We start from the raw sequence: 71,083 nt of genomic DNA, 5'->3' as shown, positions 1-71,083 counted from the left end.
TGATTTCTCATGTGCTCTTGGCCCTATTTTCCATCAGTATGGCTGTTGATTCTGACCATTCCTCACTCTCCTCCATCTTTGACTCTTTTACCCCTCTCTGCCATCACAAGGTCTCCAACTCAGCCCTCCACCAGGCCCCAACAATCCTGTCCAGTGCTGAGTCTCCCCAAACCGGTCTCTCTGAATTCTTAACTAGGAATAACTTGGACTTTTCCTCTCTAGCTTGTCCTCCCCAGGGACATGAAATCTGCCCTCAATTATCAGTTCATTTTGGGGCACACATTGCACACAGACTGGGGTCAAAATAAACAAATGTCTATTTAATTGAAAAATCACAGATGCAAAGATGAAGGATGGAAGGATTCCATGCACTGCTACAGACTGGGATGGAATGGCTAGACAGCAGAAAAGGACATGAGGGTTGCAATGGACAAGAAGCTGGATATGAGTCAGCAGTGTGCTCCATTGCCAGGAAGGCTAATAGCATATTGGGCTGCATTAGTAGGAGTATTGTCAGCACATCGACGGAAGTGATTATTCCCCTCTATTTGGCACTGGTGAGACCACTTTGGAGTATTGTGTCCTGGTTTGGGGTCCCATTACAGGAAGAATTTGGACAAATTGGAGAGAGTCCAGCAGAGGGGAACAAAAATGATTAGGGGCCTGGAGCACATGAATGATGAGCAGAGGCTGAGGGAACTGGGCTTGTGTACTCTGCTGAAGAGAAGAATGAGAAGAGATTTGATAGTAGCTTAGCATTACCTGAAGGGGGTTCCAGGGAGGATGGAGCTAGGCTGTTCTCAGTGGTGGCAAATGAGAGAATTAGGAGCAACAGTCTCAAGTTGCAGTGCGGGAGGTCTAGGTTGGTTATTGGAAAAGAGTTTTTTACTAAGAGGCTGGTGAAGCAGTGGAATGAGTTACTGAGGGAGGCGGTGGAATCTCCATCCTTAGAGGTTTTTAAGGCCCAGCTTCACAAAGCCCTGGCTGGGATGATTTAATTGGGATTGGTCCTGCTTTGAGCAGAGGGTTGGACTAAATGACCTCCTGAAGTCCCTTAAAACCCTAATCTTCTAGGATTCTATGAATCTATGAAATAATGAGGAAAGCAAACATAGACGAGTTATACAGAAAAGAAACAATGACGCAACCTCAGGCTTCCACATCTCTACTAGTCAGTTTCCCTTATCTAGTACAAGTTACTTGTATTCGCTGAAGAGTTTTGGCAAATGCTCCTGGGGGTTTTCCACCTTCCTCTGTAGCATGGGGCACGTCTCACTTGCTGGTGGATTCTCTGTACCTGAAAGTAATTAAACCATGATTTTAGGGAACTTTAATAACTCGGTAATAGCTCAGGGTCTATTACAGGAGTGGATGGGGGAGGTTCTGTGACCTGGATTGTTCATAATGTCAGATTAAATTATCATATTGGTCCCTTCTGACCTTAGAGTCTCTGAACCCATGTGTTTTCCTCATGCCCTCTGTCATCAAGGGGATTCAGTGTTTCCCAGACAGGACCCTGCTTAGCTGCTGCAGAGTGGAATAATCTGTGACATTTTGGGTATTATCTAGACCAATAAAGGGGTCTGTCCTCTTCTGCCTTGTAACATTGGGGCCTTAATGCTTTGCTGTTTTAGCTCATGGTCCTGCACCAGTAACCAGCCTACAAGTATCTTAGTCTCACACTGGCTTCCAGCAGCCGACTTCTCCTTGCAGGGTGATGCCAACAGCCTCTGCAAATCCGTCTTCCCAGAGGGGCCAGAGAAGCAGCAGAGAAGGCAGAGCGGTGCAGGAGGCAGAGCAGCAGCGCTGAGCCAGAGCCGGGCAGCTGGAGCAATCCAGATCAGCTGTGCCAATGGGGAGCAGGGGCTGATCTTCAGTGGGGAGCTGCGGGGCCAGAGCTTGGGTAGTGGGTGCCGGCCATGCCACAAGTGACATGGCAGCCGAGCGTGGTGAGTGGCTGAGCAGAGCAAGGCGTGGGCCTGGGCAGAGGGCCCAGTGCAGGGAGACGTCACCAGACAAGAAGGCCTTGTAGGCTGCTGTGACACACTCTACCCCTTGTGCTGTGGTTTGTCTATCATTCATGTTCATGTAAGGTGTTTTTGGAATGCTCATGACATTCTGAACATTATTGTTATGTAGTTTGTTTCCTGCAATGTCGTATGTATAGACATGAAACTCTGGTAGGCAATATTCCCAAATGTGTGTCTCACATGGGTTGCATAGATCCAGACAAACACAAAGCGGAGGGTTCGCATCTCACAGAGACATACAAACAGGAACAATGGATTGACTTGAGCACTTGATAAGGTGACGGTCATTTTACTCAAGTGGAAGAAACCAGGCCCATTGCTGGACGTGGTGAACACCTGACCCCAGGGGTGACGAGGAAATACATTAAAGGCAGAGGAGTTTTTTGTTGCTGGAGCTCTCCCTTGTAATCCATCTATGAAACTACATCAAGTAACTGGCAGACTGCCCACGGGTGTGGTGAGGCCTGGCTGAAGGACTCAGCTCAGCAGCCTGTGTGGTAAGATTAAGGACCAAAGACTGCAAGGCTGCTGAAGTGTTCAGTTCAGTTTAGAATGCAATTTACTTCCTTTATTTCTGCTTGATCAATCTGACTCACGTTATTCTGGTTTATAATCACTTAAAAACTGTCTGCACTTAATAAACTTATTTGTTTGTTTTCTCTAAAGCAGTGCATGGGGTTTGGGTGTGTGTAGAGACTTCACTTAGAGTGACAGAGCTGATGCCTATCAATGTCTTTGTTAAATACACTGTAGGAAGGTGCAGTGGCTTTCCTCAGAGCCTGGGCCCAAGAAAGGGCTGCTGCGACCTGAGCGGACAGTGAAAGGGCCGGCAGCCCAGTCTGCCCAGCAACCAGGGTGCCGGACAGGGATAGGTCCAACCGACCAGCCAATCCGGCAACAGAGAGGTGGAGCTTCCGCCGGGGCAGGAGGTATAAAAGGCAGGCCCTGTATCTCAGACAGAACAGACTGCTGCTGGAGGCAGACGTGCCGTCCTGCCGGGCCGCTACCCCAAGTGAGCGCCTCCCAGAGCAAAGGCTCCGGGAACTGCCCAAGCGACCAGCCCCTACAGATTAGATAGGGCCTCCAGGCCTCAGGGACTGGACAGAGGACCCTCGGCCTGAGGGCTGGGAGATATCCCCTGAGGCTGGTCCTGACCTGGAGGAGCTGCCTGATACCGAACCCCAATAGCCCTGTGACCTGGAGGAGTTGCCTTCTGCCGAAGAACCCCAGGAACCCTGTGACCTAGAGGAGATGCTCTCCGCAGAGAAGCTCCCTGCCTTGCTGCCGGTTGAGAAGGAGGGACTGGTGAGCGTGCCGTGGGCCGTGTACCCCAGCACCCCGAGTACCCGGAGGATACAGGTACCTGGGGATACGGGGAGGAAGTGGCCCAGGAGCAGCCATAGCCCGTGGCTGAGACAGGGGCGAAACCCCACTGTCGGTGTGTTGTGGTGGGAGCCCCATTGACGCAGTGGCAAACACCTTTGCCACTGATAGGTCCCTAGCCACCCTGGGAAAATGTGCTCTCCCCTGCTGCTTCCGAAAGCAGCCCCACTGCCCGTCTCGCCCTGCCAAGGGCTGGGGCAATTGACTGCCTGCTTGCCCGCCCTGTCAAGGGCTGGGGCAATTGACTGCCTGCTTGCCCACCCCAAGGTCAGGGCAAGAGACTACTTGGCTGTCTGCCTGGCCTGGGGGCCGGAACTAAACCACATATGGAGAGGCTAATATTCCCCTTTTCGAAGGTGCAGTGGCCTTCCTCAGAGCCTGGGCCAGAGGAAGGGCCACTGCGACCAGGCCGGATAGGAACCCGTCCTACATACACTTACCAATGAGCTTGCAAATTCCAGTGGGCAGCACTGAACTCTGTAAACAGCAGTTCCTAGGGCTGCATCTGGGACTGGGGATGTTCATTCGGGGTCACACATTGCATAACCCCAGGAGTGACTGGCAAGAAGCTCTCATTGACTAGGTCAGGGACCGCTGGCTTGCAGATGACTGGGCATCAGCTGACCCAAGAGTGGGGGTTCACACAGCGAGGCAAGTGCAAGACGGTCCCAGGAGTGGGGGAATTGGGGTGACACAGCAATACACCACTCCAGACTGCAGACAGGAATGTCACAACTGGCCTCAGGAGGGGCTGGGTGGGGTGGAAGCCCTGAATCCAATGGGGGCCGACGCTGGGGAGAAGAAGCCACTGACAATACTGCAGGTTTCTGACTCTGGGTGGCTTTCCATTGATCCCTGTGAGAGCAGGGTTCTTGCTCAGTTTGAAGAACTGATGCTGCACTTTCAGACAGCCAAAGACAAAGAAGGAAACTACAAGGCTGAACTTCTTTATCACACGTACAGTGACCCGGCTGGAGCCTGAGGGCATATGGCCACTGCCAGAGTGGCATCAGCGCAGCACAGTCAGGGCCCAGGATTGAAGCCTGGCACATGGAAGGAACAGACTGTGAATTTTCCTTATATCCCAAAGACGGCTGGTTAGGGGGTCCTGGTACCCACAGGGCAGGGCTCCTTCTTTCCTTTCGCCTTCCCCTTTTTTCCTTATTTTTCTTACAGCTGCTGTTTAACAAGTTGTATCAGGTTTGAACTTAATGTAGTGATCAGTGGATCAGGGACCTGGCCGATGAGGACAGAGCCACCCTAGCCCCTGTCCTGAGTGAGCACGACGACAGTGGATGTCAAGCATCCCAAGAATCCTGGGGTACCCTTGTCGGGGTTATGAGGACTCTGCCACAGGTGAGAGAAGAAGGGGAGCCCTCAAGGCCATGCTGGCCTCTGGGTAAAGGGAGCCGGAGCGAGGACTCAGATCCTTTCACTGTCAGATTCCACTGGGACAATGCAGAAGCTCACAACAGCGGGATCATGCCCCTGCTTCCATTAGGGAACCGCGGCAGACTGATGGGTTGGGTTTTAGTGACATGTAACTTGTGAAACCATCACATCAATGATAAAAGGAGAAATGTGTCACTTTGGGGAGCACATTTTATTTTTTATTTTATTTTATTTTTGGTCAGCGCAGTAAACCTGACTGAACCCTTGAAGATATTTCACAACAAACAAAAGCATGGTCAAGCAACTGACTATACAATTTATCAACCATCAGCATGAATTGCTCCTGCCTCTCAGATTTCGGTGCTTAGACATAATGAGGCACTCACAGAAATAATTCCTCTGAGCAAAAATGCTGTTGAAGGCCACGAGCCTTAGGCATTAAAGAAATGGATGGAAAATATTCCTGCTCTTTTTCTCATTGTGCACCTAAGAAAGATTCTGGAAAGAGTAAATTGTGTTTCAAAACTGCTACATCCAAAGACAAACCTTGGGAAAGCAGCAATATTGCTTCCCAGTTCTACTAACTTGTAGCTAGTTTCAACATGAGTTCAAAGAAGCCAAAGTTTCAGCAAGTAAGTTATCAGGACAATGGGGCAGGCAAATCAAGGTTGAAGAAAAGAGCTTGAGGAAGGCAAAGTGCCATTTTGAGGAGCTACGTGAAGGTGTGCGATGGGGTGTATGAACCCCACACTGGGCAGCCAGGGGGAAGGAATTACGCTGGGCCCAGCCAGCCCCAGCTTATTTCAAGCTGGGCTTTACATGGAGTTTTTATTGAGAGGAAACTCAGTGAGTTAACAGGACAAAAACATGTTGTTGACTTGTACAGCACTGCTAACGTGAAGGCTACTGAGGCTTCTTACCGTGTGGCTTTGCACACTGCAGCTGGGAATAGCAGTTTCTCACCTATGTTGTGTGGTTTAGCAGCTTTGGCAAAGGATATGTGTGTGGTGACAATAGGACAGAAAGCAGCATTACAGCTAGACAGCTAGCTGTGTCTGACCACACAGTGTCATGCCGCACTGCGGAGAGGCCCACTGATGTAAAAGAGCAGCTCCTAGAAAGTGTTCGTCAGAGCCCATCTTATTTCATTCAGATGGATGAGTTCACAGATACACCAAATGCTGCACAGCTACTGGTGTGTATTCGCTTTGCTACAGCCATAGATTTAAAAGAGAAACACAGCAAATGTTTTCAAGGGGAACCTCTTTTCTCAGACGTCCCTGATGTTACTTCTAACCACCAACACATTCCTCCTAGGCTGGGTGCACACCTACACGACCTTACAACACAGGCCAAATGGTCATCCACGGAGGTGTCTCTCCACATCAACCTCCTCAAACTCAGGGTGGTCAGGAACGCCTGCCCCCATTTCCTCCCACTGATCAAGGGAACTAACCCAAGAGTCTAGATAGACAACACAGCACGTCTGTATTACATACATCGGCGAGAAGCAGCCAGGTCACCCTGCCTCTGCGTGGAAGCAGTACAGTTATAGAACTGGAGCATTTCTCACAACATCACATTCTCAGGGGCATAACGTCCAGAGTACAAAATTTGACAGCGGACAGTCTCATTCACAAGATCCCCACCCCAGAACTCGCTGCTTTTATTAGTGACCAGGTCCTGTTTCTCTGGACTGGGCCTCATGCCAGACAATGGACTAGACAGCCCAGGGCTCTGGTGACACGCGCGTCCCAGAGCTACAGTAGTTCACAGAGCCCGTGTCTCAGCAGCTCAGAAGAGACACTCCAGGGCTGGGCAGGATGTGGGGTGAGCTGCCCTGGGGAGCCCTGCGGGGAGAGGAGGCCAAGCTCTCTGCTAAGAGAGGGGGCAGCAGCTGGGCAGGGACCCAGTCTGTGCAACCAGAGCAGACCTTGGGGAGGGGTTGATCGACGGAGGGAGGCCAGAGGAAGGTGGCACAGGAAGAGTGCCAGGGAAAGAGAGACGGCCAGAGCTGGGGGACTAGGGGCAAACAGCCCATCTGTGACTGGTCCCAGCCTGGGAGACCAGGGATGAGTCCTGGACATGCTGCCAGCTTGGGAGGTGGGGAAGGACTCTCTGGAGCCCACGAGGCTGGGAGAAGTACGGCAAGTGGCAGCCATGACAGCGACTATCCAGAGAAGGGAGCAGCACCCCAGCCAGGGGGAGGCGGAGAGCCCCAGGAGCGGCGATGGGTGATGGCCAATGGCATCCCAGCCCCTCTACATCCAACACCTGCAGCCACATGGCCAGGGCCAGGCCCCAGGCATCCTCTGGGACTCAAATCAGTGGCTAGGTCATAACCAGGCCTGGGCAGCAGCCTCTGCACAATGGCCACAGGCACCCGCTACCCAGGGTACTGAGGGAGAACCTGACCCCACAGAGGAGAGACCAGAAATCCTATTGGATCAACAAAGGCCCACCGCACCCCCACGTTGGGCAACGACCTGGGGCAGGTCATCTCCTGAGGGGACTCCTTCCTACCTCAGTGACGTCCCCATGCACAGAGCCGCTTCGCATCACCATCTGGGACCTCGTGGAACTGGGGGAACCCGTTGGCGGTGAGCTTCAACCCAGCCCCAGCGTCGAGCCTTGGAGGCTGGCCAGGAAAACATGGAGAACGCTGTGTGACAGCGCAGTGATCTGTCAGTTGATACATGGCTGCCCGGCTGCCCTGACTGAGGCAGACACGGGCAGTCTGAGGTGTGGTTCACCGTGACTGAAGAGTAGCTGGGGTGAACTGTTGCCACAGGCAGCCACCCCTGCCATGCATCCCCCCACCACAGCAGCCCCCTCAGCCCAATGGGCCGCCTGGCCGGAGTGGGAAAGCAGCTCCACAATAGCGGGGACCAATTTGGTGGGATGTCACCCCCTGAGGCTACACATGATAGACTGGGGACTGATGGGTTAGACAGCAGTTCTGCAGAAAAGGACCTGGGGGTAACAGCGGTTAAGAAGCTGGATATGAGTCAGCAGTGTGCCCTGGTTGCCAAGAAGGCTAATAGCATATTGGGCTGCATTAGTAGGAGCATTGCCAGCAGATCGCGGGAAGTGATTATTCCCCTCTATTCGGCATTGGTGAGGCCGCATTTAGAATATTGTGTCCAGTTTTGGGCTCCCCACTATAAAAAGGATGTGGACAAATTGGAGAGAGTCCAGCGGAGGGCAACAAAAATAATTAGGGGGCTAGAGCACAGGACTTATGAGGAGAGGCTGAGGGAACTAGTCTTGTTTAATCTGCAGAAGAGAAGAATGAGGGGGGATTTGATAGCAGCCTTTAACTACCTGAAAGGGGGTTCCAGGGAGGATGGAGCTAGGCTGTTCTCGGTGGTGGCAGATGACAGAACAAGGAGCAATGGTCTCAAGTTGCAGTGGGGGAGGTCTAGGTTGGACATTAAGAAAAGAGTTTTTCACTAGGAGGGTGGTGAAGCACTGGAATGGGTTACCTAGGGAGGTGGTGGAATCTCCATCTTTAGAGGTTTTTAAGCTGAGGCTTGACAAAGCCCTGGCTGGGATGATATAGCTGAGGTTAGTCCTGCTTTGAGCAGTGGGTTGGACTAGATACCTCCTGAGGTCCCTTCCAACTCTATGATTCTATGGTGCCGGCCTTTACACTGCCAACCCCTCAGTGGCAGACACCACCCCCCTGCCCCAGAGCCGGGCCCATAGTGCCTGGAGAGTGCTGGTCTCACGCCGGGGCTGCACAGTCACCGGGGGGATCAGGAGAAGCTCCTTTGGTAGCTGCATGTGGGGTTCAGTCTCCACTCTCAGCTCACCAGCGAGCACCTGTTATCCCAGGGGTGAGTCCATGAGGAGGTGGTCAGTGTGGCCAGGGTGGGGGCTAGCGCTGGGTGGTTCATGTCAACACCACACATCTGTGGCACTGTGGTACATCAGCCATGGCCCAGCCTGTGTGCCGGCCTCACTCCACGCCCATGTCCCCAGACACTGCCAGACTGGGAGGCACCTGCCTGCTTACCCCACCTAAAACTAGCTATCCTCACAGACACCAAAGGAGAGCACAAGGGCCAGTGAGCGCAGCAGCCCCCTAAAGGGACAGGATGAGAGGAGAGGGATTAGTGGGATCCTGCTGACTGCCCTGGGAAAGCAATGACTGTGGTAGGTGACCCCAGCCATCAAAGCAGTCAGGAGTTTGTATCTGAGGTGGTTGCTGGGCTGGGGTCACTGTGCACGGAGGGTCTGGCTGGGTCTTGGCTTCTCCATGTTCTCCACCTGGGAGGGGCTGCAGTAGAGATTTGATTTTTTTTTCACTCAGACTTTGATCACCTGGGGCAGAATGAAAAAAACCCTGCAATGCTGGGCCCTCCCTAGGCTTAGTCACAGGTAAACAGTTGTAGTACAAGGAAAAGCCAACCTACAATTCCAGCATTGACCAGTTATCAACAGCAGCTCAGCTCAGGGTTCCTAGCACCCATTTCTGTCCGCCAGAAGTCTCTTGATTAACATGTTCATCCGGCAAGGTCAAAATCCCACATGCCCAAAAAGGACAGACAGACAGACATTGCTGGTCTCTCCCCCACACTCTGTCTGATGATGGATAAGGAGTGAGCCCTGACTGAACCATTTCCCACATTCAGTCAGTGCCTACCGGGGTTAGATTCTCCTGGTCTAGACATGAGAGAATCCACATGGGAGAGTCCCAGGCAGCGTGAGAAGTAACTGTGGGTCCTGCACTTGGAGGTAAAGGGGCCTGGGTGAGCTGTGTTTGCTCTGGTTGTGTCACTGAGGACCGTGTGGCTGGGATTCCTGGCTCTCTCAATCCAGGTGTGGGAAGTGAATGGGGTTAATCCCTCCTTGCTAGAACAGACCTCGCAGCTGCTGATCTTTTACCTGGATCTGGAAGCTGGTCTCTGGAACCAGGTCCATGTGGCTTCCTAAAGCACAAACCTCCTCCTGGCCTTTCTGCCGAATCCCCCTCTACCTGCCCTGGCAGTAGAGGGCCCCTCACCAGAGGTCGGTCCTAGGTGATGTCAGCCTGCGACATTTTGGACTCTGGATACCAGGACAGGGTAGCCCAACAGAGCTTACATTTCTCCCACATCTGTGGCCCCACTGCAGAGTAAGTTAACTGTGTCCTGGGACCATGGGCCCAGTATGGGGAGATGCCCTCAGCCCAAAGACTGCGTAGGCCGGACTGGGCGGGGGTCATGACCCAGATGTGGGTGACGCTGGGAGAAGGGCCCTGCCCCATAGAGCCTGGGAGCATTTGGCCACCGCCAGAGAACGTGTCCAACCTGTGGTGTCCCTGCCACGCAGCCAGGCCTGGACAGGGGTCTGGGACATGTGCGAGACAGACTGTCAGCATCCCTCACACCCCACAGATGCTGTATGGGGGCCGGGCCAGAGTTGCGTTGAGTGTTTTCCTTTTACCTTTCTCAAATTTATTTTTTTTAATTGGTGGCTACTTAATAAATTGTGTTTGCTTTGCACTGTGTGCAATGATCAGTGGGTCAGGGAAATGCTCGGTGTGTAGAGTCCTCCAGAGTGGGGACACCCCAGACCCTGTCCTGAGTGACCACGATGAGGTTGGGGGTCGAGCCCCCAGGGATCCTGCACCCAGTCTTGGAGGCTTACAGGGACCTTGGCACACAGGACAGTGGGAGGGGAGCCCTCGGGGTCAGGCCGGCCTGTGGGTAAATGGCGTTGGGGCAAGGACTCAGTTCCTTTCACTAGTCAACTCCCCCGGGGTAGTGTGTGAGCCAGGAAAGTTCCCCACAGTAGCAGGACCATCCTCCACTTACATCAGCTTCTTACTCAGGTAAGAGTGATTTATTATTAGTTTCATTACATTTAATGCTATGATGTTTATGTGTTTATGGCCGGTGAGGGGCTGGGAGAGCAGGGGGGTACGCATCTTTTACCTAGCATTAACTACTGGGGCTTTCACTCAGAAAGGTTGGACAGGGACTTCTGGATGTCAGAGCAGGTGTGGGAAAGGAATGGGGTTAATTGCTCCTTGCTAGAACAGCCCTCGCAGCTGTTGATTTTCTACCTGACCCAGAAGCTTGTCTCTGGAACCAGGTCCATGGTGGCTGCCAATAGTGCAAACCTCCTCCTGGCCCTTCTGCCAAACCCCCGCCTCCCTGCCCTGGTGGCAGAATCCCCCTGGCCTCACCTTCAGGGCTGTGGGTACCAGGACTGGGGAGCCCAACAAGGTTTGTATGTCTCCCACATCCGTGGTCCCACTGCAGAGTAAGTTAACTGTGTCCTGGGACCATGCGCCGAGACCAAGGCTAGGCAGACAGCACGGCTCTGCCACATCCAGAGTTCATAGACAATAGTTTGATAGTAGGCAGTTACCATTGTTTATTGGTGGGACAATGACAAACGTTTGCCCCCAGACAGATTGATTTGTAAGTTTGTACGTGTGCAGGGCATTCGTTTGCCTGGGTGTGTAGCGGGCAGGGCACAGAGGGGAGTTGTTTTGTTGCACAGACACTGAATGACAAGCAGGGAACACCAGGCCTTGTGATCCGGAGGGCCTCTGGCAGCAAGAACAGAGCTAGGTAAGGTAAACCACACACAGGGCATTTTTACTATTGTGTATGTGTGTTGTGTATTACTCCATAAACGCTGTGTGTTTTATGTAACAGGACGGCTCTTTGCTGAAGCCCCTCGCTGCAGAACCAGACCCTTAGCAGCAGGATCACACCGTCAAGTCATCAAACTCCTCGTGGCACTGGCCGTAATGGCCATCGGTCGATCCAGGACGACAGTCCACGAGGAGGTTCCCTGGGACTAAGAGGCTCTGCTCCTGCGCCTTAGCTGTCTTACACACCTGGGCAGCATTCACGGGCTGCTTGGATTCCTTTGTATATGCAGCGGGCAGGACCAGGAGCATTCCCATCCTGTTCGCAATATTGGATTCCCAGTTCTGGGCCGCTAGCCCCTGGCGGACTCTGCCCACCGTTCTGGGGTGTCTGATGGGCCCGAGGATTCCCTCAACAGCAGTTTCTGGCTGCAGAGATTCCCGTATGTGACGCTGCCTCACTTGACACAAAGAGCATCCAAAGATCTGAAGCCACGGAGCAGACTGACCTGTAACAAGGCCTGGACATGACACTAACAGTGTTTACAACAGGTACATTTTACAGACTTGGAGAATGTGTGTTTGAGAGAGCCACCCACTCACAGCACTGCTCAATCAGACAAGACAGGCACAAACCGCGCCCCCAAAGGTTACTAAACGGGTTCAAGGCTGCCAGGATGGGGTAGCCCTGCAGAATTTGCCTAGTACACGGGGCACCCAATTGTCATGACACCCACTGCGTACCCAGGGAGCGAAGGCCGCCTTGCCTCTGACTGCCTCACATATCTCAAGCAGGATCTGCAATAGTGTGGTGCTGCAACAGACTGCCTGACCCACTAGGCCGCGTGCCCCATGAGTTTCCCTGGTAGTTACCAGTGCGCATCCCCCCACCTCCCCAAGTCAAATGCTGGCCTATGACCCATGCCCAGAGAACACCTCCATGCTTGTACCACAGACAGTGCACTTCCTCGCCTGTGGGCCAGCCCAACACCAAGCAGGGGGTCACATTGGCACCATGGGAGAGCAGACCTCAATGGGCCAGTCTCTACTCTCCCCTGCTCCCACGGGGACATCAGTTTCTGGGTCATGAATAGAACCGTGAGCAGGGGCAGGTGGCTGGAGTGGTTCACGGACACCCGACACCTGCCCATTCTGTGGGAGAAGCAGAGCTCAGCCCAAACGGAGCTGCAGTGCGCCAGGTCACAGATCTTCTCTTGCTGCCCCAAAGCCTCCTGGTGACGTTCTGAAGGTCTTCGCCCTCCCCTCCACTTCTCTTCCTATACACGTGCCCATGGCCACACAAAATCTCAACCCCCTGCCTGCCTTGTCAGCCTCCTGCTGGTCCTTGGACAGTGGAATCCAGGACGAGGAAGCTCCTGGCCGGGGAGATGGAGGATTCAGCGGTTGTGATGTCTTTATCCCATCCCCGTGCCATTTCATGTGTCCTAGCAATGTTCCCTGGGCCATGCCCACTGACCCCTCTTCCAGATGGGTTGCTCGTGTCCATTCCAAGAACCCCCCCCAACCTGCCCCTCGGTTGGAATGACCTGGCAAGAAGGAACTGAGCAGGCGGAGGGTCGTCAGGGTCCCATGTACCAGCACCAAGAGTCCACGACTCCAGGGAGCAGGAGAACTGAGCTGAAGGATACCACTAGGTACTACTAGGCCTCCGCAGGCAGTACACATAACTCACACACCTACAATGCAATGGACATGAGCCACACAACTTGAAAAACAACAGTTACAAAAGGTTAGGAACCGTTTTTTCACTAGTCTGGATGATACGTGATTCCCCACAGCCGTATTTTATGGACAGTTGAAAATGGGACACGAATGCTCAGAGGCCAATGAAAACAGTACAAGGAGATGCTCAAAGCTGTGGATTAAATAAAGTTTCCAAAAGCTTGGATTGGGGATATTAGCAGGAGTTGTGGAGACCCTGGAGGGGGAGAATAGGGGCACAGGACTGTTCCTGCACTGACTGGGGAGGAACGCACAGTGTACGGGGCAGAGTTTGCAGTATCCACATCACAGTGGAGCGGAGTCCTGAAAGAGAAAGTAATGCTGCTTGAGATAAACAAGCACGGCTGTATCTCAGGGGCCTCATATGGTCCTCCACAATTCTGGTCCCCATATGGGTGCCCCTGAGATTTTTATCTTTACAATCCCCTGAGTCAGGGAAGTGCTCTCCCTATTTTACAGAGGGGAAACTGAGGCCCAGAGTAGATTACAAGATGACACGTCCAAGGTCACACAGGACCTCTGTGGCCGAGCTAGGAATTGACCAGGTTTCCTGAGTTCCAGACCAGCTCATGATGCACTAAACCCCAGGGGGAGCTTGTCAAAGGCACAAGGGCAGTGGGCAGCAGAGTCCAATTGAATGTGGATGGACAATGGGCAGCTCACTAACCTCTGAACATCTCCCTGCACCATCCGTACCCCAATGACAGCCTGTGCAGTTACTGTAGCTGGGGTAAAGAGACAAAGGCCGTCAGTCCACAGGCTGCAGGGCACGTGCTGATCACTGAAGGGGGCTCAGGAAGCTGCACTTCCCCATGGCAGGATATTGCACTGTGAGGGGTTTATGACTAATGTGGGGCAATCTGTGCTGCCCTCTGTCAGAGAGGCTAGCAGATGGGAGGGACAGTTACTGTGTGTGGAAATTCTGTGTTTGAAACAAGGATGCACGAGAGCCTGTCCATGTGGTCTAAGGGATTCAGCACAAGGCTCATCAGACGGGAGTAGCAGCAGATGCTCGGATTCTATGACACAGAAATGCTGAGAGATAAATGAGCACGTCTAACCCTTGACTCTTCTTTTCTTCCTGGTTTTAGGCAATGAAGGACCACTCTAGCAAGCCATGACAATCTGAGCCTTTGTTATCAGTGAATTGTTTCTTCACTCTCGGGGGAGGCTCTTTGGCTGAAATTCTCCAGGGTCTATTTTCTGCTGCTCCCACTGGTCACGGAGCGCAGGGAATTGTCCCGGAGTCCTGGCCAATCTGAGAGTCCACAGGGACCGTACAGAGGAATCATAAAGCTCCTTGTCCAGCACTGCGAGTGTCAGACGTGAGATTTGTACACTCATTCCCAGGTCACAGTAAGGAGATTTCTTCTCTCTGCTGTGTGCGATTCCGGTGAGTTGCCTGTTTCTGCAAAAATGTTAGTGCTAAGGGCTCGGGAAGGATCCAGAGAAAAATAATTTGGGCAGGAATTCTCCAGCATGGAGACTTGAACTGTTTAGTGTTGTCAGAAACATGAAGGGACTTAAAACTGGAACTAAAGATTTATTGTAAATAGTTTAGAATTTTTTTTTAAGATAATTTCCTTGTCTTTTACAGTAACCTTCTATCTTTCTCAGTATCTTCCTGTTTTTGGTCTGTGTTTTTTTCCTCTGGTATGCTCAAATTCTACAATTCAGCAACTTTACTGCCAGGATAAGATGTGTAGCCAGTACCTGTGCAGGGGATATTTCTCATACCCAAGATTTCAGACCAAGAATGGGTCATGAAGGCGTTTACAAACTAGCCAGATTCTACTCTCAGCTTCTGCCTTCAGTGGCTCACTCCAGATTGACACTGGCATCACCGAGAGGAAAATCCAGGCCCCTGTGTTTTGAATTCCCCATCTTTCATGACTGGTCTCAAGAACCCACATAAACTGGGGATCTTCCTTCAGACTCTTTCAGCACCTTAACAGAATAGCTCTCGCTGCTGCAGGACCTGAAACCAGGATTTTCACAGCAGGGGGAATACTAAAGCTCAACACTAAAGGTGACATCTTGGTCCCAATGAGATCAATGGCAAAATTCCCATCAGGGACAGGTTGTCACCCGAAATCCACATTTAGGGACTTAAATAAAAGGTCTGATTGTCACCAGCCATGAGCCTCCAGTGACTCCAACTGGAGTCGTCATATGGCCTCTAAGGATGGGTGAGCTCATTTCGGCTAGAGAAGAGCTGAGCGGAGAGTAGCTGAAATCTAAAACCTACAGCTGAGAGGTTCAAATGAATTAGGGTGACAATTTTTGGGGAGTGGTCTGCTCTTTCCCTTCCCCTGCCTCTCTGGTTCTGTAGAAGATGAGATGCACAAAAATGAAGTAAAAATAAAAGCATGTCTTTGACTTAGAGGAAAGCAGGCAGTGTTGGAAATCTCACTGGGGGAGATCCAGGCACACACAGTGTGTGTGAGAGGCGGGACGTGCAGTATGCAGATCGCTGAGGCGAAGACTCCTGAAACGGGGTGAAATAGGGAATGGACATCCTGCCTAATTCACACACCAAAGAGCTGTAACTAGGCCTCCTGCAATCTCCCAGTGGCAGGGGGGTGTCTCAGGCTGTCATGTAATATGGACACACTGTAGTAGATTGTCTCTGACACTTTCCTCCATCCAGCCCATCCCTGCTCCTGTGACCAATCCCACAACAGCCTCCTGGCAACTTCAGCTATTGCCTACATGCAAAAGCAACATCAGGAAGTTGTGTCTGGGTTTATAACTGGCAGGAATATGCTAAAGCAGTGTTTCTCAACCTGGGGGTTTAGAGGGGTCGCAAGTGCAGAGCTGGTATTGGGGGTGGCAAGAAAGGCAATTGCCTGGATCCACAGGGGCGCCATGAAACTAAGTTTTAGTCTCCACGTCCTCTCTCCCCTCCCCTCGGGTCTGTCTCTCTCCTCTTCCCTGCACACGCTGAGCTGCTGCTGGGGTTCCCTTCACCCCCGGACAGGCTGTGCAGGCTCCTCCTCCATCCCCCTTTAACGGGTGCAGGCAGACCCAGAGTTTAACTCAGACTGTGTAGATATTTGTATGAGCTGTCACTGTGTGGTGTGTCCGGCATCTGGTGTTGGTCCTGGGTCAGTGGGGTCACTGTGGGGCAGCGCTGGAGGTTGTGGGGGTGCGGAGGGTGATGCACGCGGATAAGCAGGCAGCGCTGGGATTTGTGGAGGCAGGGAGTGGGGGGCACAGATAGATGTGCAGTGGTGGGGTTGTGGCAGGGGCTGTACATGGACATGCGGGTGGCGGGGGAAGAGGTGGGGGCAGAGAGTGAGGGGTACATGGACAGGCAGGCAGCACTGCTGAAATTCAATTTTTCTTTCTGATTATTGGTCCCAGGCCAGTGCTGGGAGCTTTCCAGCTCTGTCTGGGCAGGTCTCAGGGCCTCTTTCCTTTGGCAAACCAGAGAATTGCAGACTGGGTATCACAACCTTTACTCATTTTTTTTCCAATTTTTTTAATGCTTGTTAAATGTTATTTCCCAGTGGAAAGAACCATCGATCTCTGATCCTCAACTGGTTCCGACTCCCATCGGATGTGACCCCATCTATAATCTCGTTTCACCTTCTAGGATGCCCTGATTCTAACACAAGATTGGGTACCAGCATCTTCTCCAGGCTTCCCAGTCACCCATGGCCCCCACAGCTTCCGAGCCCCCTAAGCTCCCCACAACTCTTCCTCTGCAGGGGTGAGGTGCCCCCGTCCCACCTGTCCTTTGGATAGGGGAGATAAGTGACAGTTTCTCTCTGGTGAGGAAAGTCACAACACAATTAGCAGATGCCAAGGCACCTGTGCTGTACTGCTGCTGTTATTGCTCCTATACACCGTGTGGGGCTTTGGGAACTGCTGCACAACAACAACGAGCAAGCTGAGAAGTGTGCACAGTGTATAACGAGAGCTGGGAATGCTGGGTCATGTCAATGCCTAGGTAAATACAGCTGCCATGTGCAGAAGCCCCTGGCCGCTGGCTGACACAGTGAGCCACTGGGAGACAGACACTAAGCCCGAGACTCTCTGGGATCATTTGTTAGCCAGCTCAGCAGGCCATTTATAGGGACAGTTGTACATACATTTCTCAGGGCGGAGATTTCATGGAGTCACTTTCATCCATGCAATGTCACACGGGATACCTCCGTTGTGTGGAAATACGCGTAGAGTATCCTTTTCAAAGTTCCAAAATTTACATGAGATGTTTCCCCTTGGGGCTAAATTCAGCAATGTCAGGAGTAAAAAAAAAAATGCTCAGGCACCAGCTTTCAGACAAAATTCCTCCAGCTGACTCCTGTATGTGCTGCAGGGATGTATTCACAGAGCCCCAGGCCAGAAGGCACCACTGTGATCATCCAGTCTGACCTCCGGTATAGCACAGGCCAGAAACCTGCCCCACAGGAATTCCTAGAGCAGAGCTTATAGAGAAACATCCAACCTGAGTCTAGACATTCTCAGTGATGGAGAAAAGGCCATGACTCTAGGTGAATTGCTCCAATGGTTAATTACTCTCTATATTTAAATAGTGCACACCTTATTTATAGTCAGCATTTCTCTATCTTCAGCTTCCAGACATTGGATGGAGTTACACATTTCTATGCAAACTGAAAAGCCCATTTCTATCTGTAAGCAGGGGAATGGTCCCGCTATTGTGGAGAACTTTCCTGGCTCACACACTATACGGGTGGTGTTGACTAGCAGAAGTGTCTGAGTCTTTGCCCCCACTCCCTTTACCCCGAGACCTGCCTGCCTTGAGAGCTCCCCTCCCTCTCTCCTGTGTGGCAGAGTCCCCATAAACCTGACCCCGAAGTGACCTTCAGGTTTCTTGGTGTAGAACGAACGGAGCCGGGCACGCGCTGGGTGTCTGCAGACAGCAGCCAGTCACCTGGTGTCAGCTCCATCTCCATGTTTCCAGTGGCTGAATTGCACTGGCAGGCCACTAAAAATAGTCCATAAAGTCCTGATATTCCCTTTCCAGATCAGCAATTGCTGGTGTCACCAAGGGCATGCAGTGTGATTGTGACCAGGGTGGGGGTCTCCTGGGGATGCGGAGTGTACAAGGACGTCTCCCGGTGGTGGTGAATGCGAGGGGAGGGGCCCTGAGTCAGGCTCTCCATGACGATGTGCTTCCCCCTACGAGAGAGCTGGAAGGCCCCTGATGGAGAATAGCCTGAGGACGCTCTCCCGGATCTTTTTGGTTCTGACCCCATAGATGATGGGATTCGTCATGGGTGGAACCAGCAGATAGATGTTGGCAACAATAATGTGAACATGGGGAACCACACTGGATCCAAACCGATGGGTGAGAAAGGAGAAAAACGCTGGTGTGATGAGGTGACACAGAGGTGGGAGCCACAGGTGCTGAGGGCCGGGAAATGCGCTTCTTTAGAGGGGAGCATGCAGACATTCCGGAGGATCAGGATGTAGGACAGGACAATGAGGATAAAATCTACGACCCCCCTTAAGAAATGCTACAACCAGACCATAGGCTCTCGTGACCGTTGTGTCTGCACAGGCCAGTTTCACCAGGGCCATGAACTCACAATAGGTGTGAGAAATGACAGTACGGCAGCCGTTTCAGCAGGAACGGGTGTGGAGCCAGTAACACGGCCCCCCTCAAAACCACCCCCGGCCCTGTGGGTCAGGATGGCCGAGTGTCTCAGGGGGTTACAGATCGCGATGTAGCGATCGAAGGCCATGGCCAATATGAACCCAGACTCCATGCACGTCAGGGAGTGGAAGGAGATACATCTGGGCCAGGCAAGCGTCCATACGAATTGCCCTGTCCTTGAACCAGAATATGGAGAGGATTTTGGGCAGGGCGGTGCTGGTAACGAGCAGGTGGGTGAGCGCCAGCATGGAAAGGAAAAGGTACATGGGCTCGTGGAGGCTCGGCTCGGTCTTGATAACAGCCAGGAGGAGGCAGTTCCCGAGAAGGGACAGAATATAGGCGGAGCAGAAGGGGATGGAGATCCAGCCGTGCGCCGCCTCCAGCCCCGGGACGCCCAGGAGGATGAAGGTGGAGGGTTGGGGCGTGGTCCTGTTGGAAGCTGCCATGGTGGGTCCGGCTGGGTCTGGTCTGGTCCACGGCACGCCTGCTTCCCAGGCCCTGTCCGGAGCTGGAAGTGACAGAGAGCCATTAGCGTTTTACCCGTGTAAACCAGCTGGAGACCAGGCCCCCTGCTCCCAGCTGAGCGAGAGACCTGAGCCCAGCCAATATTACTGATTGTACCTTCCCTTCCGCCGGGAGGAGTGAATAGTGCAGCAGAGGAGGGAAGGGAACATGATGTGAGGGTTATCAGGCAGGTGCGTAATGGGTTTGCATGGCTCAGCCTGGACTCTTGTGGGAGCTGGCGGCTAAATATCCCCTTGGTGGCCATCCCAGCCGAGAGGAGGGGGGTGGAGTGGTCCTGGGCAGCTCAGATGCCCTCCCCATCCTTAGAGGCAGCCTCTTTTGGTCAGAGCTGTGGGCTCTTGGCAGGGCGTGGGGGAATCTCACCTGCTGTAGATTGACTCCCCTGAGCTTTCCCCAGGGCTGTCAAGCCGGCATCTCTGCCAGCAATAAATGCCCTGCAGAACAGCAAACCCTAAAGCAACTTGCTGACACTGCTGGTCGAACGTCTCCGTTCACAGAGCAGCAGAGCAGGATTCGCAGCCAGAGGGAAGCTGCCGTGCCGCACTGCCAGCCAAGGAGGGCTGAGCCCCGCACCTTCCTCGGGAAGAGCCGCACTTCTCACTGCCCTGCCTTTGGGAGGGGGTGGCAGGTGGTTCACACGGGGTCTGGCTGGGGTCACTCTGGGTCCCATGGACACTGGGGGGGGGGGGAAGGAAATTCACACTGAATCCCTGTTTCCAGAGAAGCCCCACGAATACCTCTGCCCCTTTTGTGCAGTTAACCATGAGTGAAACCTTGTGGGTGCCTTTCCTTCAGCCCAGCCTTCCAGACACACCTGTGTCAGCACGGGATGGTCCCACTACTGGGGGGAGCTTTCCTGGCTCACACATGGCGACAGGATCTGAGTCCTCGCCCCCATACCCTTTACCCACAGGCCAGTCTGACCTCGAGGGCTTCCCACCCACACTTCTGTGTGGTGGGGTCCCTGTAACCCCGACAAGGCTGGGCCCAGGATCTCTGTGGGCTCGACCCCAAACCTTGTCATGGTCACTTAGGACAGGGGCTAGGGTGTCCCCACCCCGGGGGCTCTGCACTAGGAACTTCCCTGACCCACTGATCGTTGTGTGTGGCTCAAAGCAAATATAATTTATTATACAGCCACCAATAAACACACAGAAAAGAGGAGAAGGTGGAAGGCAAACACCCAGCGCTGCCCCTGCCCCTGCCCCGGCCCCACACACGGCGTCTGTGGGGTGTGAGGGACGCTCACAGTCTGGGTCACACGTCGCAGGCCCTGCCCAGGCCTGGCTGTGGGGCAGGGATGCCATGGGTCGCACACGGGCTCTGGGGCAGCCACACGCCCCAGGCGCTAGGGGGCAGGGCCCTTCTCCCAGCGTCAGCCCTCCCGTCGGGGTCACGACCCCTGAGTCCGGCCTGCGCGGCCTCTGGGTTGGGGGCGTCTCCCTGCGCCGGGCCCTGCCCAGGGTCAGCCCCACGTCGCTGCCCAGCCGCTCACTGACGCACCCGGCCCAGACGGCCCCAGCCCATCCCCAGCCCGGCCCGGCCCGGCCTGGCCCCGCTCTCTGCCCAGCTCCTGGGCCTCTCCTCTGCCCAGCCCGGCCCGGCCCGGCCCCGCTCTCTGCCCAGCTCCTGGGCCTCTCCTCTGCCCCCAGCCCGGCTGCTCTGCCTCAGCTCGGTCCGGCTCGGCCCAGGCCAGGCAGCTGCAGCTCACACGGAGGACGGGACCCCTGCCCTCCTGGCTCCTCATTGGCCAATCGCCCTGTCAGTCAGCCTGGTCTGAGCTGGCCTCTGCACTGGCCTGGGGCTGTGTCTGTCCCGGGCCTGCTCCCGCCGGAGATGGCGCCAGACAGAGCGGCTCCATCTGAGGGGGTGACAGCCCCTGACACACAGAGCGGCTCCGTCGGAGGGGGGTGACAGCCCCTGACACACAGAGCGTCTCCGTCTGAGGGGGTGTACAGCCCCTGACACACAGAGCGGCTCCGTCTGAGGGGGTGTACAGCCCCTGACACACAGAGCGGCTCCATATGAGGGGGTGACAGCCCCTGACACACAGAGCGGCTCCATCTGAGGGGGGGTGACAGCCCCCGACACACAGAGCGGCTCCGTCTGAGGGGGTGACAGCCCCCGTCACACAGAGCGGCTCCGTCTGAGGGTGGGTGACAGCCCCTGACACACAGAGCGGCTCCGTCTGAGGGGGGGTGACAGCCCCTGACACACAGAGCAGCTCCGTCTGAGGGGGTGACAGCCCGACACACAGAGCGGCTCCGTCTGAGGGGGGGTGACAGCCCCTGACACACAGAGCGGCTCCGTCTGAGGGGGTGACAGCCCCTGACACACAGAGCGGCTCCATCTGAGGGGGTGACAGCCCCTGACACACAGAGCGGCTCCGTCGGAGGGGGGTGACAGCCCCTGACACACAGAGCGGCTCCGTCTGAGGGGGGGTGACAGCTCCTGACACACAGAGCGGCTCCGTCTGAGGGGGTGACAGCCCCTGACACACAGAGCGGCTCCGTCTGAGGGGTGTACAGCCCCTGACACACAGAGCGGCTCTGTCTGAGGGGGTGTACAGCCCCTGACACACAGAGCGGCTCCATCTGAGGGGGGTGACAGCCCCCGACACACAGAGCGGCTCCGTCTGAGGGGGTGACAGCCCCCGTCACACAGAGCGGCTCCGTCTGAGGGGGGGTGACAGCCCCTGACACACAGAGCGGCTCCGTCTGAGGGGGGAGACAGCCCCCGACACACAGAGCGGCTCCGTCTGAGGGGCCCCCGACACAGAGCGGCTCCGTCTGAGGGGGGTGACAGCCCCTGACACACAGAGCGTCTCCGTCTGTGGGGGTGTGACAGCCCCTGACACACAGAGCGGCTCCGTCTGAGGGGGTGACAGCCCGACACACAGAGCGGCTCCGTCTGAGGGGGGGTGACAGCCCCTGACACACAGAGCGGCTCCGTCTGAGGGGGTGACAGCCCCTGACACACAGAGCGGCTCCGTCTGAGGGGGTGACAGCCCCTGACACACAGAGCGGCTCCGTCTGAGGGGGTGACAGCCCCTGACACACAGAGCGGCTCCATCTGAGGGGGGGTGACAGCCCCCGACACACAGAGCGGCTCCGTCTGAGGGGGGGTGACAGCCCCTGACACACAGAGCGGCTCCGTCTGAGGGAGGGACTGAGAGACCCTTACATATGCTAGCTTGAAAAGCTCATTATACGGGTACTTGTAGAATGTCATGAAGTCACCCCTTAACTATCTCTGTGTCTCAACATGAATCTTTAACTGTGGACACCAGAGCTGGACACATTTTCCAGCAGAAGTTCCACCAGTGCCACAGAAAGAGGTAAAATAACTTCTCATCCTCTACTTGAGATTCCCCTGTTTATCATCCCAGGATCACATGAGCTCTTTTGGCCTCAGAGTAAAACAGGGAGCTCCTGTTTAGCTAATTACCCCTTCATGCCCTCCAAATCTTGTTCAGAGTCACTGCTTCCCGGGATAGAGTCCCCCACCTACCTTCTTTGTTATTAGAATAGATAGTTTGCCTTGACCCAGTTTACCAACCAATCCAGATCGCTCTGAATCAGTGACCTGTCCTCTTCATTATTTACGATCTCCTAATTTTTGTGGCATCTGCAAAATTTATCAATATTCAAGCATGAGATGGGTAAGAAGCTGGGTTGCTGATGGGTGTCTCTGCTTACCGTTGTCAATTAACAAGGCAGGATAACAAAACCACTGTACTTGTTATTTCTCAGAGAAAGCTGGGCACCTTCAAGAAAGTGTCTCACCAAAAGAAACAAGGGAAGTAACAGAGCACAAAGTCCCAGCCTGCCACGATAATGTCTGTTTCCATGGGGAAAACTTGGCTCATTTCCAAGAGAGGAATTGCATCGTAGATCATATCTTTGGTTCATCTAATCCAATGTCATCCTTCTGACAGCAACAACCACAGGGGATGCCGTAAAAAGTATTGGGGGAATAACCTGACCGTCATAAAGGTGTCACCTTAATGCCTAACAGCAACACATTCTTCATATACTCTCTGCCAGTCAGTGTTTCTAGGCTCTTCTAAAATCCCCTCTTATTTTTCTCCATTCTAAGGTTACAATCCCAGTCTTTTCAACCTCTTTCCTTGTGAGAGCTTCCCCAGGCCCTTAATACTTCTCTTTGCCCATCCCTGAACCCCTCTAGCTCTGCATAGTCTGTTTGAGAAGGATGCTCACTACTGCACAGAGAAGTCCAGAGGAGGGTGAAGCATTCTTTTTTTATTCAGATTTGAATTAGGCTTGTTTCAGTTTAATTGAATGTCCTCTTGATCTTGAGTTTTGAGACAGGGAGAACAGATTCTTGATATCTTCTCTACCATTCAGTATTTTATGGACTCTTCTCGAATCCCCTCCTAAATCTCCCCTATCTAAAAAGGTAACAAACCTCTTCTCAACCTCTCTCCTTAGGAGAATTTCCCCAGGCCCTTGATCTTTCCTGTTGCCCTTCCCTGAACCCCTCTAGTTCTGCAATATCCTGTTTGAGAAGGGTGCTCAGTGCTGCACAGAGGAGTCCAGAGGAGGGTGAAGCACTGAGTGACTGATCTCATGGCATTGTATTTTCAGTATTATTCCCCATCCCACTCCCCCTGTGTCCCAGAGTTTTCCTTAGTGTTTGTCCATGCCGGCACTTTGAGCAAGGTTCCACAGAGCTGTGTACATTGACACCAGGTCCCTGTCCTGAGTTCATAGAGTTAAAATAGAACCTAGTAAGGTGTTTTAGCAGTTCTAGCTTTTCCCACCAATGGGCATGTACGTTGCACTAATTGACATTCAACATCACTTACCATCATGCAGTTCATTCACCGGGTTTGGTTAGTTCCATCTGAGCACATCTCTGGACTGGATTACGGCCTAAATAATTTGTTGCCATTTGCAAATGCTGCCACCTCTCTGCTCACACCTAGATTTCTAGATTGTTATTAAGTATAAAATATTTACCATGCTATTTGTTACCATGTACCTAACACCCTCTCTAGGTTTCTCTCCCCTCACAGGTGTCGTGAGCATTTCTGAGCCTGATCAACCATCTTATGGTGGCATTCAACTTCACCCCTACCGAACCGTCAACATTCATCCTAAATGGCATCCCAGGCCTGGAAACTGCCCACATCTGGATTTCTATCCCTTTCTCTATCTTCTACATGATCAGCCTGTTGGGAAATTTCACGCTTCTGTTTGTTGTCAGCAAAGAGCAGACCCTGCACAAACCCATGTTCCTCCTGCTCTGCATGCTGGCGCTCACAGACATTGGTGGATCTACCTGTGTCGTGCCGAAGGCACTGTGCATATTTTGGTTCCTTTCCAAAGGCATCACTGTGGACGGTTGTATCACCCAGATGTTTTTCCTTCACGCAACTGCTGCTACGCAATCAGCTGTCCTCGTGATAATGGCCTTCGATCGCTATGTCGCCATATGTGACCCTCTGAGATACGCCACCATCCTCACCAATGCACGAATTGCTAAGCTAGGGCTAGTGGGTTTGATGCGAGCTGTTCTCTTGGTTCTGCCGGAGCCCCTGCTACTGCGGAGGCTGCCATTCTGTGCCAACCACGTTATCCCCCACACATATTGTGAGAATATGGCTGTGGTGAAGATGTTATGTGGGGACACCACAGTGAACCAGATTTACAGCCTGGTAATAATATTACTAATTATAGGGTCAGACCTGACACTCATTGGCCTGTCCTATGGGATGATCATCAGGACCGTCCTCAGGATCTCCTCCAGGAAAGCCCACCAGAAAGCCCTCAACACCTGCACAGCCCACATCTGTGTGATGATGATATCTTATACTCCCTACCTCTTCACTGCCCTGACACACAGATTCGGTCAGGGCATCGCTGCCCACGTCCACATCCTCTTGGCCAACCTCTATGTTCTAGTCCCCCCCATGCTCAACCCTATCATTTATGGGGTCAAAACCAAAGAGCTTCGTGACAAAGTGGGAAAATACATCTGCAGAATGTGATTGTCTGGGGCCACTGACTTTAAACCTACATGACAAGAGGGGGGAAAGGATGTGTCCTCGTTAATCAAGGGTACCCTCTCCCAATTTGGCTGAGCTCAGCCTTGTGGCAGTTCACAGTCGGAGAAGTTCCTCACACCTAATGTCTTATCACTCCATCACCAAGCACTGCTCTCTCAGACCATCACCTGATCTCTTTCAGCGTCAGTCTTCCTCCCCCACCTCCTCACCTCCTGTCACTCGGCCTTTCCATGACATTCAGAACACCAGCGATGATGATTTCTCATATGCTTTCAGCTCTATTTGCCATCAGTATGGTTGCTGATTCTGACCATTCCTCACTCTCCTCTATATTTGATTCTTTTGCCCCTCTCTGCCATCACTAGGTCCCCAACTCTGCCCTCCACCAGGCCCCAACAAAAACATAACTAATAAAAACATGAAACAAGAAAGAGATACAAAGGCCTAATATTCTACCATGCATGTATTCATTTCTTATAGTGCACAATTCTATTACTTATTTCCTTATGCTTACAGACAGATGGTCATTTGGAAACTGTGTTTTCAGACAGATGGTCCCTTGCAAACTCTCTCTTATGGTACACAATTCTATTACTTACCACCTCGTGCTTTCAGACAGATGATTGCTTGTAAACTTCTAGTTACACTTATATAGACAGATAAAAAGTCAGATGGTCTCTTGTTATTCTAAAATAAGTGTACTCTCATACGTTACCAAATAGTGCTTCTTTCCCTAAGCCCCTTTGATCCGAGTTGAGTCTGATAAGTGTTAGCCGTCCCTTGGATGCTGCTGGTTCATAGAAGGGCTCGGTCAAGCTACCAAGGATCCCAGGAGGCTGCAGTCCAAAGTGCTACTGACTCCAGGGGGTTTAAATACCCTCAAATTGATCACCAAACTGATCAGCTTGATCAGTATGTAACCAACCAGTGAACAGTGTCAGTTTTGTGGTCAGTGTGGTTATGTCATGTGACATGTTCACAGTGACCAGGTTGGCACTTCCTGTTTTTACCCAACTGGCCGTGGTCAGCTCAGTTGCTGATCAGCTCATCCTTTCTAATTTTCACCCTCTATTTGTGCTGAGCTAGCGTCCAGACTGCCCTTATCAGTTCCTTCCAGCCCTTTTCCTAAGCTATGTACTTTACTATTCTATCTTAAAGCACAAAACCCATTAACTATTCTTTTTATATTCTACGGTTGCATTGTGAGCTCCCTCAGGGAACATTGTCCATAGCCAGGAATGATCAATTCCTTTTGTCCAGCATAAAGAAAACCACTCTGGGATACTTCCTTAAGACATTGTTTACCCATAAACAAACTTGGTGCCTACAAACATTCCTACCCGAGTTCAAACTTTTGTTCTGATGCCTGGATCCAAATTCTGCATCAGTTCCACTGAACTTCCCCTCTCCCTGACTGATCGTGTTGGGGGTTCTGCCTGTCTCAAGCACTCCAGACCCTAAGCTGACCAGCCTGTCTCCTGGGAACCTCCGCGCTGCATGGAGTGGTGAGACCCGCCATTTCCCCTTCCCCTCTCTCTCTTAGTCCAGGTATTACTTTCTACTTGTGTAATCAAACCTGGGCTAGCTTTCTCCTATATCCCAACTGTAATTGTGTAGTATTATAAGCATTTGATTGTTTTCTTCCCTTGTATGGTATTACTATTAGTATGATACATTGTATATACTTAGCAATAAAATAACTGTTATAATCAAGCTGGTTGCCACTCTTTCTCTATCTCTCCAAACTTTATTTTACTCTTTTGTGTTCTTGGCTTCCTTATATTGCTCTGCAGCCACACTTCTTTACCTAAGCCAAAGATCCCTGGAGTGCCCAAAAATCCTGTGGGGTTTGCTCATCAAGGGGGTTACTGCTAAAACAATTGTAAAGGGGCAAATAAGTGTGGCAGCTGAAAGTGCTGTTTGGACCCAGCCTGTTCAAGAAGTGTGCTCTATTCTGGTGAGTTGCAAAGGGGCATATAAGGGTGATGACAGAAAGTGCTGTGTCACCCAGCCTGCTGAGTTCAGGGACATATAAGGGTTCAGCTGAGAGTGCCGATATCCCGGTCCGCTCAGACGCACTCGATTAATCTGGAATGTGTGTGTGTATCTGTGGGGAGTTTATTTGAATCTGGGGCTGGAGGAACCCAGCCCTTAAAACCTTAGGTTCTGCAGGATAGCTCCATTGGGAGGGCAATTGTAGCCATATGAATACACAAGTAATACCCACACCAAGCCACACACTCAGTCCTCCTTCCGGGATATACAGTCTCTAGTTCTTTTTGTGGTTCTGCTTTGGGGCTGTAGCATTAAGGCTTTCTTTTTGGAGTCATTGCCTTGATCGATAACCCAACAGGGGCCCATCTCGGTTCTCTCAGTTGGTCTGTCCTTTCAGCAGCCTTCCCTGACCTCAATCTGCAACCAGAGCAGCAGGGCCCATCATGGTACCCTCACCTGGTCTGGCTGGGTTCTGGACTAAGTCCCCTGGCCTCAGCCTGCCCACACTGACCTGTCCATGGTCCTGCCGCAATAATAGCCAGTCAGGCATCCAGTCTTCAGCAGCCTTCCCTGCCCTCAATTCTGTCTGCAGTGAGCTATCTCCAGTACAGCTGCTTTTCAAGCCAGCCGGGCATCGGGTCCTACCTCTTTGAGCTCCAGGCAGCAACTGAAGGAAGGCTCTGCCTCTGCTGCTTGTTTTTACATGAGTATGACCCTTCTGGAGTCTGATTGGCTGCTCCTCTGCAGCCATTCTGTGCTGCCTGGAGGATTTCTCTTCTGCTCTATGCTGGGGCAGGGTGAGTCCACCCCATCACAAATACCATGAATCTGCAACATCCTTAAGTTCTTCAGCTGACTTTCAATTAAAGTGGAACAACATCCAAACTGTGTGGCTGATGACAGTGAAGAACTTGCTGTTGTTCTGACTGGTGAAGAGAAGTTCAAAGTTGACTCATTCTGCACCACAGAAAACTCCCTTCTCCTCCATCTCAACAGGAGAATTCAGGCATATTCAGAAATAAACAGCCATTTCTGGTTTTTAACAGGTGACCTTGACAGTCCTGCTGTTAAAGACTCTCAGGGGGTTTAAATACCCTCAAACTGATCACCAAACTGATCAGTTTGATCAGTATGTATCCAACCAGTGAACAGTGTCACTTTTGTGGTCAGTGTGTAACCAACCAGTGAACAGTGTCACTTTTGTGGTCAGTGTGGTTACGTAATGTGACATGTTCACAGTAACCAGGTTGGCACTTCCTGTTTTTACCCAACTGGCTGTGGTCAACTCAGTTGCTGGTCAGTTCAGTTGCTGGTCAGCTCATCCTTTCTAATTTTCGCCCTCTATTTGTGATGCGCTAGCATCAGGACTGCCCTTATCAGGTCCTTCCAGCCCTTTTCCCAAGCTATATACTTTCCTATTCTATCTTAAAGCGCAAACCCATTAACTATTCTTTCTATATTCTACAGTCCTGAATTCATGAGAGTTGGGAAAATCCACAAGGAACACTCTGCAACAGCCAAGCTGCTGACATTCGCCATTTATAGTTTGAAACATCTGCCAACCCTCCGACGGGGCACAAATACCAGGACTGTGGTTCTGATTTTGAATTTGATTGTCCGCTCATAGCTTTGTGTCTAATGTGGAGCAACTCCTGCTGGGGCTTGTAGCACAGCTTGGATTAAATAAAAAAAGCTGCGTATGTAATGAAAACTTTCTTTTGTTATTTGATGTAGAGACTAATGTGTTCATAACAAAAGCTTTGTTTCAATAACGAGCTTGGGCTATTTTGGGGTTAGTTTTTAAGAGACTTTGAGCCATGGACGTAATCAGGAAACCATGTGTAGGGCAGAACTAAGGAGAGAGCAGCTGCCTGAGTGGAGCCAGGAGCAGAGCATCAGCAGCCAGAACCGGAGGGGCCAGAGAAGCAGCCCAGAAGGCAGAGCTGTGCAGGAGGCAAAGCAGCAGTGCTGAGCCAGAGCCAGGGAGCTGGAGCAACCCGGACCAGCTGTGCCAACAGGGAGCCAGGGCTGATCTACAGCAGGGAGCTGCAGGGCCAGAGCTGGGATAGGAGCTGCCAGCCGTAGCACAAGTAACACGAGAGCCGAGCATGGTGAATAGATGAGGAGAGCTAGGCGGGGCCCTGGGCAGAGTGCCCAGCACAGGGAGAGGTCACCAGATAAAAAGGCCTTGTAGGCTGGCCTTGGGTGGGCGGCGGGGGGATCTGAGTTTCGTGACGTAACACACTGGGCTATTAGAGCGCTCCTTCCTTTTTCACTCTCCTACCTATGCCAGTCAGGCTTCTCAGAATTCATTGCAGTCAAAACCAAGTATAGTTCCCAGCTTTCTGTGCAAGAGGATTTATGTCTCTTCCTTTCTACACTTCAATCCAATTCCATTCCTTTGTACAGCTAGGAAACAAACACACCCCTCCCACTGATAAGATAGGACTGGTGAATATTATACTGAATGAATGTGTCATTTTCTGGAGTCATGTTTCCTAACAGGTTTGTGAAGTTTTATTTTAGCAGTTCCCATTTATACTGGTTTTGAACTGAAAATCAATACTTCTAAAACTCATACTGATCTATAAAGCGGTGCCTCCAGATGTGGTTTATCTCGCTCTACAGACCAAACGGAGAGACTAGACAAACCTCTGTCACTACCCACCAAGGTCAATATTTCCTTGCACTGCTGCAGAAATGCAGCAAATGTCTGCAAGGGGAACCTCTTTTCGCAAACTTTCCTTACGTTACTTCTCACCACCGACGCATCCCTCATAAGATGGGTGCACACCTACAAGCCCTTACAACCCAGGGCAAACAGTCATCTGTGGAGGTGTCTCTCCACGTCAACCTCCTCGAACTCAGGGCGCTCAGGAACGCCTGCCCCCATTTCCTCCCACTGATCAAGGGAACTCACACAAGAGTCTTGACAGACAGCATAGCACGTATTTATTACTTACATCTGCAGGGAGCAGCCAGGTCGCCCTGCCTCTGCATGGAAGCAGTAAAGTTATGGAACTGGAGCATTTCCCACAACATCACACTCTCAGGGGCATAACGTCCGGGGCACAAAACTTGACAGAGGACAGTCTCAGTCACAAGATCCCCACCCCAGAACTCACTGCTTTTATTAGTGACCAGGTGCCGTTTCTGTGGGCTGGGCCTCACCCCAGGCAATGCACCAGACAGCCCAGGGCTCTGGGACAGCCACATCCCAGAGCTACAGTAGGTCACAGAGCCTGTGGCTCAAGCATCTCAGAAGAGACACTGCAGGGCTGGGCAGGATGTGGGGTGAGCTGCCCTGGGTAGCACCACGGGGAGAGGAGGCCAAGCTCTCTGCTAAGAGAGGGGGCAGCAGCTGGGCTGGGACCCAGTCTGTGCAACCAGAGCAGACCTTGGGGAGGGTCTGATCGATGGAGGGAGACCAGAGGAAGATGGCACAGGAAGAGTGCCAAGGAAAGAGAGACGGCCAGAGCTGGGGGACTAGAGGCAGACAGCCCATCTGTGACTGGTCCAAGCCTGGGAGACCAGGGATGAGTCCTGGACATGCTGACAGCTTGGGAGGTGGGGAAGGACTCTCTGGAGCCCACGAGGGTGGGAAGCCACAGACCAGGGACTGGAAGAAGCTACGACAAGTGACATCCATGTCAGGGACTATCCTGAGAAGGGAGCAGCACCACAGCCAGGGGGAGGTGGACAGGCGCAGGGGCGGTAATGGGCGATGGCCAAAGGCATCCCAGCCCCTCTACATCCGACACCGTATCCACGTGGCCATCACCAGGCCCCATGCAGCCCCTGGGACTTGAGTCCACTGAACCTGCTGGGCTCAGTGGCTGGGCCACATCCAGCCCTGGGCAGCAGCCACTGCACAATGGCCACAGGCACCCACTACCCAGGGGACTGAGGGAGAACCTGACCGCACAGAGGAGACACTAGAGATCCTCTTGGATCAACAAAGGCCCACCGAACCCCCACGCTGGGCAACGACCTGGGGCATGTCAGCTCCTGAGGGGACTCCTTCCCACTTCAGTGACACCCAGCAACTCCCCGGGGGGCCACCCACAGAACACCCTGGGATACCCTGCTGTGTCTCCACACCCAGAGCTGCCTCGCACCACCATCTGTGGCCTCGTGGAACTGGGGGCACCCGTTGGCGGTGAGCTTCAGCCCCAGTCATAGAAACATAGAAACATAGAGTTGGAAGGGACCTCAGGAGGTCATCTAGTCCAACCCCCTGCTCAAAGCAGGACTAAACTCAGCTAAATAATCCCAGTGAGGGTTTTGTCAAAACGCAGCTTAAAAACCTCTAAAGATGGAGATTCCACCACCTCTCTAGGTAACCCATTCCAGTGCTTCATCACCCTCCTAGTGAAAAACTATTTCCTAATGTCCAACCTAGACCTCCCCCACTGCAACTTGAGACCGTTGCTCCTTGTTCTGTCATCTGCCACCTCTGAGAACAGCCTAGCCTCATCCTCCCTGGAACCCCGTTTCAGGTAGTTGAAGGCTACTATTAAATCTCCCCTCATTCTTCTCTTCTGAAGACTAAACAAGCCTAGTTCCCTCAGCCTCTCCTTATAAGTCCATGAGGTGGTGGCCAGTATGAGCAGCTGGAGGGAGCGACATGAGGGGGACCGTGGGCAGGGCCCAGTACGGGGACATGCCTCCAGCCCTGAGACCGCGTAGGCCAGACTGGGAGGAGGTCATGACCCTGATGGGTGCAATGCTGGGAAAAGGGCACTGCCCCCTATAGCCTGGGGGTGTGTGGCCACCGCCAGAGAACGTGTCCCACTGTGGCATCCCTGCCATGCAGCAAGGTCTAGGCAGGGGCCTGGGACATATGCGAGACAGACTGTGAGCATCCTTCACACCCCAGAGATGCTGTGTATGGAGGCCCTGGGCCAGAGTCGCGTTGGGTGTTTTTCTTTAACCTTTCTCAAATTTAGTTTTTTTAATTGGTGGCTAGTTAATAAATTGTATTTGCTTTGCACTGTATGCAATGATCAGTGGGTCAGGGAAGTGCTCAGTGTGTAGAGTCCCCCAGAGGAAGGACAGCCCAGACCCTGTCCTGAGTGACCATGACGAAGTTGGGGGTCGAGCCCCACAGAGATCCTGGGCCCAGCCTTGTAGGAGTTACAGGGACCTTGGCACACAGGACAAAGGGCAGGGAGCCCTCGAAGTCAGGCTTGTCTCTGGGTAAAGGACATGGGAGTGAGGTCTCAGATCCTTTCGCTAGCCAACTCCCCCGGGGCCGTGTGTGAACCAGGAAAGTTCCCCATAGTAGCGGGACCATCCTCCCACTTACATCAGCGTCTTACTCAGGTAAGAGGGATTTATTATTAGTTTAAACTAATTTAAGGTTATTATGTTTATGTGTTTATGGCCGGCTAGGGGCTAGAAGAGCAGGGGGGATGCGTCTTTTACCTAATGTTAACTGTGACCCGTCCTTTCCCAGGGTAGCCAACTGGTAATGCCAAAGTCAGGGCAGGCTGCAAAAGGAGAGCAGATTCTCCCCGTGCTGGTGGGTGACACTGAAGCCCGGTTTCCCAACCAGCCACGAACTGCAGATTTCACGTCTTCGGGGAGGACAAACTAGAGGGGAAAACTCCAAGTTATTGCTAGTTAAGAATTCAGAGAGACTGGTTTGAGGAGAGTCAGCACTGGATGTGATTGTTGGGGCCTGGTGGAGGGCAGAGTTGGGCACCTTGTGGTGGCAGAGAGGGGCAAAAGAGTCAAAGATGGAGGAGAGTGAGGAATGGTGAGTATCAACAACCAGACTGATGGAAAATGGGACAGAGAGCATATGAGAAACCATCAGCGCTGGTGTCTGGAAGTCACAGAAAGGCTGAGTGACAGGGTATGTGGGTCATGGGGATGACAGGTGATTCTGTCAGAGATTAGGTGATGGTTAGAGAGATAGAACTTAGCAATGGAGAGGGCAGTGCTTGGTGATGGAGGGATAAGACATTAGGTGTGAGGAACTGCTGAAACTGTGAACAGCCACAAGGCTGAGCTTAGCCAAATTGGGACAAAGCACCCTTGATTAACGAGGACACATCCTTTCCCCATCCTATCAAGCAGGTTTAAAGTTAGTGGCCACAGGTGATCACATTTTGCAGATGTATTTTCCCACTTTGTCACGATGCTCTTTGGTTTTGACCCCATAAATGATAGGGTTGAGCATGGGGGGTACAAGGCAATAGAGGTTGGCCAAGAAGACATGAACGTGGGCAGCGATGCCATGACCGAACCTGTGTGTCAGGGTGCAGAAGATGAAGGGAGTATAAGATATCAACATCACACAGATGTGGGCTGTGCAGGTGTTGAGGGCTTTCTGGTGAGCTTTCTTGGAGGAGATTCTGAGGACGGTCCTGATGATCAGCCCATAGGACAGGCCAATGAGTGTCAGGTCTAACCCGATGATGACTAATGTTGTCATCAGGTCATATGTCCTGTTGACTCTGGTGTCCCTACACAACATCTTCACCACAGCCATGTGCTCGCAGTACGTGTGGGGGATAATGCGCTTGGCACAGAATGGCAGCCTCTACAGAAGCAGTGTCTCTGGGAGAACCAAGAGAACACCTCGTATCAAACCAACTTACCCTAACTTAGCGATTCGTGCATTGGTGAGGATGGTGGTGTATCTCAGAGGGTCACATATGGCGACATAGCGATCGAAGGCCATTATCATGAAGACAGCTGAGTGCATAGCAGCAACCACGTGAAGGAAGAACATCTGGGTGAGGCAGCCCTCCACAGTGATGTCTTTGGAACAGAACCAAAATATGCACAGTGCCTTCGGCACGACACAGGTACACCCACCGATGTCTGTGAGCGCCAGCATGGAGAGCAGCAGGAACATGGGCTTGTGCAGGGTCGGCTCTTTGCCGACAACAAACAGAATCGTGAAATTTCCCAACAGGCTGATGATGTAGAATGTAGAGAAAGGGATGGAAATCCAGATGTGGGCAGCTTCCAGTCCCGGGATGCCGTTTAGGATGAATGTTGATGGATCGGAGCGGGTGAGGTTGAAAGCCCCCATGAGATAGTCGAAGCACCGATCAGGCTCAGAAATGTTCAGGGTGCCTGTGAAGGGAAAGAAGCAGAGGGAGGAGGGTCATGCACTGGATAAGAAAGAGCACGGTAAATATTTCATTGTTGCTAACTATGTAGAATGGGGGGTAAGCAGTGAGGTGTCAACCAAAGTATTTAGGCCAAATGTGACTTGTCCGTGCCTAGGATAGCCACATGAAAATGCCAAGGTTGGGGCAGGCTGTAAAAGGAGATCAGATTCTCCCAGCACTGGTGGGTGACACTGAAGTCAGACTTCCCAACCAGCCACAAACAATACTTCTGATTCCCCACCCTGGTTACCAAGAAGCTAAAATAAAATATGCAGTCTCTTTTACTGCATTTTAGTCCCTGGCTCCCAATAAGCCACTAGGTCCAGTGAAGAGAATGCTTTCTTCACCTAGTGCATAATTAGACAAAGAAACTTATTGCCACAAGATGCAGTTGAGGTCAGATTATAAGGAAGAATCAGAGGTTTAAGACATTTACATGAATAGTAAGAACGTTCTGTTACGATAGCTAGATCTAAATAATTATCTTGGAAAGCCTGTATGTCCCCGTTTTTCAGGGCAGAAGCTGATCCCTGGTTGTTAGGCGTTAATGTGACACTCTTATGAAGGTCAGGTGGTGTATCGCTGTCAGAGAGGACGCTGGACTGGATGTATCATTGGTCTGTTCCATGATGCAATTCCTCTTTTGCAAGGAAGCCAAGTTTCCCCCACAGAAATGGACACTATCATGCCAGGCTGGGACTTTGTGCTCTGTTAGTTCCCTTGTTTCTTTTGGTGAGACTCGTTCTTGAAAGCACCCAGCTTTCTTTTAGACATAACAAGTACAGTGGTTTCGTTATTCTGCCTTGTTAAGCTGAAACACCCGTCAGCAACGCAGGTGTTTACCCTTCTCATGCTTGAATACTGATAATGTTTGTAGATGCCAAAAAAATTGGGAGATCCTAAATAATGAAGAGGACATGCTGCTGATTCAGAGCAATCTGGATTGGTTGGTAAAATGGGTCAAGGCAAACAATATGTGCTCTAAGAACAAAGAAGGTAGGTGATGCTTACACAGTGGGGGACACTATCATGGGAAGCAGTGACTATGAACAAGATTTGGGGGGGCATGAAGGGGAAATGAGCAAAACATGAGGTCCCTGTGTGACCCTGTGGCCAAAAGAGGTAATGTGATCCTGGGGTGATAAACAGGGGAATCTCAAGTAGGGGGAGAGAAGTTATTTTACCTCTTTCCTTGTCACTGATGGAACTTCTTCTGGAAAATGGGTCCATTTCTGGCATCCACAATTAAAGATTCATATTGATACAGAGATAGTTAAGGGGTGACTTGATAACAATCTAACAATACCCAGATATGGAACAAATATTGAATAATGGGTTTTTCAGGCTAGCATAGAAAGGTCTAACACCATCCAAAGCCTGGGAGTTGAAGTTAGACAAATGCTGACTATAAATAAGGTGTACAACTTTTAAACATGGAGAGTAATTAGCCATTGGAGCAATTTACCAAGGCTCATGGCAGATTCTCCATCACGGAAAATTTCTAAACCAAGGTTGGATGTTTCTCTATAAGCTCTGCTCTGAGAGTCCTTTCGGGAGAGGTCTCTGGCCAGTGCTATACTGGAGGTCAGACTAGATGATCACAGTGGTCCCTTCTGGCCTGGAGCTCTGTGAACACGTCCCTGCAGCACATAGAGGAGTCAGTTGGAGTCATTTTGCCTGCAAGCTGGTGCCTGAGCCTTTCTGAAGGTATTTTTTCTGACTCATGACAGTGCTGAATTTAGCTCCAGGGGGAAAACGTCTATGTCTTGCAAAGGGAAAGAGGCTCAGACACATTCAGGGCCAGGAAACTGCCAGCACTGGCCTGGGACCAATAATCAGAAAGAAAAATTGAATTTCGGCTGTGCTGCCTGCCTGTCACTCCCTGCCCCACAACCTGCCCATGCCTGTCCATGTACAGCCTTCTCCCAACGTGCACAATCCCCAGCGCTGCCACACAGTGATCCCACTCACCCAGGATCAAAGCCAGATGCTGGACACACCACACAGGGACAGCTCGTACAAATATCGACACAGCCTGCTTTAAACTCTGGGTCTGGCTGCACCGGTTAAAGGGGGGATGGAGAAGGAGCAGCCTGCTCAGCCTGTTTGGGGGTGAAGGGAACCGAAGAAGCAGCTCAGCGTGTGCAGGGAAGAGGAGAGGAACAGACCCGAGGGGAGGGGAGAGAGGACGTGGAGACTAAAAGGAGCCAGTGCGAGTAACTCTTCCTCAAAACAACACAAAGCTTTAGTTGTTGTGGGATTGGTCACAGGAATAGGGATTGGCTGGACTGAGGAAATCTACTACAGTGTGTCCACAGTACACTAGAGTCTGAAACACCCATCTGCCCCGGGAGATTGCAGGAAGCCTAGTTTCACCTCTTTGGTGTGTGAATTAGGCAGGATGTCCATTCCCTATTTCACATGGCAGTAAAGTCGCTGAATTAGAAACCAGAGAAAAAAACAGAATACAAAAAGGGGAAGATACTGACACATAGAAGGATACAGTAAGAGACAAGGAAATTATCTTAAAACATATATCTGTCTAAATTATTTACAATAAAACTTTAATTCCAATTTTAAATCCCTTCGTGTTTCTGACAACACTGAACAGTTCAAGTCTCCGTTCAGGAGAATTCCTGCCCAGATTGTTCTTGAATGGAACCTTCCTGAACCCTTAGCACTAACATTATTGCAGAAACAGGCAACTCACCGGAATCCCACACAGCAGAGAGAGGAAATCTCCTTATTGTGACTTGAGAATCAGTGTACGAATCTCACGTCTGACACTTGCAATTCTGGACAGGAACATCTGCAGACTCTTAGGTTGGCCTGGACTCCAGGACAATTCTCTGCACCTCATGAGCAGTGGGAAGAGCAGAAAATAGACCCTGGAGAATTTCAATCTAAAAGTCTCCCCTGGGAGTGAAGATACAATTCACTGATAACAAAGGCTCAGATTGTCAGAGCACTGAGACTTGCAGATTAGCTAGAGTTGTCCTGCACTGCTAAAACCCCAGAGAGAAAAGAAGAGCCAAGGGTTGGACGTGCTCATTTATCTATCAGCATTTCTGTGCTGCTGCTCCTTGTCATAGAATCTGAGCATCTGCTGCTGCTCCCAGCTGATGAGCCCCGTGATGAATCCCTGAGACCACGACGTGCACGTGGACAGGCTCTTGTACATCCTTGTTTCAAACGTAGGATTTCCACACTGAGTAACAGTCCCTCCCATCCACTAGCCTCTCTCTGACAGAGGGCAGTACAGATTGCCCCAGCTTTGTCATAAATCTCTCATGGTGCAATATCCTGCCATGGGGAAGCGCAGCTTCCTGAGCCCCCTTCAGTGATCAGCACCTGCCCTGAAGCTTGTGCACTGACGGCCTTTGTCTCTTTATCCCAGCTGCAGTAACTGCACGGGCTGTCAGTGAGGTAGGGAGGGTGGAGGGAGATGTTCGGAGGTGAGTCAGGTGTCCATTGTCCATCCACATTCAATTGGACTCTGCTGCCCACTGCCCTTGTGCCTTTGACAACCTCCCCCCGGGGTCAAGTGGATCATGCGCTGGTCTGGAACTCAGGAGACCTGGTCAATTCCTGGCTTGGCCACAAAACTCCTCTGTCACGTTGGACGTGTCATCTCGTAATCTACTCTGGGCCTCAGTTTCCCCCATGTAAAATAGGGAAAGCACATCCCTGTCTCAGAGGGTGGTGAGGATAAAAAACCCTTAATTATGGCTGTTGTGAATCTCATATCATCCAGCCTTGTGAAAAACGGTTCTTAACCTTTTGTAATTGTTCTTCAAGAGGTGTGGCTCATGTCTATTCTAATGTAGGTGTTTGCATGCCACTCGCATCACGGGCAGAAGATTTTTCACTTAGTTGTATCCATCAGGTCAACTCTAGTGCTCACTGGATTTGCGTACTCATGGCGCTCGTATATGGGAACCTGCTGACCCTCTGTCCCTTCTCGCCACCTAATTCCAACAGAGGGGCAACCGGGGGGGGTGGGTGTCTTGGAATGAACATGATCAACACCTCTCGAAGAACATAAATTATGAAAGTAGAGAAGAGGAGCACGTCACCAGGGGCTAAAATGGGGGCCCAATGAGCCTTGAGAGGACTAGCGTGAGAACCCAGGCTAGGATTGGCTGGTGCATTTTAGGGTACAGTCTGTCCAGGCCTTTGAGAAAATGGCTGGCAATTGAGGTGGTGAAGACAGATCGGCAGGTGACCCATGTATGTAACGCCGAAACCACAGCCAGGTGGACGATCATCGATGACACCGATAGCCCATGCTATTTCAGTGTAGTAAGCAGTCCAGGATGAATGGTGTGGATGACTGTAAGGGTAAAACACCTTTCTCCACAGGCCAGATCAAGAATCTCTTCCACTTTTCCAGGTACATCACTCTACTGGATGGTTTTCTACTCCCTAGAAGGACCTCTCTAGTGGGTCCAGAGCATGTCTAAGGAGTTCAGCCATGGAGCTTCCAGGCCTAAAGATCCAGAAGGATGGAGAGCCAATGTTGACGATGCCAGACCGAGGCTTTATCATGATCATGGTTAGGGGGCTGGAACACAAGACTTATGAGGAGAGGCTGAGGGAACTAGGTTTGTCTAGTCTGCAAAAGAGAAGAATGAGGGGGAATTCGATAGCAGCCTTTAATTACCTGAAAGGGGGTTCCAGGGAGGATGAAGCGAGGCTATTCTCAGTGGAGGCAGATGACAGAACAAGGAGCAATGGTCTCAAGTTGCAGAGGGGCGGTCTAGGTTGGATAATAGGAAAATGTTTTTTACTTTATGAAACCAGAAATTAAAAATCTCTGAAGATGGAGATTCCACCACCTCCCTAGGTAACCCATTCCAGTGCTTCACCACCCTCCTAGTGAAAAACATTTTCCTAATATCCTGTTTGTACTGGGGTGCCCAAAGCTGGACACAATACTGCAAATGCGGCTTCACCAATGCCATATAAAGAGGAATAATAATCTCCCTCGATCTCCTGGCAATGCTCTGTAGCCTGATTTTGGGTTGTTTTAGTAATTTGAATGGGGTTATAGGCTTGCCAATTGATCTGATCAGGAGATAATGAGGTTCTTGTCCCGGAATCAGGATCCAGAAGAGTTTTAGAGGGATGCATGACAGGAAGGTTCACAGTGATAGCCAAATTTGCATAAGTTTAAAAGTTTGTATTACGATAACATAAACTGATAGATAAATGACTGATTAAAGGAAAATGAATCATCAAATGGATAATGGATAGGATTACAGTCTTATTTTAGAGACTGATGTGATATATATATATCTCTATGGTATGCATTGGATTAATATACTCAGACCCTTCCTTGATGATCTGGTTGAGAGAGATGTTCGCTTCCTCAACTCTTGAGTAGAGGGGTGAAGTAGGCAATGCTCGAGGGCTAAGAGCTGTAAGGCTAAGACTAACACTACAAACAACACTAAGTATAAACAAAGAACAAAATTTTAACACTCGTTAAAAGAAGCTTCAAGAAGGAGTAGCTGACGATTGCCCCAAGTAACACAATTTGCCCCTTCTTATACCCTCAGCAATGGGGGTCCTCCTTCTAAGTCCAAATTTGGATTTTTCACCCCCAAATTATGAGGGTGCATTTATTGTCTAGACTGGCAGGTTCATGCGTATTAATGACATATCCACATCCTTTCCAAACGGTTCCAGATGGTTTGTTTATCTCACTTTTGTTATTTCTGGTGTTTTTGTGGGATCTGTGGTGTATCTGTGAAGTTTACTTGGGGCATAACCTGGTTGGGATGATATAGCAGAGGTTAGTCCTGCTTTGAGCAGGGGGTTGGACTAGATGACCTCCTGAGGTCCCTTCCAACTCTAATATTCTATGATTCTATAACCTGAGACAGCCCCCCCCCCTGTTTTCATGCCTCCTGACTTACCTAGGGTAAAGGTTATAACCATATATGTCTTATCCTTTAACTCATCATTACTTATTTGGGCCAAAGGTCCCGAACATATGTATGCTAACTGCCTTAGCTTTCATACAGGATGTGGCTCTAAGGTACCTTGCATTAAAGCTAAAATACTTTAATATAAATCTATGACTCTATCATAATAAAACAACAATACTTGAATCTATAAGGAAAAATATATATGTATATATGCAAGCAAGCAGGCTAGTCCTATAGGCTACAGCACACAGAATGAGCTATGGATCATTTCAGAAGATCCTTCTCCAATCATGAGTGGTCCATTCCCCGGGACAGTGTGAAGGACATCTTCCAAAGATGGGGTGTTTCCCATACAGGTTTGTTCAAAACAAGGCACAAGAGGAAGTATTTGCAGTTCTGCTCCTCCCTGAACCTTTAGCCCGGGCTTGGATGCAGGCATATTCCTTCCCCATATAATACTTTAATATGAGTGTATGATTCTGTTATAATAAAACAACAATACTTAAATTTATAAGGAAAGATATATATATATATATATATATATATATATATATATATATATGCAAGCAGGCTAGTCTATAGGCTACAAATCCTCCCTTTGTTGGGGTGGTTGCAAAATGGACCCCATCACACAAGTGTGAATATGGATAGTTAATTGTTTGAGGGAATAATTTCACCACCTCCTCCTACAGCTCGTGGTGGAGGAAGAATATCATAGTGATGGTCTTGCATGTCCTGGTGCCTGACAATCATGGGTACCATGGATACATATTCTCCAATTTGTACGAGGTGGGTCTCTTTATGAGACAATAATGATTTCAGTGATAACCCTAGTGGGGGAATATAAACAAGGAAGGTTGGTGTATTTTGTCCCCAGTATGTGTACAATGTGTGTACCGAAAAGAACTGATAAGTGAGGGCAGATTTCATGGCTTTTGGGGGGGGGACAAAGCAAAGGAGAAAACTCCAAGTGTCTGCTAGGTAAGAGTTCAGAGAGACTGATTTGGGGAGACTCAGGACTGGAAGAGATTGTTGGGGCCTGGTGGAGGGCAGAATTGGGGACCTTGTGATGGCAGAGAGGGGGAAAAGAGTCAAAGATGGAGGAGAATGAGGAATGGTGAGAATCAACAGGAAAATAGGGCTGAGAACATATGAGAAATCATCAGGGCTGGTGATCTAAAAGTCACAGAAAGGCCAAGTGACAGGGTATGTGGGGCTGGAGGATGACAGGTGATTCTGAATGAGATAAGGTGATGGTTAGAGAGATGGAACTGAGCAATGTAGAGAGAACTACTTGTTGATGGAATGATAAAATATTAGGGGTGAGGAACTTCTGAAACTGTGAACTGCCACAAGGCTGAGCTCAGCCAAATTGGGACAGAGCACCCTTGATTAACGAGGACACATCCTCTCCCGCTCCTGTGACGCAGGTTTAAAGTCAGTGGCCCCAGGCGATCACATTCTGCACATGTATTTTCCCACTTTGTCACGAAGCTCTTTGGTTTTGACCCCATAAATGATAGGGTTGAGCATGGGGGGGACTACAACATAGAGGTTGGCCAAGAGGATGTGAACGTGAGCAGCAATGCCCTGACCGAACCTGTGTGTCAGGACGGAGAAGAGGACGGGAGTATAAGACATCAGCATCACACAGATGTGGGCTGTGCAGGTGTTGAGGGCTTTCTGGTGGGCTTTCTTGGAGGGGAGCCTGAGGACGGCCCTGATGATCAGCCCGTAAGACAGGCCAATGAGTGTCAGGTCTAACCCGATGATCACAAATGTTAGCACTAGGCCGTACGTCCGGTTGATTGTGGTGTCCCCACACGAGACCTTCATCACAGCGATGGGCTCGCAGTACGTGTGGGGGATAACATGGTTGGCGCAGAATGGCAGCCTCTGCAGAAGCAGGGGCTCTGGGAGAACCAAGAGAACAGCTCGTATCAAACCCACTAGCCCTAGCTTAGCAATTCGTGCGTTAGTGAGGATGGTGGCGTATCTCAGAGGGTCACATATGGCGATGTAGCGATCAAAGGCCATCGTCATGAGGACGGCTGAATGCATAACAGTAACCGTGTGAAGGAAGAACATCTGGGTGAGGCAGCCATCCAGAGTGATGTCTTTGGAATGGAACCAAAATATGCTCAGTGCCTTCGGCACGACGCAGGTAGAAATGCCGATGTCTGTGAGCGCCAGCATGCAGATCAGCAGGTACATGGGCTTGTGCAGGGTCTGCTCTTTGCTGACAACAAACAGAACCGTGAAGTTTCCCAACAGGCTGATGATGTAGAATGTAGAGAAAGGGATGGAAATCCAGATGTGGGCAGCTTCCAGCCCCGGGATGCCAGTCAGGATGAATGTTGGCAGGCCAGAGGGGGTTAGGTTGAAAGCTGACATGCGCTGATCAGGATCTGAAATGCTCAGGGTGCCTATGTAGGGAGAGAAGCCCAGCGAGGCGGGTTATGCACTTGGTAACAAACAGTACAGTAAATATTTCATTGTTACTAACTATCTAGAAAGGGGGGTGAGCAGTGAGATGGCAACATTTGCAGATGTCACCAAATCATTTAGGCGGTAATCCAGTCCAGAAATGTTCTCAGAGGGAGCTAATGAAGCCGGTAAACGAGCAGCATTATGGAAGACGATGTTCCATGGCAATAAGTGCAACGTATACGCCCATTGGAGGGAAAAACGTGAACTCCTCAAACACCTTACAAGGTTCTAATTTAACTGTATGAACTCTGGACTGAGACCTGGTGTCATGGTTCATGGCTCTTCGAAACCCTGCTCAAAGTACCAGCTCGGACAAAAACTAAGCAAAGTTTTGGGACATAGGAGGAGTGGGATGGGGAATAATACCAAAAATACAGTGTCATGAGATCAATCAATCGAAGTTTCGCCCTACTCTGCACTTCTCTGTGCAGTACTGAGCACCCTTCTCAAACAGGATATTGCAGAACTACAGGGGTTCAGGGAAGGGCAACGAGAAAGATCAAGGGCCTGGGGAAAATTTCATAGGGACAGGGGTTGAAAAGCCTTGGATTGTTACCTTAGAATGAAGAGGAATAAGAGGGGGTTTGAGAAGAGTCTATAAAATACTGACTGGTAGAGAGGATATCAAGAATGTGTTCTTCCTGTCTCATAATACAAGGTGAAGAGGACATTCATTTAAACTGAAATATGGCATATTCAAAACTGATTAAAAAAAGAATGCTTTCTTCACTCAGTGCATAATTAGACAGAGAAACTCATTGCCACAAGATGAAGTTGAGGCCAGAAGCTGAGCAAGAATAAAAAAGGTTTAGGACATTTGCATGGATAGTAAGACCATTCCATTACAATAGCTGTAGCTAAATAAATATCTTGGAATGCCTGTACGCCCTCGTGTCTCAGAGCACAAGCCAGTCTCTGGCTTTTAGGAGTTAAGGTGACACCCTCATGTCTGTCAGGTTATCCTCCTCAACACCTTCTTCAGCAGCCCCTGGAGAGTCACTGTGAGAGAGTGGATGGACCATAGCTCTACTCTACGATATAATTCCTCTTTTGTAAAGGAGCCAAGTTTTCCCCATGGAAACAGATGTTATGCCAGACAGGCACTTTGTGCTCAGTTACTTCCCTTGTTTCTTTTGGTGAGACATATCTCTGAGAAAGCATTCATGAAAGTAACACAGAATCATAGAATCATAGAATATTAGGTTTGGAAGGGACCTCAGGAGGTCATCTAGTCCAACCCCCTGCTCAAAGCAGGACTAACCTCAGCTATATCATCCCAGCCAGGGCTTTGTCAAGCCTCAGCCGTTATTCTGCCTTATTACTGACAGGGGTAACCAGGGACACCCATCAGCAACCCAGCTACTTACCCTTCCAATAGACACATGGACTCTAAGGTCAGAAGGGACCAATATGATCATTTAGTCTGACCTCCTGTACAACGTAGGCCACAGAACCTCACCCGCCCACTCCTGTAATCTACCCTTGACCTATGATGGAGTAATTAAAGTCTTCAAATCATGGTTTAAAGACTTTAAGGTAGAGACAATCCACCAGCAAGTGAGCCATGCCCCACACTACAGAGGAAGGTGAAAAATCCCCAGAGCCTTTGCCAGTCTGCCCTGAGGGAAAATTCCTTCTCGACCCCAAATATGGCGATCAGTTAAGCCCTGAGCATGTGGGCAAGACTCATCAGCCAGACACCTAAGAAAGAATTTTCTGTAATAACTCAGAACCCCTCCTCTAACATCCCTTCAGAGGATACTGGGATATCTACCAGCAGTAGTCAAAGATCAGTCAATTGCCAAACTAGGCTGTTCCATCATACCATCCCATCCATACATTTATCAAGCTCAGATTTGAAGTCAGCTACATTTTTTGCCCTCACTGCTCCCCTTGGATGGCTATTCCAGAACCTCACTCCTCTGATGGTTAGAAACCGGAGACTCATTTCAAGTCCGAACTTTCTGATGGCCAGTTTATATCCAATAGTTCTTGTGTCCACATTGGCGCTTAACTTAAATAATTTCAATTCCGCAGCTCATCCTAGTAGCCCTTCTCTGCACCTGTTCCAGTTTGAATTCAGCTTTCTTAAAAATGGGAGACCAGAACTGCACACAGTATTCCAGATAAGTTCTCACCAGCGCCTTGTGTAACGGGACTAACACCTCCCTCTCTCTGGAGGAAATATGTCGTGTGATACATCCAAGGACCACATTAAAATTTTTAATGGCCACATCACGTTGGCGGCTCATAGTCATCTTGTGATCAACCAGTAGGGCCAGGTCCTTCTCCCTTTCTGTCACTTCCAACTGATACATCCACAGCGTATATCAGAAATCCTTGTTATTAGTCCCTAAATGCATGAACTTGCACTTTCCACTGTTACATTTCATCCTATTTCTATTACTCCAGTTTACAAGGTCATCCAGATCTTCCTGTTTGATATCCCAAACCGTCTCTGTGTTCTCATGCTTGAATACTGATAATGTTTGCAGATGCCACAAAAATTGGGGGATCGTCAATAATGAAGAGGATAGGTCACTGATTCAGAGAGGTATGGATTGGTTCGTAAACTGGGTGGAGGGAAACAAAATGTGTTCTAGCAGAGCTACGTAGGCATATACTTCTAAGAACAACGAAGGTAGGCGATGCTTACACATCTATCGTGGGAAACAGTGACTCTGAACAAGATCTGGGGGCTGTGAAGGGATAATTAGCTAAACATAAGCTCCCAGTGCAACCCGGCAGCCAAAAGAGTTAATGGGACCTGATGTGATAAACAGGGGAATCTCAATAGATGGAGAGAAGTTATTTTAACTCTTTCTTTAGCACTGATGGAACTGCTGTTTGAAAATTTGCATGTTGATCCACAGAGATGTTTAAGGGGTGACTTGATAACAGTCTACAAGTAACCACCTAGGGAACTAATATTGAATAATGGGCTTTTCAGGATAGCCTGGAGAGGTGTAACACCATCCAATGGCTGGAAGTTGAATTCAGACAAATTCTAACTATAAATGATGTGTACACATTTTAAACAGAGACAGTAATTAACCATTGGCGCAATTTACCAAGGCTCATGGCAGATTCCTTATCACTGAGAATTTCTAAGCCAAGGTTGGATGTTTCTCTATAAACTCTGCTCTAGGAATTGCTTGGCGGCAGGTCTCTGGCCTGTGCTATACAGATCAGACTAGATGATCAGAGTGGTGCCGTCTGGCTGAGGGATCTGTGAACACGTCCCTGCAGCACATACAGGAGTCAGCTAGAGGCATTTTACCTGGAAGCTCCTGCCTGAATCTTACTGAAGGCATTTTTTGTTACTCATGACAGTGCTGGATTTAGCCCCAGAGGGAAGAAGTCTCATGTGACTTTGGAGTCTTGAAAATGACACGCTACGTGTGTTTCTCACATGGCTGAGGCAACCTGTGAGCCACGGCGTGGATGAACATTTCAGATAAGAAGAATACTGATGTGACCCCATAAAATCTCCTCCCTGAAGAATGTATGTACAACTGTCCCCATTAATTGCTAACGGAGCTGGCTAACAAATGATCCCAGAGAGTGCCGGGTTTAGCGTCTGTGTCCCAGTGGCTCACTGTGTCAGCCAGTGGCCAGGGTTTCGCCTGCCCGTGGCAGCTGTATTTACCTAGGCACTGACATGACCCAGAATTCCCAGCTCTCATTATTTACTGTGCACACTTCTCAGCTTGCTCGTTGTTCCTGTGTAGCGGCCCCCGAAGCCCCACACAGTGTGTGTGGTTGTAATAAAAGCAGCAGCACAGCACAGGTGACTTGGCATATACCACTGTGTGTGTGACGTCCCTCACCAGACAGAAACCTTCACTGATCCCCCTCGCCAAGAGAGCAGGTGGGACATGGGGCACCTCATCCCTGCAGAGGAAGAGCTGTGGGGAGCTCGGGGGTGGCTTGGTAGTTGTAGGGGTCATGGGTGACTGGGAAGCCTGGAGAAGATGCTGGTGCCCAGCGTAGTGTTGGAATAAGAGCAGACTGGAAGGGGGAAGGAGATTATAGATGGGGTCATATCTGATGGGAGACAGAAGCACTGAGGAGCAAAGATCAATGGTTCTTTCCACTGCGGAAATGACTCAAGTTCCGTAATTAACATTCAACAACTGTAAAAAAACATGGAAACAAAAATGAGTAAAGGCTGTGACACCCAGGCTGCAATTCCTTGGCTGTCCAGGGGAAAGAGGCCTTACAGGAGCCCAGACACACGCAGGGCCAGGAAAGCTCCCAGCACTGGCCTGGGACCAACAATCAGGAAGAAAAATTGTCTGTCTGTGTACCCCCACTCTCTACCCCAAAAGACCCAGTGCTTTACACCTGTCCATGTCTATCCCCCTCCCCACCCCACAAACCCCAGCCCTGCCACACAGTGATCCCGCTCATCCAGGAGCAACACCAGATGCCGGACACACCACACAGTGTCAGCTCGTACAAATACCTATGCAGCCGGGGTAAAACTTTGTGTCTCGCTGCGCCGGGGAAAGGGGGGATGGAGGAGGAGCAGCCTGCACAGCCTGTCTGGGGGTGAAGGGAACCCCAGCAGCAGCTCAGCGTGTGCAGGGAAGGAGAGGGACAGACCCGAGGGGAGGGGAGAGAGGACGTGGAGACTAAAAGGATCCAGCGCGAGTAGCTCTTCCTCAAAACAACACAAAGCTTTAGCGAATTCCCACCAGTTAGAAACCCAGACACAACTTCCTGATGTTGCTTTTACATGTTGGCAATAGCTGAAGTTGCCACGAGGCTGTTGTGGGATTGGTCACAGGAGGAAGGATGGGCTGGATGGAGGAAGGATTCAGATACAATCTACTACAGGGTGTTCACATTACAGACACCCCTCTGGTCCCAGAGATTGGAGGAGGTTTAGTTACATCTCTGTGGTGTGTGAATTAGGCAGTATGTCCATTCTCTATACACTGCACGTCCCTCCTCCCCCACCCACACACACTGTGCACATTTGGATCTCCCCTAGACAGATTTCTGACACTGCCTAGTTTCCTCTCAATGGAAAACATGCTTTTATTTTTACTGCATTTTGGTGCTTCTCATTCTGTACAGAACCAGAGACGCAGGGCAACAGAGAGAGCAGCCACCCTGATCGTTTTGAACCTGTACGCTGTGAGTTTAAGATTTCAGCCACTCTCCTGTCTGTTCTTCTCTGCTACAGATGAGTTCACCCATCCTTAGAGGCTCATGGCTGGAGAAAATCAGTCCTTTCATTTAAGTCCCTTAATGTGGATTTGGGGTGAAATCCTGGCCCTGATGGGAGTTTTGCCATTGATCTCATTGGGACCAAGATGTCACCTTTAGTGTTGACCTTTAGGGTCCCTGCTGTGAAGATCCTGGCTTCAGGTCCTGCAGCAGCGAGAGCTATTTTGTTCGGGTGCTGAAAGAGTCTGAAGGAAAACCCCTCATTTATGTGGCTTTCTGAGACCGGGTATGAAAGATGGGGATTTCAAAACACAAGGGCCCTGATTTTGATCTCAGTGATGCCAGTGTCAATCTGAAGTGAACCACTGAAGGCAGAATGTGAGAGCGGAATCTGGCCAGTCTGTAAAACCCTGTGTGACCCATTCGTGTTCTGAAATCTCGGGTAACACACATACTCACTGCAGAGGCTCTGGCTACACGTGTTAACCTGGCAATAACACTGCTGAATTGGAAAACTTGAGCAAAACAGACAAAAAAACAGAGACCAAAAAAAGGGAGATACTGAGGCAGATAGAAGGACACAGTAACAGACAAGGAAAATAAATATTTGTCTAAACTATTTACAATAAATCTTTATTCTCCGTGCTGGAGAATTCCTGCCCCAATTGCTTCTTACTTGAACCCTTCCCAAGCCTTAACACTAACTTTATTGCAGAAACAGGCAACTCACCAAAATCCCACACAGCAGACGGGAAAGCTTCTTCTGTGAACTGAGAATCCATGTACGAATCTCACGTCTGATACTTGTAATGCTGGACAGGGACCTTTATGATTCCCCTGTACAGTCCCTGCAGACTCTGAGTCTCAGATTGGCCAGGACTGTTTGACAATTCCCTGCAAACCCTGAGCAGCGGGAAGTGCGGAAATTATACCCTAGAGAATTTCAGCCTAGGATCCTCCTCTGGGGAGAAGAACTGAATCACCAATAACAGAGGCTCAGATTGTCAGAGCTCTGAGACTTGCAGACTTGCTAGCATGGTCCTGCACTGCCTAAACCGCAGAGAGAAAAGAAGAGCCAAGGGTTGGACGTGTTCATTTCTCTATCAGCATTTCTGTGCTGCTGCTCATTGTCATAGAATCTGAGCATCCGCTGCTACTCCCGGCTGATGAGCCCTGTGCTAAATCCCTGAGACTGAGATGTAGGATTTCCACACTGAGTAACAGTGCCTCCCATCCGATAGCCTCTGTCATGCGGGCTGGCTTGAGTGGGGGGGCATTTAGTGTATTGGGTGACATCAGTATGGCAGATCATAATAATCCATGTGGGATAGGCCATGTCAGGTACTGTTAGGAAGGTTATAATGTGCTAAGTAAGATAATAATACTTATGTTCATGTGTGATATGTGACATGGAAGTTACAGATGTATTTGAGATATCTGTATTTCAAATTGTTCTGCCTGGACAACACCCCAGATAGGAAGGCTGCAGAACAATGGCCTGCATAATGGCCCATTAAGGCATTCCCAGGTGCAAGGGGCCCTGAGGGAGAAGCCAGCATCACCACTGAGTCACCAGAACCTGCTTATGTGACTCTGGACTCCATGGCAGGCAGCCTACCTGATGAAGCATCAGGACTGTCCCATGTGGCTATGGACCCCAGGCACACCAGAGGAGTCACCAGGATTGGCCCATGTGACTATGGACTCCATTTTGGGACTTGTGACTGCCCACAGGCCTCATGGCTGGAGGAGGGGGTTTATAAAATCAAGCCAGAGAAACCATCTTGTCTTTGTTCCTGTCCAGTCTGACACACACCTATCTCTGGATCAATTCATCTTGCAACTGAACCGAAGGACTTAGACCCATCCAGGTACTGGACGTGAACCAGAGAGAACTACTCAAGCCTGCAAATCCACATTTCTTCCAGCGTGGGGGTGCGGTGGGCCTTTGTTGATCCAATAGGATCTCCGGTGTCTCCTCTGTGGGGTCAGGTTCTCCCTCAGTCCCCTGAGTAGTGGGTCCTCTGGCCATTGTGCAGGGGCTGCTGCCCAGGGCTGGATGTGGCCCAGCCGCTGAGGCCAGTTGGTTCAACGGAGTCGAGTCCCAGGGGCTGCGTGGGGCCTGTCCATGGCCATGTGGATGCAGGTGTCAGATGTAGAAGGGCTGGGTTGCCATTGGCCATAGCTCATCGCCGCCTCTGGGCCTGTCCACCTGGCTGGGGTGCTGCTCCCTTCTCTGGATAGTCCCTGTCATGGCTACCACTTGCCATGACTTCTCCCAGTCCCAGAGAGTCCTTCCCCACCTCCCAAGCTGGCAGCATGGCCAGGACTCATCCCTGCTCTCCCAGGCTGGGACCAGTCACAGATGGGCTGTCTGCCCCTAGTCCCCCAGCTCTGGACATCTCTCTTTCCCTGGCACTCTTCCTGTGCCACCTTCCTCTGGCCTCCCTCCATCGATCAGACCCTCCCCAAGGTCTGCTCTGGTTGCACAGACTGGGTCCCAGCCCAGCTGCTGCCCCCTCTCTTAGCAGAGAGTTTGGCCTCCTCTCCCCGCAGGGCTACCCAGGGCAGCTCACCCCACATCCCCCCCAGCCCTGCAGTGTCTCTTCTGAGCTGCCTGAGACACGGGCTCTGTGACCTACTGTAGCCCTGGGACGTGGCTGTCACCAGAGCCCTGGGCTGTCTGGTGCATTGCCTGGGGTGAGGCCCAGCCCAGAGAAACAGCACCTGGTCACTAATAAAAGCAGCGAGTTCTGGGGTGGGGATCTTGTGACTGAGACTGTCTGCTGTCAAGTTTTGTGCCCTGGACATTATGCCCCTGAGAGTGTGATGTTGTTGTTGTCCTAGAAAACCACAGGATGATCCATTTCTGGCTTGTCCCTGCCCTCCTCTGCTCTTAACCACCAGGCACAGGGAGTGGGGCTTGCGCCTCGAGACTTACTGCAGCCTGTACTGCTTTTTAGGGCACCCAACACTTTGTAAATGGCCACGATTCTCCTAATAAACAAACCCCATTCCCCACTCTCCTGGGTAACAGGGGCTGCAGCCACCGTTCTCAGGGGAATCTGCCAGCCACTCAGTCATCATTCAGCAGTGCTGAATGCTATCGCCTTCTCCACCAGTCCCAGGATGGCCTTCTTCAGAGGGTGGGAACAGTCCACGGTGACTGCAGGGGCAGTGGGAGAATCCCTGCTCAATACAGCACCGAGCTCTTTGTAAAAGAGACAGGTCCTGGGAGCGACTCCAGACAGCATGTCGTGCTGGTCCGTAAATTATCGGCAGGACTCCCTCATTTCCTGCCCCTTTGCCCATTGTCCTGGTGAATCCTAGGTTTTGCATTGCTGTGGGTAGCTCTGTTCCTGTGGGAATGCCACAGCTGTTCCTGCAGATGCTCCTCTCTGCGCCGTCCCAGGGAGTCCAGACCTAGGCCCTATGAAATGTATTTTATTAATGTGGGTTTGGGGATCCATTATTTTCTCATTTCATTTTTTTTCCATTTAAAAAAAAATTAATTCCATAAAAATGGGGTTTTGAATGAAAATGGTTTGATCCATTAACCATTTCAGTAGCTGTACTATAAATGTATAAATATCTTCATAACTGGATTGCAATGGGATACACTGATTTCATATAAAAAAAATCCTACAATTTCAACACAACATTCTGCAGATATACAGGATATGGTGAAAGGAACCGTTTTAAATCACTAGATCGGGGCCCCCCATAGGGGGAATGTCGTCTTCCCCCGGGCAATCTGGAACCAGATCCAGGGCATCGATCTCATTCAATGTGGAGGAGAGCTCCCCTCCCGCCACCATAAGGGGTTCCCCGGCAGCAGCTGAGGGGACAGTTGCCATGGTGCCAACGGGGGGACCAGGTAACAAAGGGGTGTGGGGATTCCTGCTGGGGCCCCCTCAAGAGGGACTCCAGAGAGAGATGGTGCAACCCACATCTGCGAACTTGGCTGCCTCGGCCGCTGCAGCCCACTGGGCCCCAGCATAGGGTGCGAAGAAGGGTTTGGCATCAGTAGCCCCCTCCGTGGTCTTACAGGGGCTCCCCCAGCCCCGCATGGCGAGGGGGGGGCTGGGTTCCAGCCTAGCACTTGCTGCACTTGCCCTGCACGAGCACCCGCTCTGCTGAGGTGTAGGGCTGGTCAGCGGGGGCAGGAGAGGGGGGCAAGGGCACAGGGGTTGGGACTCGGGAAGGCAGGACAGTGGGGGGGGAGAGGAATCCCCCTGGACTGAGCCCGCGCCGGTGCCATCCTTTCCCCCTTGTCACGCAAGTTTAAAGTCAGTGGCCCCAGGCGATCACATTCTGCAGGTGTATTTTCCCACTTTGTCACGAAGCTCTTTGGTTTTGACCCCATAAATGATAGGGTTGAGCATGGGGGGGACTACAACATAGAGGTTGGCCAAGAGGATGTGAACATGGGCAGCGATGCCCTGACCAAACCTGTGTGTCAGGGCAGTGAAGAGGTTGGTAGTATAAGACATCAGCATCACACAGATGTGGGCTGTGCAGGTGTTGAGGGCTTTCTGGTGGGCTTTCTTGGAGGAGATTCTGAGGATGGCCCTGATGATTAGCCCATAGGACAGGCCAATGAGTGTCAGGTCTAACCCGATGATCACAACTGTTATCACCAGGCCATACAGCCGGTTGACTGTGGTGTCCCCACACGAGATCTTCACCACAGCGAGGTGCTCGCAATATGTGTGGAGGATAACACGGTTAGCGCAGAATGGCAGCCTCCGCAGTAGCAGGGGCTGTGGCAGAACCAATAGAACAGCTCGTATCAAACCCACTAGCCCTAGTTTAGCGACTCGTGCGTTGCTGAGGATGGTGGCGTATCTCAGAGGGTCACATATGGCGACGTAGCGATCGAAGGCCATTGTTAAGATGACGGCTGAGTGCATAGTGGTAAACACGTAAAGGAAGAACATCTGGGTGAGGCAGCCATTCACAGTGATGCCTTTTAAATCAAACCAAAATATGCACAGTGCCTTCGGCACGACGCAGGTAGAAATGCCGATGTCTGTGAGCGCCAGCATGCAGAGCAGCAGGTACATGGGCTTCTGCAGGGTCTGCTCTTTGCTCACAACAAACAGAACCATGAAATTTCCCAACAAGCCGATGATGTAGAAAGTAGAGAAAGGGATGGAAATCCAGATGTGGGCAGCTTCCAGCCCCGGGATGCCGTTTAGGATGAATGGTGAAGGGCCAGAGGGTGTGAGGTTGAAAGTTGACATGAGGTGGTTGAGTCGCCGATCAGGATCTGAAATGCTGAGGATGTCTGTGAAGGGAGAGAAGCCCAGTGAGGGGGTTATGCATGTGATAACAAATAGCACAGTAAATAATTCATAGTTATTAACAATCTAGAAAGGGGGCTGAGCAGTGAGGTGGCAACATTATTGCCCTGTAGTCGGCACTGGTGAGGCAACATTTGGAGTTCTATGTCCAGTTTTGCGCCCTCCACTATGAAAAGGATGTGCAGAAATTGGAGAGAGTCCAGCAGAGGGATATAAAAATAATTATGGGGCTGGAGCAAATGACTTATGATAAGAGGCTGAGGGAACTAGACTTGTTTAGTCTGCAAAAGAGAAGAATGAAGGGTGATTTGATAGCAACTTTTAACTGCCTGAAGAGGGGGTTCCACAGAGGATGGAGGAAGGCTGTTCTTTATGGTAGTAGATGACAAAACAAGGAGCAATGATCTCCACTTTCAGTGGGGGAGGTCTAGGTTGGATATTAGGAGTAACTTTTTCACTAAGAGGGTGATGAAGCACTGGAATGGGTTACCTAGGGAGGTGCTGGAATCTCCATCTCTTGAGGTTTTTAGGGTGCAGGATGCTAAACTGTTGGCTGGGGTGATTTAAATTGGGTTGGTCCTGCTTTTTTCAGCCATAGTCCAGTCCAGGGATGTTCTCAGAGGGAGCTCACTAAGTCTAGTGAACGAGACGCATGATGGGAGATGACGTTTCATGTCAATAAGTGCACCGTATACGCCTGCTAGAGGGAAGTTGAAGCTAGACAGACTCTGACTGTAAATAAGATATACACTTCATAAACAGAGAGTAATTAACCATTGCAGCAATTTACCAAGGCTCATGGCAGATTCTCCATCACTGAGAATTTCTAAGCCAAGGTTGGATGTTTCTCTATAAGCTCTGCTCTAGGAATTCCTTGGAGGCAGGTCTCTGGCCTGCGCTATACAGGAGGTCAGACTAGATGATCACAGTGGTGCCTTCTGGCCTGGGGCTCTGTGAACACGTCCCTGCAGCACGTACAGGAGTCAGCTGGAGGCATTTTATCTGCAAGCTGGTGCCTGAGCCTAACTGAAGGCATTTTTTTTACTCATGACAGTGCTGAATTTAGCCCCACTGGGAAAATGTCTCATGTGACTTTGAAGCTTTGAAAACGACAATCTAGGTGTGTTCTTCACAGGTGTGAGGTTTCTCATGATACATGGCATGGATGAAAGTTTCAGATGAGAAAATTACTGATGTGACTTCATAAAACCTCCATCTTTAGAAATGTATGTACAACTGACCACATTAATGACTAACTAATGACAGCTGACTAACCAATTATCCCAGAGAGTCCCAGGTTTAGCGTCTGTGTCCTAGTGACTCACTGTGTCAGCCACTGGCCAGTGTCTCTCCTGCACCTGGCAGCTGTATTTACCTAACACTGACAGGACCCAGCATTCCCAGCTCTCATTATACACTGTGCACACTTCTCAGCTTACTCGTGGTTGCTGTGCAGCAGTCCCCGAAACCCCACACGGTGTGTGTGGGAGCAACAAAAGCAGCACTGTGTGTGTGATGTTCCTCCCTTAGCCAAGCGAGACATGGGACGGGGGCACCTCACCCTGCAGAGGAAGACTTGTGGGGAGATTGGGGGGCTCAGAGGTTGTGGGGGGCCACAGGTTCCTGGGAAGCCTGGAGAAGACACTGGCTCCCAGTGTAGTGTTGGAATCAGAGCAGCCTGGGAGGGGGAAGGAGATTATAGACGAGGTCAGATCCGATGGGAGATGGAACCATCTGAGGAGCAAAGATCAATGGTTCTTTCCACTGAGGAAATGCCTGAAGTTGCATAATTAACATTCAACAACCGTAAAAATAACCTGGAAACAGGAATGAGTAAAGGCTGAGACACCCAGGCCTAAATTTTCCGGGTCGCCAGGGGAAAGAGGCCCTGAGACTTGCCCAGACAGAATCAGGGCCATGAAATCTCCCAGCACTGGCCTGGGACCAACAATGAGAAAGAAAAATTGAATTTCAGCAGAGCTGCCTGTCTGTCCATGTACCCCTCCCTCCTCACCCCCACAACGCCCAGCGCTGACACACAGTGATCTCACTCAGCCAGGACCAACACCAGGTGCTGGACACACCACACAGCGACAGCTCGTACAAATATCTACACAGCCTGGGTTAAATCCTGGGGAAAAGGGGGATGGAGGAGCTGCCTGCCCAGCCTGTCCGGGGGTGAAGGGAACCCCAGCAGCAGCTCAGCCTGTGCAGGGAAGGAGAGGGACAGACCCGAGGGGAGGGGAGAGAGGACGTGGAGACTAAAAGGAGCCAGCGTGAGTAACTCTTCCTCAGAACAACACAAAGCTTTAGTTGTTGAGGTATTGGTCACAGGAGGAGGGATGGGCTGGATGGGGAATGTGTCAGAAACAATCTACTACAGTGTGCACACATTACATTACAGCCTGAGACACCCCCTGTCCCGGGAGATTGCAGGAAGTCTAGATACACCTCTGTGGTGTGTGAATTAGGCAGGATGTCCATTCCTTCTTTCACCTTGTTACAGGACTCTGCACCACTGCGATCCGGATACTGCATGTCCTACCCCACAGACACACACTGTGTGCCTGGATCTCCCCAAGTGAGATTTCCAACACTGCCTCGTTTCCTCTAAGCCAGAAACATGCTTTTATTTTAACTGAATTATGCTGCTTTTCATTCTTTGTGGAACCAGAGATGCAGGGGAACAGAGACAGCACATCCCTCCCCCCCAAAAAAATGTCACCTTAATTGTTTTGAACCTCCTAACTGTGAGTTTAAGATTTCAGCTACTCTTCTGTCAGTTCTGCTCTGGTCCAGATGAGCTCACCCATCCTTATAGGCCACTGGACGACTCCACTTGAAGTCACTGGAGGCTCATGGCCTGTGAAAATCAGGCCATTTATTTAAGTCCCTAAATGTGGATTAGGGTGAAATCCTGGCCCTGATGGGAGTTTTGCCATTGATCTGAATGGGACCAAGATTTCACCCTTAGTTTGGAACTTTAGGGTCCCTTCTGTGAAGATCCTGGTTTCAGGTCCTTCAGCAGAGAAAGCTATTCTGCTAGGGTGCTGAAAAAGTCTGAAGTAAGACCCCCAGTTTACATGGCATCCAAGAGAGCTGGCTGTATTTTAAAGAAACCTTATGGAGGGCACAGGAACAAACCATCCCGATGTGCAGAAAGAACAGCAAATATGGTAGACGTCCAGCTTGGCTTAACAAAGAAGTCTTTGGTGAACTTAAACACAAAAAAGAAGCTAACAAGAAGTGGAAGCTTACTCAGATGACTAGGGAGGATTATAAAAACACTGCTCGAACATGCAGGAATGAAATGAGGAAGGCCAAAGCACAATTGGAGTTGCAGCTAGCAAGGGACGTGAAGGGGAACAAGAAGGGTTTCTACAGGTATGTTACCAACAAGAGGAAGATTAGGGAAAGCGTGGGCCCCTTTCAGAATGGGGGAGGCGACCTAGTGACAGAGGACGTGGAGAAAGCTGAGGTACTCAATGCCTTTTTTGCCTCTGTCTTCACAGACAAGGTCAGCTCCCAGACTGCTGTACTGGGTGGCACAGAATGGGAAGGAGGTGAACATCCCGCAGTGCTGAAGGAACAGGTCCAAGACTATTTAGAAAGATTGGACATACATAAGTCCATGGGGCCGGATGCAATGCACCCGAGGGTGCTGCGGGAGTTGGCTGATGTGATTTCAGAGCCAATGGCTATTATCGTTGAAAGCTCGTGGCATTTGGGTCTCTGATGACTGGAAAAAGGCAAATATAGTGCCCATCTTCAAAAAAGGGAGAAAAGAGGACCCAGGGAACTACAGACTGGTCAGCCTCACCTCAGTTCCCGGAAAAATCATGGAGCAGGTCCTCAAGGAATCCATTTTAAGGAACATGGAAGAGAGGAAAGTGATCAGGAACAGTCAACATGGATTCACCAAGGGAAAGTTATGCCTGACCAACCTGATTGCTTTCTATGATGAGGTGACTGGCTCTGTGGATGTAGGGAAGGTGGTGGATGTGATATACCTTGACTTTAGCAATGCTTTTGATACAGTCTCTCACAGTATTCTTATCAGCAAGTTAAAGAAGTATGGGATGGATGAATGGACTATAAAATAGATAGAGAACTGGCTAGAGCATAGGGCTCAATGAGTAGTGATCAATGGCTCCATGTCTAGCTGGCAACCGGTCACAAGTGGAGAGCCCCCAGTGGTCGGTCCTGGGGCCGGTTTTGTTAAACAACCTAATTAATGATCTGGAAGATGGGGTAGATTGCACCCTCAGCAAGTTTGCAGATGACACTAAGCTAGGGGGAGAGGTAGATAACCTGGAAGGTAGGGATAGAAGGACCTAAACAAACCAGAGGATTGGGCCAAAATAAATCTGATGAGGTTCAAGAAGGACAAGTGCAGAGTCCTGCACTTAGGAAGGAAGAATCCCATGCACAGTTACAAACTGGGGACCGAGGAGCTAGGCAGCAGTTCTGCAGAAAAGGACCTGGGGGTTACAGTGGACAAGAAGCTGGATATGAGTCAGCAGTATGCCCTGGTTGCCAAGAAGGCTAATAGTATTGGGCTGCATTAGTAGCAGCATTGCCAGCAAAATGCAGAAAGTGATTATTCCCTCTATTCGGCGTTGGTGAGGACGCATTTGGAGTATTGTGTTCAGTTTTGGGCCCCCCACTACAAAAGGGATGTGGAGAAGTTGGAGAGAGTCCAGTGGAGGGCAACAAAAATGATTAGAGGGCTGGAGCACAAGACGTATGAGGAGAGGCTGAGGGAACTAGGCTTGTTCAGTCTGCAGAAGAGAAGAATGAGAGGGGATTTGATAGCAGCCTTTAACTACCTAAAAGGGGGTTCCAGGGAAGATGGGGCTAGGCTGTTCTCAGTGGTGACAGATGACAGAACAAGGTGCAACGGTCTCAAGTTGCAGTTTGGGAGGTCTAGGTTGGACATTAGGAAAAAGTTTTTCACTAGGAGGTGGTGAATCACTGAATGGGTTACCTAGGGAGGTGGTGGAATCTCCATCCTTAGAGGTTGTTAAGCTGCGGCTTGACAAAGCCCTCGCTGGGGTTGTTTAGCTGAGGTTAGTCCTGCTTTGAGCAGGGGGTTGGATTAGATACCTCCTGAGGTCCCTTCCAACTCTATGATTCTATGATTCTCTACATTATTCTCCTGCTGTGGCTAGGCTTTGGGGACTCACTCTGGCCCCCTCTAAAGAAACATTTCTTCGTTGAGCCCTAACAAACTCATTCCGCATGTGGCTCCAATTCAGAGCCGTTCCAAGCACGCCTAACTCACTTTCAGCTGCCCACACCCAATAGTCTTCTGTGCTAACAGCTAGCGGTAGATCTTTCTTCCCCCTGTCAGGCAGGTAATTTACATTAACACACACACTAGCTAGTTCACTAGTTTCCAATTTCTTAACTGCTATCCCTTTCCAGTCTGGACTAGGTTTTAAATAGAGATCCACCATTTTCACTAGCATCTCATAAACAGGGTTCTGATTTTCCTTCATTGCCAGTCGCTGAGTCCTCCAAGCCCCGAACGTACCTGAGTCTGCTAAGAGACTAGAAGATATATTCAAAGTATTGAGAGGTGAGAATTTGTCTGTCACCCCCTGCCTTTCCAAGAGTTCAATTTCACATCTGTCCTGCTGTGTAGCTTTATCTGCCCATTGCTTTGAGCAGGGGGTTGGACTAGATGACCTCCTGAGGTCCCTTCCAACTCTAATATTCTATGATTCCTCTGAAATTGAGACATTGTCTGTTCACTTACAGAGCTAACAGCCTGGAGACATTCAGGTTCCAACATCGTTGTCTTTCCACTATACCAATCAAGCACAGCCAGTGTTGTTGTGTGGCTGTTTAATCTTCCTGATAATTTTTCCTTCATCTGGACCCTTTTTCAAGATATTCAAACTGGACCTTTCTAAAACAAAGTCAGTGAATCCATTCACCTGTGAAGAGCTCTGGCAGTTAGAAATGGAACCACTTTTCCCAACATAGAAACAGTTGCTTGCCACAGGCAATGATTCGTCCTGAGCTGACTTAATTAATTCGCTTTCACATCCTTCAGCTGCGGAAAACTACTTGCAAAAGCTGCTAGGAGATTTTATTTCTTCAGCAGCAGTTTTAGGCAACAATCCATTTCCCACAGAAATGCCCCTTCCCTCTTCAGCCAGAGGCTGCTCTAAAGAACCATTTTCCTCAGCCCCGACAGACTCTTTCTGGGTTTCAGTTAAGTCCAGGACCAAATCTGATACCACTGGCACCCCCTCCATTTGCATGAACTGAGAACCACGCCCCGTCTGCTCGTTAGACAGAACCTGGGAGATAAACTCTTTCTCAGCAGATAACCTGCCTCTCTTAACATTCAAACAAACTGGAATGTCCCCCCCTTTGTCCCAGCTGACATGGCTGTTTCCAGACAAACTTTTGGGGACCAGGGTAACTTCCCCCATGGGCAAGTCATTTCCTCCAACAGACACAGGCTTAGGAACACTTCCTTCCCGGGTCTCAGTTGAATCCAGAACCAGCATAAGCTGACCAATACTTTCCTGCCTGCTTCACAGACAGCACCCTGGGGATCACCTCCCCCCAGGAGATAAACTGCTGTTCTGAACATACAAGCTGCTACTCTCCACCATCCCAAGGCTAGAGACACTCTTCTCCTTGTCACAGCATACCTGGCTAGACACAGACAACTGCTTACATTCATGCACACTCCCTTCACACATTTCCCCATTGATCACTGGTAACACAGGAGACTTACTTTTACACTCCCTCTGGACTGGGTGACTGGTTATGTATATTTACCATATGATCATCAAACATATTAAAACTGCTATAAACTGGAAAGATTCTCTCCCAAGCGCTGTTAAGAGAAGCTGGGCTTCCAGAAAGACACAGTCTCTGCTTTTCCAGGATCTGGAGTTGGAGTCTGGATTTTTCCTCCATTCCTTGGATTTTACGTTGGGCTTCACATTCAAGTTTGGAAATTCTTGCCTCAGCTTCTAGTTTCAGCCTTCTGAGTTCCTCCTCATCTTTTCTTCCTCTCTCATGCTGCAGACACTGCCTTTTTCTCCAGGCTTGCAACTTGATAGATCACTTTGTCTGATTGTGAATCACTCATCCTGAGTAGCTTTATTCTTTAACACTCTCAATATCAAATTTTAAAATTTGGAATAGCGTGAGGTTCTGATCCCAAAACCCAATATTCTGGCTCTGTGGATCTTGCTGAATACGCCACTGTGATCCATCCTGTGCCCAGGGTAGCCACCTGAAAATGCCGAGGTCAGGGCAGGCTGTAAAAGGAGAGCAGATTCTCCCAGCACTGGTGGGTGGCACTGAAGCCAGACTTCCCAACCAGCCACAAACTGCACTTCTGAAACCCCACAGAAGCCAGTACACAAATGCCCACAGCCCCCTTTACTGCATTTCAGCCTCTGGCTCCCAAATCAGCACTAGGTCCAGCAAAGAGACCAGTTATTTAAACTCTCTGCTTTTTACTACAAAGGGTCAGCCACAGTACCAGATCAATGTAAGTTTGGATCTTACCTAAAATACCACGCTGCCAGTAACTAAAACTAAAGGTTTATTGTAAAAAGAAAGAAATAAACCATAAGAGAAATGTTAAAGGGTCAAAGCAAATCAGATACATGGAAATGATTGAAAGTCCACATATATCAGGTTTCTGGGAGAATTGTGGAGTTGCAGGCTTGTACAGTTCCTCTGGGACACATCCAGTACCCGGATGGGTCTAAGTCCTTACGTTCAGTTGCAAAGTGAATAGATCCGGAGGCAGGTGTGTGTCTGTAGCTGGACAGGAACAAAGACAAAATGATTTCTCTGGTTTGATTTTATAAACCCTCTGGTCTTGGCCATGCGGTCTTGTGGAATGTTGCAAGAACTAAAATGGAGTCCAGAATTACATGGACCAATCCTGGTAACTCTTCAGCTATGCCTTTAGTTTCTTCCTGGGCCCTTTGCTTCTGTAAAGGTTTTGATGGGCCATTAAGTGGGCTACTGTCCTGCCGCCTCTCTGTCTGGGGTGTGTCCCAGCCAGCACAATTTAAAACACGGGTACGTCAAATATGTCCATAACTTCCATTACAGATATAACACGTGAACATAAGTATTGTCATCCGATTTAGCACATTATAACCTCTCCAACAGTACCTGACATGGCATATCTCCATGAATTACTATGATTTTGACACACTGATGTTAACCAATATGACAAATGCCCCTGCCTCCCCCCAATCTAACCAGTGTGACAAATGGGGATTTAAAAATTCAGGGGCCCTGATTTTGCTCTCAGGGATTCCAGTGTCAATCTGGAGTGAGCCACTGAAGGCAGAATGTGAGAGCAGAATCTGGCCAGTCTGTAAAACCCTGTGTGACCCATTCGTGTTGTGAAATCTCAAGTATCATAGATATCCACTGCAGAGACTGTGGCTACACTTCTGAACATGGCAGTAAAGTCACTGAACTTAAAAACCAGTGGAAAAAGCACAGGGACCAAAAGTGGAAAATACTGAGACAGATAGAAGGACAAAGTAAGAGACAATGAAATTATCTTAAAAAATATTTGTCTAAACTATTTACAATAAATCTTTAGTTCCAGTTTTAAATCCCTTCATGTTTCTGACAATATTAAACAGTTCAAGTCTCTGTGCTGGAGAATTCCTGCCCAGATTGTTCTTGACTCAGACCCTTCCTGAGTCCTTAACACTAACATTATTGCAGAAATAGGCAACTCACCGGAATCCCATGCAGCAAAGAAATGAAATCTCCTTACTGTGACCTGAGAACCAGTGTACAAATCTCACGTCTGGCACTTGCAGTGCTGTACAGGGACCTTTATGATTCCCCCGTACAGTCCCTGAGGACTCTCAGGTTGGCCTGGACTTGGTGACAATTCCCTGCGCTCCGTGAGCAGTGGGAAGAGCAGAAGATAGGCCCTGGAGAATTTCTGTCTAAAAGCCTCCCCTGGGAGTGAAGAAACGATTCACTGATAACAGAGGCTCAGATTGTCAGAGCACTGATTCTTGCAGACTTGCTAGAATTATCCTACACTGCTAAAACCCCAGAGAGAAAAGAAGAGCCAAGGGTTAGACACGCTCATTTCTCTATCAGCATTTCTGTGCTGCTGCTCATTGTCATAGAATCTGAGCATCTGCTGCTACTCCCGGCTGATGAGCCCTGTGCTGAATCCCTGAGACCACGACGTGCACGTGGACAGGCTCTTGTACATCCTTGTTTCAAATGTAGGATTTCCACACACAGTAACAGTCCCTCCCATCCGATAGCCTCTCTGACAGAGGGCAGCACAGATTGCCCCAGCTTAGTCATAAACCCCTCAGGGTGCAATATCCTGCCATGGGGAAGCGCAGCTTCCTGAGCCCCCTTCAGTGATCAGCAGGTGCCCTGAAGCCTGTGGACTGACGGCCTTTGTCTCTTTATTCCAGCTACAGTAACTGCACAGGCTGTCATTGGGGTGGGGAGGGTGCAGGGAGATGTTCAGCGGTGAGTGAGGTGCCCATTGTCCATCCACATTCAATGGGACTCTGCTGCCCACTGCCCTTGTGCCTTTGACAACCTCCCCCTGGGGTCTAGTGGATCATGCGCTGATCTGGAATGCGGGTGACCTGGTCAATTTCTGGCTCGGCCACGGACATCCTGTGTGACCTCGGACATGTCATCTCTAAATCTACTGTGGACCTCAGTTTCCCCTCTTTAAAGTAGGGAGAGCACATCACTGCCTCAGGGGTTTGTGGGGATAAAAAATCTTTAATTGTGGGGCATCTGTATGGGGACCAAGAGTGAGGAGGGCCATATGAGGACCCAGAGGTACAGCAGTGCTTGTTTACCTCAAGCAGCATTCCTGCACCTTTCAGGACTCCGCTCTATTGTGATCTGGACACTGCACACACTACCCCGCACACTGTGCGTTCCTCTCCCAGTCAGTGCAGGAGCAGTCCTGTGCCCCTATTCTCCCCCTCCCGGGTCCCCACAACTCCTGCTAATATCCACAATCCAAGCTTGTGGGAACTCCATTTAATCTACCGCTTTGAGTATCTCCTTGTATCATTTTCATTGGCCTCTCAGCATTCATACTCCCATTTTCAACTGTCCATAAAATACGTCTGTGGGGAATCACTTATCATCCAGCCCAACGAAAAAACACTTCCTAACCATTCATAACTGTTGTTCTTCAAGAGGCGTGGCTCCTGTCCATTCCAATGTAGGTGTGTGCGCGTTATGTGCACCGTCGGTGGAAGCCTAGTGGTACCTAGTGGTATCCGTTGGGTCAGCTCTCGTGCTCCCTGGAGTCGTGCCTTCATGGTGCTGGTACATGGTGTAGTAATAATGAGAGCTTAAGGCCTGCAAACAGGCTAAGGCTTAAGGCCTAAGTGGAAATAGCCAAGTGAACAGAAACCAGCCTGTGAATTTACGACCTAACTGAAACTGGTACGGAGAAAACACTGATACTGCAAGCATACACGTTTCCAAAATATTACTAATATGCAAATATTACTAAAAATACACAACAGGTTCAGAAGGCACAAAGACATCCTGACAACAAAGAGATAACTGACTTCCTGAAATGACACTTTGAGGAATAGAAGTGTGTAAAAAGGTGATAAATAGAGTTGTTTTGCCCAAATTGTCCATCTACGGTAAAGGGTGGTATTACACTACGTCAAGAGGGTGGCAGCTACCTACTTCGAAGGGGGCAGAGGGGCAGGTGGGAGGGTTCTTGGAGTGGACATGAGCAACACACCTCAAAGAACAACAGTTACGAAAGGTTAGGAACCCTTATTTTCTCTTTCAGTGCTTGCTCATGTCAATTCCAATATAAGTGACTCCTACGCCATTGTGCAGGAGGAGTGATTGGCATTTGTTGGCACGCAGACTGCGGAACCGCTTTGCCAAAGGTGGCATCGTCTCTGGTTTGCAGAGTGAAGGTGTAGTGCGATGTAAAGGTGTGGATTGAAGACAACATTGAAGATGTCCCAGATCGGGACCTGTACCAGGAATGCTTCTGAAAAAGCTCGTACCCTTGTGGAATGCACTGTCATGGCAGAAGCGGGTGCCTTTGCAGAGTTGTATAATGGACTTGATCCATGATGAAATTCTTTGGGATGAGACTGGAAGGGCTTTCATCCCATCGGCTGTTGCCACAAACAGTTGAGTGGTCTTTCTGAACGTTTTTGCCCTTTCAATGTAGAAGGGAAGAGCGCGCCTGATGTCCAGAGAGTGAAGTCTCCGTTTTCGGCTGTTGGCATATGGTGTCTCATAGTAGTTTGGAAGGAATATGTCGTGATTCACGTGGAATTGTGAGACCACCTCTGGAAGGAAGGGTAGGTGAGGATGCAGCTCAGTCTTGTCCTTCAAGAAAATCATGTTTTAGGCCTCTAAACTGAGGGCTCTGATCTCTGAGATCCTTCTGGCCAGAGTGAAGGTCATCAAAAAGGCCGCATTCTAGCGAAAGTAGAGGAGAGAGCACATCACAAGGGGCTCAAATGGGGGCCCTATGAGCCTTTATAGGACTAGAGTGAGATCTCAGGCGAGGATTGACTGGCACATATGACGGTACTGCCTGTTCAGGCCCTCGAGAAAATGGACGTCTTTTGAGTTGGTGAAGGCAGTTCAGCCATTGACCCACACCAAAATCACGGCCAGGTGGACTCTGATCAATGACACTGATAGCCCATGCTATTTTAGGTGTAGTAAGTAGTCCAGGATGAATGGTATAGATGGCTTCAGGGGCAAAACACCTTTCTGCACAGGCCAGATCAAGAACCTCTTCCACTTTGCCAGGTACATCACTCTACTGGATGGTTTTCTACTCCTAGAAGGATCTCATTAGTGGGTCCAAGCATGTGAACTCTAAGGAGTTCAGCCTTGGAGTTTCCAGGCTGTGAGATGCAGGACTCGAGGTTTGGGTGATGTACGCAACCATAATCCTGGGTAATCAGATTTGGGACCAGGGATAGGCTGATTGAGTCTCCATCGAAAGACTCAGAATGGTGGTGACAAGACCAGTCTGGGGCTGTCAGGATTATGGAAGTTCCTTCCCACCCTTGTCAGTCTCTGAAGTCTCTCCTTGTGTTGGGGTGTACCATGCCCCAAAGCCCCCTAGGGAGGCGTCATGATCCTACCACACCCTGCCCTGGTAAGAACAGTAGAGGTGAGTCCTCCTGGCTGCCTACAGTGGCTGTGGGGAAAACAACCAATCAGGGAGAGGTTGCATGTAGCAGCCAATCAGAACACAGCAGGCCTCACTAAAAGGAGCTGAAGTACCTGAGCAGAGTCAGTTGCTGCATGGAGGCAGAGGAGAAAGGCTGGTACTCCTGGCTGGACGAAGGAACTCCAAGAGCAGAGACAGAGCAGCTGCTGGCAGGGACTGGGGGAGCATGAAGGAGATATTGGCTGGCTGCTGGGATGTGGTACCTGCCTGCCCTGAAGTAAAGTAGAAAGAGACAGAGAGAGACAGCCATGACAGAAGAATTAACATAAGGTTTAGGGCTCTCCTTTAAACTGGAGACAAAATGAACTCATTCCATTTCTAAAGTGTGTCTTCTGTACCTTCCTAAAGATGAGATGACTTAGAAAAAAATATTGATAAAGCTCAGAGCATTATATGCCACCTCCCAATACTAACAGAGGTGTTACTGGCTCTACACTACTTTGAGAAAGGCAAGGAGATTTTGAGAAGAGCCAGAGAACACGTCAGTGAGTTTAGGAAGGCACAAAGTGCAGAGCTTTCAAGGTTTAGCAACTATAACTTCAAAGAGAAAGGCGCTGAATGAAGTCCTAGCCTAACTTAGGGGACCTTAGATAACACATATACGGGTCTTCCTGGTTAGGCTTATGTTGATTCATTAAGACGTGCAATACGGCATATGGGAGAAGAGTGGAGGCCATGATTCAAAACACAGAGCAGCAAGACATGAAACATAGAGGAGAGAAGCCAAGAAAGAGAACTGCTAGGACAACGATACCCAGGGTGAGTACAAAGGAGCAGATGGATAATAGCTGAAAACTTATCTCCACCATTGGCCCCTTTCATTTTTAGAAAGCTCAGTACAGCCTTAAAAGACCCCTGAAGCCCATAGAAAGGTCATTACAGACTTGAAAGCGTAAGCAGGATGGGAAAGAAACAATATGCCTGTGTTTATACCTAAAAGAGGCTGAAGTGGGGACAGGCATAATTGTGACTTGAGCGAGGACATGAAGAATTGCTGCTATTCTGCATCCTACTTCGGTTTTGTCACAGATAAATAATTGTAGTATTTAAGGAAAAGCCATTCTACACTTCCAAACAGAGGTGCCAGCAACAATAGCCCAGCTCTGAACCACTGTCACCCTCGTCAGTGTCTGCCAGAAGTCTCTCCTATTGAACCCTTCCATCTGCCAAAGAAGCTCAAAGCCCTGAATACTCCCAAGGGAGAGAATTTGCTGGATTCTGCCACACGTGCGGTCTCTGATGGCCATTAAAGGTGTGAGCTCAGACTGAAGCTTTTCCCACATTCAGTGTATTCCTGGGGTTCCTCTTCCATGTAAATTCTCTGCCATCTATATCAGGAGAAAAGGAAAGGGGAGTCTGAGTAGTAGCTGTGGATCCCATGCTGGGAGGGAAAGCAACGATGGGTCTGTCAGACTGGGGACTGACTGGCTAGGCAGCAGTGCTACAGAAAAAGACCCAATGGTTACAGTCGACAAGAAGCTGGATATGAGTGAACAGCGTGTCCTTGTTGCCAAGAAGGTTAGTGGCATATTGGGCTGCATTAGTAGGAGCATTGCCAGTAGATGGAGGGAAGTGATTATTCCCCTCTATTCGACACTGGTGAGGCCACAGTTGGAGTAATGTGTTCAGTTTTGCCCCCCCCCCCCCCCCCCCCCCCCCCCGACTACTGGCAGGATGTGGGCAAACTGCAGAGAGTCCAGCGGAGGACAGCGAAAATGATTAGTGGGCTGGACAACGTGACTTATAAGGAGAGGCTGAGGGAAATGGGCTTCTTTAATTTGCAGAACAGAAGAGTGAGGGGTGGGTTGATAGCAGCCTACATTTACCTGAAGAGGGTTCCAGGGAGGATGGAGCTAGGCTGTTCTCAGTGGTGGCAGATGGCAGAACAAGGAGCAACGGTCTCAAGTTCTGGTGGGGGAGGACTAGGTTAGGTACTAGGGAAAACTTTTTCACTAGGAGGGTGGTGAAGCACTGGAATAGGTTACCTAGGGAGGTGGTGGAATCTCCATCCTTAGAGGTTTTCAAGGCTTGGCATGACAAAGTCCTGGCTGGGAAGATTTAGTTGGGATTGGTCCTGCAGTGAGCAGGGTGTTGCACTCGATGACCTCCTGGTATTCCTTCCAACCCTCATCTTCTATGATTGTCTGATTTCAAAGTGGGGAATAACTGACTGGGCAGTGGTACTGGTGAAAAGGATCTGGGAGATATAGTGGATCACGAATATGATTCAACAAAGTGATTCAATTGAGAAAAAGGCACATGCCATTCGGGGATGTATTAACACGTGTGTTGTACGTAAGACATGGGAGATAATTGTTCATCTATACACTGCACTGGTGAGATCGTAGTTAGAGTGCTGTGTCCAGAGTTGGGCACCACACTTTAGAAAAGAGATGGACAATCTGGAGAGAGTCCAGAGGAGAGGAACGAAAAATGGCAAGTGGTTTAGAAAACCTGATTCATGAAGAAAGGATAGAAAGTACTGGGAATGCCTAGTCTTGTGAAGAGAAGGCTGAGGGTGGATATAACAGTCTTGAAATCTGAAAAGATTTGTTATAAAAAGACGGTAATTAATTGTTCTCCATGTCCACTGAGGGTGGGACAAGAAGTAATCAGCTCAGTTTTCGGGAAGGGAGATTTTGCTTGGATATTAAGAAATATTTTCTGAGAATAAGGAGAGTTAAGCACTAGAACAGCTTACCTGGGGTGGTTGTGTAGTCCACATCACTGGAGTTTAGATCTGGTCAGATGTATCTTCCCCAGGGGTGTTAGTACTTTCCTCAATAAACGAATGAGTGAGGCAGAGGCAGGAAGTCCCCACGCCTAAAGCTAAGGATGCCAAGAAGATGGATCTCGTTGGCAGGAAGATATGCTCCACGGGGCGGGGGGGGGGGGTCCAGCTTCTAATTTCATATCAGCAGGTGCCCCTCAGCCTCTATGGCTTACAGTCCCCAAGAGTTAAACAAAATTCACTGAATTGCTCCCACAAGAGTCTAGGGCTGAATTTTCAGCTTTAGTTGAGGAAGGCAGGACAGTAGCAAAAGCTTCTCTGCAAGCGGCACTGGACATTTCAGATTCAGCCGTGTGAACCATGGCTTCGGCCGTGGCAATGCAGAGGAGTTCATGGCTACAGGCCTCTCATCCAAGGTGCAGCAAAACTTCCACGCAGGAGCTTCCCTTTGAGGGCACGTCCCTCTTTTCACAACAAACTGATTCCAAGCTCCACAGCCTGAAAGACTCGAGGGCCAGCATGAAGTCTCTAGGTCTTCATGCCTTAACTCCTCAGAGGAAGCATTTCAGATCACGAACCTTGCTTCGCTTTTACCACTCTCAATTGAGGCAAGACTCTACTAGGAGAAGTGTCTGGAGCAATAAGAGAAGGCTTCCTCCCTCATTGACCCGTGGGCCTGGGCCAGCGAGACAATCATGAGGTTCAAAGCAGAGCTTTCGAGAGTATGACGAAAGATGGCACACCAGCACAGTATCTGGATCTAATCCCTTGTTTTTTTGGACTGATTATGCGACTTCTATCTGGTGTTTCATATTATTTCAGATCGCAGGGTGCTAATCACGGTAGGATGGGGATACTCCCTACAGTTCAGTTGTTCCCCTCTTTCCCACCTTCCCTCTCCATCCCTTGTCAGGGACCCTTCCAATGAGCAACTTCTAATCCAGGGGGTACAAATGCCCACAAAAGTGGGAGCTGTAGAGGAGGTTCCTCTGGTGCTAAGGGGCAAAGGTTTCTACACCCGTTATTTCCTAATCCCGAAAGCCAAGGGCTGTCTCAGACCCATCCTGGACCTGTGAAACCTCGACAGATTCATGAAGAAAGTGTAGTTCTGCATGGTCTCTTTGCCCTCCATTACCCCTTCTCTGCATCCAGGCGACTGTATGCTGCTCTCGAATTGAAGGATGCGTACTGTCACATCTCAGTCCTTCAGAGTCACAGAACATTCTGCTGATTCGTAGTGAACCAGGGTCACTGCCAGTTTACTGTCCTCCCCTTCAGCCTGTCAGCAGCTCCTCACGTATTTACCAAGTGCATGGCAGTCGCTGCGGCTTTCATGATGAAAAAAAGGATCCAGGTTTACCTTCACCTTGACAATTGGCTGATCATGGGTTACATCAGGGGACAGGTAGAGTCCAATGTAAGCTTGATATGGACAACCTTCGAGAATTTAGGCCTCCTAATAAATGTGCAGAAGTTAACTCTCTCACCTGTTCAAATAATAGATTTCTGAGGGTCAGTCCTCAACTCGGTCCAGGCCAGAACCTTCTTTCCATAAAGCTGGTTCTGGGCCAGGGGAACTATCATAGAAGATCACAGAAACTATGCTACTTCCATGTAAGACAGTTCCTGAAACACCTATGGCATATGGCCCCATAGTTATGGACACCTTGTCTTTTGTGCAGAGTGGAGCTCTTGTTGCATATCAACGTCAGAGAGCTCAGAGTGATGTGGCTTTCTTGTCAATCTTTCCAGAACCACTGAGAACAAATGTGTGTTAGTTCTTACAGACAACACCACAGCCATGTCCTAAATAAACACACAGAGTGGAGCAAGTTCCTCTCCCTAGTGCCAGGAAGCCCTCCCCTTGTGAGAATTCTGTGTGACCCCTCAATGCATCTTGAGACTTCTTGTCTTCTAGGCACACAGAATGAGCTAGTGGATCATTTCATAAGATCCTTCTCCAACGATGAGTGGTCCACTTACCTGGACACTATCAGGAACATCTTCCAAAGATGGGATGTTTCCCATACAGGCTTGTTCATAACAAGGCACAACAGGAAATGTCTGCAGTTCTGCTCATTCCGGACCCACAGCCCGGGCTGGTTGCAGATGTATTCCTTCTCCCTTGGAAGGACCATCTTTTCTATGTGTTCCTGCCCACTCCACTCATGTACAGAATTCTGCTGAAGGTCAGTGTCAACTGACAGATCATCACACAACGTCCTCCAGTGTTGAAAAGATGCAAAGAGATCTCTGCTGCACACGTGAAGACCACAGTTCATGTTGCTAATGATCGTTAGCAATGAAAACATTCACATCTCACACCTGAAATGACACGTTTAGAGAATTGAGTCGCTCTCCACTTGTAAAGCGAGCCAGTGACACACATTGGGTATCCTTTTTGTTATATGTGACAGCATATATATATACATGGCTGCCATATTCATATTATTGGCAAGAAAAATATGGACGGCTTCATGCAGTTCAGAGATTTGTCAGCACCTTGTCCTGGACAGCCAAGGAACTTCTGCATGTAACAACAACTGTGAGAAGCTTGCTCCCATCTGCTCACAGAAAATGGCAAAAACCCTTGAATTAACCAGACGCGACTTTATAAAGTTTGTCTTTTTTACTGCAGCTGACAGAACATGGCCGAGCTCCTCTGGCATCGTCTTAGTAGCCAATGCCTGTCCGTGGATCATACAATGATTCCAGGTTGCTGTAGGGGCCACTTCCGGCAGCCTTGTTACAAGCCGGCTA

General features: G+C 50.0%; 3 protein-coding genes and 2 pseudogenes across 3 annotated transcripts; 1 reads left to right on the top strand and 4 right to left on the bottom strand.

Moving 5' to 3' along the window:
- Positions 1 to 18,285: 18,285 nt before the first annotated feature.
- LOC137146947 (olfactory receptor 52K2-like) lies at positions 18,286 to 19,209 on the bottom strand (annotated as a pseudogene).
- A 5,153-nt stretch (positions 19,210 to 24,362) lies between these two features.
- Positions 24,363 to 25,301, top strand: LOC137146943 (olfactory receptor 52P1-like). The gene has a single exon (XM_067538608.1). The coding sequence runs from the start codon at positions 24,363 to 24,365 to the stop codon at positions 25,299 to 25,301; it is 939 nt and encodes a 312-aa protein (XP_067394709.1).
- Positions 25,302 to 33,423: 8,122 nt separating this feature from the next.
- LOC137146946 (olfactory receptor 52P1-like) lies at positions 33,424 to 35,674 on the bottom strand (annotated as a pseudogene).
- A 6,158-nt stretch (positions 35,675 to 41,832) lies between these two features.
- LOC137146941 (olfactory receptor 52D1-like) lies at positions 41,833 to 42,771 on the bottom strand. Its single transcript, XM_067538607.1, has one exon. It carries the CDS (start codon positions 42,769 to 42,771, stop codon positions 41,833 to 41,835), a length of 939 nt encoding a protein of 312 aa, XP_067394708.1.
- Positions 42,772 to 52,352: 9,581 nt separating this feature from the next.
- LOC137146940 (olfactory receptor 52P1-like) lies at positions 52,353 to 59,414 on the bottom strand. Its single transcript, XM_067538606.1, has 2 exons — positions 59,294 to 59,414; positions 52,353 to 53,335 (listed from the first exon to the last, which is right to left on the bottom strand). The coding sequence occupies exon 2, from the start codon at positions 53,289 to 53,291 to the stop codon at positions 52,353 to 52,355; it is 939 nt and encodes a 312-aa protein (XP_067394707.1). The 5' UTR covers positions 53,292 to 53,335; positions 59,294 to 59,414.
- Between the last annotated feature and the right edge of the window lie 11,669 nt (positions 59,415 to 71,083).

This window comes from Emydura macquarii, unplaced genomic scaffold (assembly GCF_026122565.2).
Source record: "Emydura macquarii macquarii isolate MOO-44397 ecotype Brisbane River unplaced genomic scaffold, CSIRO-AGI_Emac_v2 contig_497, whole genome shotgun sequence".
NCBI classification, from domain to species: Eukaryota; Metazoa; Chordata; order Testudines; family Chelidae; genus Emydura; species Emydura macquarii.
Note: the sequence above shows the minus strand (reverse complement) of the source record. Positions and strands in the feature narration are given on the sequence as shown.

Bases quoted from the DNA above. Each gene is read 5' to 3' on its own strand.
- LOC137146940 (XM_067538606.1), bottom strand. From the start codon at position 53,291: ATGTCAACTTTCAACCTCACACCCTCTGGCCCTTCACCATTCATCCTA.
- LOC137146941 (XM_067538607.1), bottom strand. From the start codon at position 42,771: ATGTCAGCTTTCAACCTAACCCCCTCTGGCCTGCCAACATTCATCCTG.
- LOC137146943 (XM_067538608.1), top strand. From the start codon at position 24,363: ATGGTGGCATTCAACTTCACCCCTACCGAACCGTCAACATTCATCCTA.